Raw genomic sequence first — 72,089 nt, 5'->3', positions numbered from 1 at the left:
GCCCATGTTCAGGCGTCTGCTATGAGCTTAGCCATGGAGGGCTTGTGTGAACCAGGAGAATATACTATTGGCCACGAGCTATTAAGTCGTGCCTTTATTTGCAGTGTAGACAGCACATTTTCTCCACCCTGTGTGTGATGCACTACCCCATTCAGTTCCACAGCAAAAAGGCAGTGGATTGCCAGCCCATTCTTAGCCGAGTAAAGCTCTAGTGGCATGACCATCAGTATAGGCATATTGTACTGTGTCAGAGAACAGTGCATCTTAACAGAAGCAGGGTGCCAATCATTTTTTAGCCCATGTGTGTTTGCCACTCCTAGAGATAGTGATGCATGTCAGAGAACCACTTGGACTATGTTTTGCTTATGCCTTTAATTCACAGACAGTGATGTAAAGAGGGGATTGTGTTTACAAGTTCTTGCCATTGACTATGGCTCTGAGTTTGTGTGTTGCTGATCAGCTGCCAGTAATTCAGGGTCAGTGGGCTCTGTGCAACAGTGAAAGCACCAAGGTATAGCAGGGTAGACCATGTACCAAGTTGGACTCCCCACAGTGTCTGCCAGCGACGGTACTATCAAAGCTGAGCGTGCCCACTCAGTGATCAGAGATCCCAGTTGCAACTGCCCAGCAATATCTGAGCCCTAATCTGCCTCTCGCAGTGGTGAGCGATTTTTGTTTGCTCATGCTTGGCAGCTCTGTGCAGCGCCACGGTTAGAGAAAGCTGGCAGTAGCGACCTGTGATTGTGGGGCAAGGCCTCCTGCACCAACTTCAAGTGGGCTGGAGATACCACCCAGTCTTCAAAATCTCAGATGCTTTGTACACGAGGTTTGAGGAAGCAAGAATTAAAGGCAAGAGCGGTGCCATGAGGGGAAGGGGAAGGAATGTTGCGGTGTGAGAGGCCAGGGGACTGCTCCAGTGCATTCTAAAGTCCTGCGTAGCAGGAGGAAATCATCTGGACTTGGAAGCATACCTAGATTTCATGCTTGCAAGGATTTCAAAGCACCTCTGCTCCAGTATAGAAAGGACCCAAGTGACAACCAGGGGTTCAAGGTTATCTGTAGCTGACAATCCCTGTGAAACCCTTCTGTGGCCACACATGTCTACATGTGGTTGGATAACCTGTTTGAGGGTAGTGTTAAAAAAGAAATTGGGTCACTGGGGTACCCCAGATGGAGCAGGTGCAGTCTCCTCACTTACTCCAGTTGGAATCCTGGTGACCAAGAGCTTCCACAAACAAGGCCCCCAGGTATGCGTGTTCTAGGAGTAAGTCTCCACGATGCATGGCCACACAGGACCCTGGCTGTCTCTCCCCAGGCCCCTGCGTGCCCAGAAGACTGGTTGTCACACCCACCCACAATTTGCTTCCAAATGCCAACTTAGCGCACCAACAGACTCCTAATTGAATCCCAAAATGGATTAGTGCTATGCAGAGATGTCTCTGGAACACAACCATTTACAATCTAGGAACTTACATGTATAATAGCGTCCATGTGAGCTCTGATCATATCCAAAATAAGTAATGGAAAATAAATTATTTAGCATCTGCCCCTAGCAGATAGGCTTGAATGGTGGTGGGAAAATTTGAGCAAAACATAATGCCCAAAGGGACTGGAGTGATAGCACAGCGGGTAGGGCGTTTGCCTTGCACACGGGCGACCCGGGTTCGATTCCCAGCATCCCATATGGTCCCCTAAGCATCGCCAGGGGTAATTCCTGAGTACAAAGCCAGGAGTGAGCCCTGAGCATTGCTAGGTGTGACCCAAAAAGCAAAAACAAACAAAAAACATAATGCCCCAAATTAGAGGGAATATTGGGAAAATTGTCCTCCACAGAGGCAGGGTGAGGACTGGGATTTGGAAAGAGGGGGAGACTCAGAACATCGATGGTGGAAAATGTACACTGGTGGAGGGATGGTGTTTCATCATTGAATGGCTGAATCGCAAACATCGAAGCTTTGTAATTCTATCTCAACGAAATAAAAAAAAAAGTAATGTGGCGTTCAATCAGCTTAATCAATGATTGAACAAATGGCACTACTCCTACATTATTAAAAAAAAATGAGGGTCTCAGTCACATAGAAGAATGTTCAGAGCTGAATGGGAAAACAGCAGGAAAAGGAAAAACAGAAAATTTGCATCTCTGATGGACTGTGTTCACACTTAGCACATAAACGGTAAACAAGTAGCTATAGTGGATGATAAAGAGACACTGTATAAACACAGGGAGGGACTTTCCCACACAGTCCCCTGGCCAAGGCCTCTGCTTGCTAGCAGGTAGGAGTTGAGTCAGTTAGGGTAGGATAAACCTGACTCACCAAGGCCCCAGCGTGGGGCAGGCAGAGGTCCCCTCCGAGATTTTTCTTCAGAATCTACTCCTAATTAGTTCTGGAGCGAAGTCTCTCAGCAGGGTTTTACGGGGTCCCTGAGAGAATGCCCTGTCTGACTCTCATCCTGGCTGATATCTTTTAGTCTCTTTCTTTAGACTCCCATTTAGACTCCCTGAGACTTGAATTGGAAGGTCAAGGTTCTGGGAGTTCTGAGACTGTATACAGGTAGTATTAAACAAAAAATATAAGAGAGAGGAAAAACACACACACACACATAGTTGAGTTGATTATGGGGGTTTGGCTATCAAAACGTGACTGAAACTTTACCAGTGAAACTGCTTTCGAAGTTCCAAAATATCAGTTCTTTCCCCCCCCCCCCCGGTTCTTTTTTCAAAATGTTTTGACTCTATGTTTATATCCAACATTGTTTAAAATCACCATCAGTTGAGTTTAATATATTTGTTTCCACAAGTTGTTGGGAATATCATAAAATTCACTCCTACAAACTCAAATAGAATACCTGTATTCTCTTTCTGAGTTAGTAATGGATTTTATGACCCATTTAATTTAATATTAGCATATGTGCTGAATATTATATAGATTTAGAAATGTTACGCAGTTATTTTTTATCATGAAAGTATGAAATAGTTAGGTAATTCCACATTGTACTGGTCTGACAAAGAAGAATGAGATTAGACAGGAAATAAAAGATAAATATTGTAAATTATTTTATAAATGTCTTAGTGCAATGACAAAAGTATAACTGGTAGACATTATAAAATGTCAGTTTTTATCTATAGTAAATGTAATTTGCAGCAGGAAAGAGTGATTAGAATCAGATCACTGGGAGGCTAATGAAAGAGCCATAGATAGATGTGGAATATTCATTTTATAAGAGGTGAGAGAAATGATAAGTGCAGAAGGTGTTTTTGCATGCACTAAAACACATTCCAGATATGCTCAATTATGCCCTGGGATACAGAACAATCTAATAATTTTTTATTAAATAATTCAAAATCTATGGCCTGTGTTTGACTCACACCTCGAAAGGTATTGAATTAAGTCATTCATTGCTTGGGAGTTAAAATATCTTTCCTAAATTGGGTTGCAAGAAACATTAACAGAAGAAGGTTTTAACAAAACAGAACACAATAGAAAAATGGCACTAGGCAGGGACAATAAACTAGATACTAAATTGCAAAACTAAATTGGAACAACAAAATAAATAGATCTGATATGCTATTCAAAATAAGTCTACATATTCGATTTGAAAATGATGTTCTCTAATAACTATTAGAGGAGTTATTTGAAAAGTTTCTCGCCTATATTTTGATACTCCAGTTAATGAGATTGTAGAACTTAAAACATTGCCTAAGGAAGACAGGACAAAAGAGAAAATTATGCTTCTTTAGCATCTTTTGGTAAATGAGTACTGTTGTTTAATCAAATAAAATTGGATCAAAAGAGAAATAGAGAGAGACAAAATTATCTCAGAAAACTCAGGGCATTTAAAGGAGACTTTAAAGTCTCCTTCCTAAGAATATAGGAAAAAGAGCATTCAAACAATGGAAACTGAGATAATAAAATCATGGATCTACTTATGTTATTTAGAATGCCATTAAAACATTTCATTAGTATTTGGAGGAAATATATAATATGTTAGCATCATAATTTTTAATTATGACATTTTCATAATTGTATCACTTGTATCACTTGTCATGCTGTTGTTCATCGACTTGCTCGAGCAGGCGCCAATAACGTCTCCATTTGTCCCTGTCATATGCTAGTGTAGCCCAATGGTGTCTGCTCGCTCCAGGAACATGAAGAGTTTCATATTTTTCAATTTCAGAGTTTCAATTAATATTCATAATTAATTTATAATATTAAAGAGCATGCCTTCTTTAGATAAATATATATTTTTCTGAATTCATGTTGAATTCATGTTGAATTCAGAAAAAGATGTTGTTAACCATGATTATTTTGTTTAGTTTTGAATAGAAAAGTAAAATATTTTATCTTCTATTTATAGAATAGATTAAATAAGTGAATCAAGAAATTAAGAAAAATTAGTTGGATGACAATAATTAATAAAGTTAATAGAGGCAAATAAATAGCAGTAATGACAGAAAAGGACCTGTGAATCTGAATGACAAATAATAAAGTAAAACAATTAGCAAATACTTCAATTTCCCCAAATGTAAACTGAGGTCAGTGGATGCATTTATCTAAGAAAGAGAGTGAAAATTAGTAATTTTCAGTTTGGGGCCATTCCTGGATGTGCATGAGGGTTCTGAGGACCTGATTCTAGTTTAATTTCAAAGATAACAAGAGGATTATTTATATGCAAGACAGGGTACTTATTTCTCATGATATGTTTCTGTCCTTAAGAATGAAAATTAAAAGATATAGCATCATTAATTTTGAAGTATTTGCAAATATCCAGGAAAAAATACAATGGAAAACAGGAATGTTAAAATTCTAGTCAAATGTATAAAGGCACTCTGAAGATTCTTATGAATCCTTTCAATTTGTTTGCCTGATCTGATCAATGCAGTGAAGACGAAGTAGAATATTTTTTGCATTTAATGTAAAATCATTTACATTAGATAATCTTACTGTTTTATTTGAATCTTACTATGGACTTGGTTGTTTTATACCAGTGGTTTTTAAAAAAAATTTATTGATTCACCTTGAGATATAGTTACAAGCTTTCATGTCTGAGTTACAATCACACAATAATCAGACATCCATCCCTCCACCAGTGCACATTCTCCACCACCAATATACCCAGTATCCTCCACCTTTCCCACCCTCCCCCTGCCTCCATGGCAGACATTATTCCCCATTTGCTCGCTCTACTTTTGGGCATTATAGTTTGCAATGCAGATACTGAGAGGTTACCATATTTGGTCCTTTACCTACTTTTGGCACACATCTCCCATCCTGAACGATTCCTCCAATCATCATTTTCTTAGTGACCCCTTTTCTATTCCAACTGTCCTCTCCCTGCCCGCTCATGAGGCAGGCTTCCAACTATGGAGCAATATTTCTGACCCTTCTATCTACCGTCCTTCGATGTCGGTCTTGTGTTGTTATTTTATATTTCACAAATGAGTGCTGTCCTTCTATATCTGTCCCTCTCATTCTGACTCATTTCACATAGCATGATACTTTCCATGTCTATCCACTTATAAGCAAATTTCATGACTTCATCTCTTCTAACAGCTGCATAATGTTCCATTGTGCAGATATACCAAAGTTTCTTTAACCAATCATCTGTTATTGGTCACTTGGGTTGGTTCCAGATTTTGCTATTGTGAACATTGCTGCAATGAACATGAAGGTACAGGTGTCATTTCTACTGTGCTTTTTTGCAGCCTCAGAATATATTCCCAGAAGTAGTATTGAGGGGTCATATGGAAGCTCATTTTCTAGTTTTTGAAGGACTGTCCATATTGTTTTTTACCAGTGTTCTTAATGATATAAACCTGGAATATGAATCTTTGGACAATTGGCTAAATATCAGTTATTTTTGTTTGCCCAGAGTTTCTTCTGGCTGTGAGACTGTTGTTACTGGAATTTAATGAAAATAAGTCTGGTGGTGCTCAATTTCTAGCAATGATAAGACTATCATTGATGAGAGGTGGTTGTTTGACCCAAAATGTCAATTAGACCAGGGTTGAAAAGCCCCTGAAATATGTGCTCAATAAATTAAAATTTACTATTATTTATGCATTAAACTTTATAATTCAATTATATAGCAATGCATAAATATAACAAGCAGTGTTTAATAACAAAATAATCTGATTTATTGAAAAATAATCCATGTAGTTTTCCTCTTTAGGAAGTCTCAGCATATCTCTATGGTCAATGCAGAAGAGGGAATAAAGAGTCAAGGTGCTAACTTAGAGCATCTAGACAAAGCACCTATCAGGACGAGATGATCAATGAGAACAAATTATTTCAGGCATAAATCACACTCACAGAGTTAAGTTGCCCACTGCATTCAAGAATAGGCATATACTAAATTGAACAAAGAAGAACTTTATATTTTGCTCTTCTGGGTAATGCTTGTTTATCATTTGCCTGCATCCTGTAGCACTGTAGCACTGTCATCCCATTGTTCATCGATTTGCTCAAGCGGGTGCCAGTACTGTCTCAATTGTGAGACTTGTTGTTACTGTTTTTGGCATATCAAATACACCACAGGGAGCTTGCCAGGCTCTGCAGTGCGAGCAGGATAGTCGAAGTACCTTGCCAGGCTCTCTGAGAAGGACAAAGAAATCAAACCCAAGTTGGCAAGGCAAATGTGCAAGGCAAATGCCCTTTCCGCTGTACTATCACTCCAGTCCATCGTCACTGTAGAAAGGAATGAATTTACTATGCAACCTCTGGAAGTTGTATTATTTAAGTCAGGCAGCATGAAGAGCAGGCATGATTTTTTTCGTTTCTCATTTTCCATAAAAAGTCAAGTAGAGTGAGTTCACCCCAGATACACAGTCTGCATCCTAGTACTCTAAATTGTTTTTTTCCGATAATTTTCTCAGGGAATTGTATCACAAAGCCACATAGCCTTTCTTCTTTCCCAACAATGTACTAAGTAATTACAGTTTTATATAGAATATAAATAAAAGTAAGCTGCAGCGATAGTATACTGGTAGGGGGCTTTCCATGTATGTGGCTGACTTGGATTTGATCAGGTACCCCATATGATCCCATATGATCCCCTGAGCCCACCGACAGTGACCTCTGAGCTCAGGGCTACGAGTAATCCCTGAGCATATCTGGCTGTGCCCCCCCCCCCGCAAAAACAAAACAAAGCAGAACAAACAAACAAACAAAAAGAATAAAAATTAAAATGTCTGCAATTACAGTTAAAAAGAGAATGAAATCTTAATAAGGTTAATAAATTGGATCATCATCTCTTTTTCTGGCCATAGTACTGTAAAACAACTATGCAAATTGTTAAAATGAGGAAAACTAGATGTAGCCATTGCACACACTCTGCATTTGTTTTTACAAATGCATAACAGTCTAGAAAAACTTCAAATAGATTTTTAAAGACCAGTTTCATTAGCATATAAATGAAAAAAAAGTTTTTATTGTTCTGCACCCAACAGTCCAGGAGTGCACTCAAAACCACTCTCCAATATTTGTTCCTTTATTTGAGGGCTCAGCAGCCACCAGGGATACTCTGGTAATTCTCAGGGTCATTAAGTACCAAATCACATACTCAGGGCCTCATACATGCAGGGACTGTCTTTATTTTAAGCATATCCTCTACCCAAGAACCAATCTTCAAGTATAGACATTTGTGCAAATGTTCTTAACGGCCTTGGTAGTGGTGAAACAATATTACCTGGTACAAGTTTTATGTTATTAAGGGATAAATAAAAGCAATACAGTCTAGAAAAACTCTGTAATTTTTTCATGAGCTACTTAAACTTTTTTTTCTTTTTTGTGAGAGACCTTGGCTGCACGAATTTAGGTTTATATAGTCGAGGCACATTTTTGCTTGTTACCTTCTGTAAAAATGTCAGTTTAGCACCAAGATATGGATTTGGAGATTCATAGAAACATCATCACCAAGGTAACTAGATCAGAAAGTCCTTCGTGGTGGGGCCAGAAAGATAGTATAGTGGGTAGGACATTTGCCTTGTACATGGTCAACCTGGATTTAATCTCTGGCATGCCATAGGGTCCCAGAGCACTGACAGCAGGAATTCCTGAGTGTAGTGCCATGAGTGCAGAGCCAGGAATAATCCCCTTGCACCACCAGGTGTGGCCCCAAAATGGAACAAACAGATAAAAAGAAATTACTTATTGGAGGCCAAGTGATAGTACAACAGGTAAGGTGTTTGCCTTGTATGCGACCAACCCAGGTTCAAATCGCCAGCATCCTGTATGGTCTCCCAAGTCCTTCGAGGAGTGATCAGAGCACAGAGCCAAGAGCACCATGCTGTGGCTTCCTGAAAGAGGGGGGTGGGTAAAAGAAAATAAATTTCCTTTCTTTCTTAACTGACCATGATTCAGAGAGTCATAAATAAATCTCAATAAAGATCAAGAAGTTGCAGAGTTGCTTCTGGACCTGGCACCAGGCTGAGTCGTCAAGTGCACCCCAGACAGGAACAGGTGAGCCTGCCACCCACCCACACAAAACCCAAGCAGTTAATAAACACCACACTCTACAATCCTCACCACGCTCACAGCTGGATGCCACAACTCAAGATCAGTGTCATCCAGTAATTGATCTTCTGAAAAACTCAGGTATGTGGTGTTGAAACTGAAACCTCCAGTCTCTCACAGAGTTGGGATCAGATACCTCCCCCCACCTCCCTGTTCTTCCGGAAGTCTGTCAGTCATGCCCATGAACTGCTTCTGGAGCCAAATAAGGGCATTGATCTGCTATGATCCAGAGATTCACAGACAAATCTCAAAAGAGATCAGCAACTTGCAGACATGCTTCGAGACCCTGTGCCAGGGTGAGTCGTCAAGGGCAGTCAAAGTCGCCATCCACTTAAAAATTTATCTCCTGCTAAACATCCCATTCAAAAATTTTGAATTCCTGAAGTGCACGACCATTTAGCATCTCAAATTCTACATCAGTGATAAAGTAGTACTAGCACCCCACATTGGATGGGATGTAAAGTAGAAGGCAAACCATCTTGACTAAGAAAATATAAACATCCAAGCTTTAACTTGTAACACCATGTTAGTAGTATCTTCTACATGGGCTTACTGGCTCCAGGGTGAGATGCAAAAATATTCACACACTTTCTTATTTTTTCATCACCTTTAGTGGATTATTTATAAGTAATATAAAACAAATTATTCAGGGACTGCTATAGAGGCAGCCTTGAGGTGGTGGTTAGGAAAATTCTGAATAATGTTGGTCGAAAGGTACAATGGTGGCGGGATTTGTGTTGGGATATTGAACGTAATAAATCATGAACAACTTTATAAAAATTAAAAAAACAAACAAAAAGAAATATCTGCCTTGTTATTGTAAGGTCCTATCAACACTGATATATAACTTTATTTATGGGTTCTCCTCTCATTGCTCTCCTCTTGTCTATTTTCTTTCACTGCACATTGCTTTCCCAATTTTACTGCTCTCTATAATCTTCAAATAAAATAAACATTTTAGCAGTCATTTAAATCTTCAAAATTCATTATGACATCCACATACTCATTCTTTTATAGATTTGCATTGCAAAATATATAAATATTTATGAATCTTTGTTATAGATGCTTAGAGATCATTTTCCAATTTTTTTGAGCTTGTATCCTGTGATCTTTTGCTACAATAAACTATATAGCTAACATTTGTAGAATATATACTGTTTGCCAACTCCAAAATGTTCAGTTATTTCATGTGGATTCCTTTATAATCTTCATAATTCTACTTGCTTAAAAACTAATGTATTTAATGCCCTGTCTATATTAAGCTAATGTGTATCTCAATTTCCTCTATGTTTATCGAGAATTCCTTCCCTGTGTTTGTCTCATAAATATTCATTGTTATTTCTAGGTTGTGTTCATTTCTCATCTATTCTATTAATATTTTCTGCCAATTGTGGTGTTAAAGTTACTTATTCTTCTCTGTTAATATTAGACAATTTTATGATACATGTTCATAGGCATTATTTAATTAAAAATCATTTCTATAGAACTTTTAAGCATTATGAAAATTAAATGTATCCAACATTATCCTCTTTAGTACAAAATCCTTTTAAATGTAAGTTTTATTTTGAAACAATTTAATCTTAAAGTTTTATTGAGATAATATTGGTTGCATGATTGTATCAATCCCACTCTCCTTTGAAATATCTGTTGCCATACTAGAGTGATCACTAAAGTACTAGTATCCTCCCCCAAAGTTCACTCAAGATCTTCCCTCATGATCAACTCTTCCTTCACTGTGTTGGTAAATTCAGTTATTTGGTCTGAGTCCAAGGGTTTTTGTCTTTTCTCTCAATTTTCTATAATACCTAACATTTTTTACTTAACAAGACTGTCTTCAGTTCCATTCATGTCATTGTAAAATGCCCTTTTTAAAATATATAAATAATATTGCACTATTTATACACATATTACATATATAATGTCTTCTTTTTTGGCCATACGGTATTTAGTTGTCTTTATTTTTTGCTTATTATAAAGGATTCTTCAATAAACATACCTAAATGTGTATCATTTTGAATTACAGTTTTTGTGGCCTTTGAGAAGTCCACATTAAGTACCTTGGTAAATTTTCGTGCTATTTTTCATAAGGGTTATACCAATTTACATTCACACCAATGGTGCATGAAGCCCCTTTTATTTCATACTTCTTCCAACATTTGCATTAGCTTTTGATACAAGGAATTAGGCAATGATAAGCATTTTTGTATGTGTGACTCTATGATGATTTGTAGGTCTTTTATGATTAACCGTAGCACACTGTAGCACTGCACTGTCATCCCGTTGTTCATCCATTTGCTCGAGGGGGCACCAGTAACATCTCCATTGTGAGACTTGTTATTACTGTTTTTGGCATATCAGATACGCCATGGGTAGCTTGCCAGGCTCTGCCATGCAGGCAGGATACTTTCAATAACTTGCTGGGTTCTCCGAGAGAGACAGAGGAATCGAACCCGGGTCAGTTGCATGCAAGGCAAATGCACTACCCGCTGTGCTATCACTCCAGTCCATGATTAACCTAACCGTATATATAATTTTTCTCATTTTTTAAAAAATGAGACATTCTCATTTTTATTGTTTTTCAAGTTCTTTTTTAAAGATATCCCTTTTCACGTCAATATTTTGCAGATTTTTTCCCTACTCATTAGGATTTAGTTTTATTTTAATGATAGTATCTTTTGACATGCAGAAGGTTTTTTAGTGTGATGCAATTTCATTTGCTTTAATAAATAAGAAAAGGCATACACTAAGAAAAATGATAGAGGTGTTTTCATTTAAAAATATAATGATAATAATTTTCATATACATATTGTATTTCATCAGCAAAATTCTTGATTTCAACATGAATTATAGGTGGGCTTGAATTCTGGTTCTTTTCTTTTAATATATGAGCTGGTGTGTTTCAAATAATATCACTCTCTCCTGTAACATGATAACCTTGACATATATATTTTTTTCAATTAATCCAAAAGGTTCGATTGTTGCTTAAGATTATAAATAGTGGAAAAGAAAGCGACCAGAACTGAGTTATGCTGTGTTCTGTACTCTCTGGTTCAGTGTCAGATCTGGTAGCTGTGCGCCCTGTTTTCCTTAGGTCCCAGCTAGGAATTCTCATTTTTGTTGTAACCCAACCTTGAAACTAAGGAAGAAAGCACTGTGAAAGTTACTGCTTGTAATCAAATATCCAGTAATGATCTATGCAAGTGTGCTCGCATTTATAAATCTATAAATCTAAGCCACTATTTGCTTCTGTTACCTCATTGTATTACTAACTAAATCTTTGCTTTTTCTTACACATCTCCTCCCATTCTATAAAGCCACTTCCACCTGCAAACTTTATCTCTTCTATTTATTAACAAATCCTCTTTAATTTACATGCTTTCATTTGTAAAACACTGTTCTCCATCAGAGAAAATTAATTAGAAAAGAAATACCTCATTGCACTGGTAAAACAAATTTAGCTTCCTAAAGAAAAAGTTGAAGTGTCTGAAAATTATCTACTTATAATAAAAGCTAGCTATAAAAGCAGATATTTAATAAATCAATTTAATAAACTTGTTTTTCATTTTTGTTTGAATTATCTTCATGCTCAATTTAAATGAAATTCAAGAATTTCTAATAGCAAGCTAGCAAGAGAAGCTTTTATTTAAAAGCTAATAAGTTAAGCTTCATTTCATTGATAAGCATCTGATAAATACTGATGGATAAAATTAATCTAATTTCAGAAAATATTAAAACATGATTTTATTTAGCGTTTTTCCATTTTAGTAGCTAGTAGTAATAGATTAATTACAAATAATAAAAGGAACATACATTTTCTATGTGCTTCTGTACTGATATTTAAAATTAAAATATAGGCTAATATAACATTAAATTTATGGATATTCATTATTGTTAACCATTTTCCCAAATAAAATTACTCGTAAAGATGTGGTCAATTTTTCTTCTGATAATTTTGATTTGATTTCATTTTTCTATAAAGAAGAAACAACAATAGATTTCTTAGGCTACATTCTTCAGGTTATTAAATTGGACATAGGCGGCTCCCAATTGTTCATTTAAATATCCACTTGAAGAATTTTTTTAGAAAAGTGATGTGTAATTGTTAGTTCCTCCCCTAAACAATCAGAAACATACTGGAGTAGAGAAAAGATGTAGTTTCTGTTTTAACACTAGATGGCATTCCTGTGTAATCAGAGGAGCTTCAAGGCGAACAAAAAGTTACTGATCTGTTCTTCTGAAACCTGTATATATTCAGAAGTGAGTGGATTGCAGTGAGAGAAATTCAAGTATAGACTCCCATTGGAAAAAAATATGAGAAACAACCAATAATGCATCATAGTATTTTTAACTGTGGACTATAATAGTGAACTTTACTGTCCACAAAATTAGAGTCACTAAAAACTATGTTCTCATTTTTTATGTCCGTAATTGACCATCAAACAAGTATTCCTGTTTTAACAACTCAAGAATATCAATGATTTTTAAAATATAATTATTTTAGTGGGAAGTTAGTTTTAAGGACAAATTAAATATTATCTTACATTAGTTATATTGTAGAAAATTTTAACTTTGCATAGGTCAAATTTGTAAAATGAGCACTTCTAAAACATAGATCAGCACTTCCTAATTGCCGATGATAATACAACAACCCAAAATTTGATATGACATACACTTTGATGTATAAAATAATCAAATTCTTTTAAAAAAATTTTATTAGTCAATCACTGTGATGTACAATTACAAACTTATGAACTATTGTGTTTGCATTTTCACTCATACAGTGATCGTTTACCCATCCCTCCACCAGTGCTCATTCTCCACCACCAATGATCCCAGTAAAAATCAAATTCTTATTAATAAAGCGCTAATTGAACTTTATAGAATATAAAATAGTGTCCCTGGGGCTAGAGCAATAGCACTGTGGGTAGGGTGTTTGCCTTGCACGCAGCCGACCTGGATTCGATTCCCAGCATCCCATATGGTCCTCTCAGCACAACCGGGGGTGATTTCTGAGTGCAAAGCCAGGAGTAACCCCTGAGCATTGCTAGGTGTGACCCAAAAAGAAAAAAAAATAGTGTCATTATACTAAGATTGATGCAAATGATTCATCCCTGAAATATGAAATATATAGTTTGATTATATTATGTATAATTTTTTAAAAAAATGTAAAATATATGTTGTGTGACTATTAACTTTTTAATGCTTTGAAATATTTTTATTGTATATATTTATTTAAAGTTAATACTGGTAATGTGTCAAATACTTTGCATATGGGACATCTGGGTTTGAGTCTACACCTCTGTAAGATGCCTGGAGAATGGCTAGAAGCCCCTCAGAGTGGTTTTCTGAAGAGACTCCAAGCACCACTGTGAGTACCCCAGAACAAAAATAAAACCAATAGATGAAAAAAGGCAATGCAAAAATTTTAGAAACTAAGATTTTATATTTTTCATATTATGGGTCACTCCAGTTTATATTATTGAGATAGCCCCTGTAAGAAAAATTTGTGAGCATTGGTGTTTATATTTTATCTATTTTAATAAGATGCTGCTAAAACACTTTGGGGAAATTGAAAATGGAATGTATATTAAGTGATACCAGTTTTCTTCTCATAATACTTGAAGTCAGTGGGTGCCCCCATGGGTGGCTTTACTGAGGCCCAAAAGTGAGCGACGATCACTTTCTCCCAATCACCTCTGCCACTCCGGAACCATCTTGGAAGGCTAGGTTTGAGAAAGTCTGCAGATGAGCCTCTGCACCACATGGGCACAGTCCTGCCGGCCCCACAGGTGGCCATCAAGCCATACCTGACGTCTGCTCGATCCTCTCGACGTGGATCTCTATCCTGACTACCGTTACTCCGGGATCCACAGACTCAGGCGGGAGTCAGGAACTGCACTTTGCAGGAAAGGAAAGACAATCTGAGGCCTTACCCAGGACTTCCAGGTCTTTGTCCTATTGCACAGAAAAGGATTTCAGCAGGAGAGGAGCAGTGAATCATGAAAGATCTTATTTAGAGGCTTTTGAGGAAGGGAAGGAGGTAGAGAAAAGGAAGAGAGAATAACGCACTCAAGAGAGAATGTGGGCTTCTCCAAAGGCAGAGAGAGCCCCAGTACAGATCTCAAGAAGGAAGATGCAGATGACACGTGCTCAGGCAACACATGTGCTCAGCCATGTGGGCACAAGCAGCACATAAGCCAAATCAGCATATTTATATGCTTTTTTTTTGTGTTCAAGGTGGATTTTATAGAGTTTTTCCCAAGTTGTTTCCTTGTGAGGCTTCTAGCCAGGTAAGAGTCCAGTGCTAGAGTAGCTACCAACGTGGGTAGAGTTGGGAGTGATTGATGGACTTCTTTGAAATTTCTTTCCATGGCCTTTGCTCCTAACATTCATTGATTTACAGAAGGCCTTTAATTCTGTTGAGACTGAAGCGGTCATTGAAGCCCTAGCCCAACAGGGTGTTTAAACTCATCAGGATCCTCTGTGAGCTGTATTAAAGATTCACCACCAGGATCTCACCATTCTACAAAGAAGTGATCATAGACATAAAGAGAGGGGTTCGGCAGGGTGACACCATTTCACCGAAACTGTTCAGTGCATTGGTGTAAAACCAATGGTGTGAAACACCATTCACAGAAACTCTCGAGAACATCATGTGATGACTGGAATGGGAAGGAATGGGAGTGAAGATAAATGGTTGTAACTACACCACCTCCGCTTAGCTGACGACATCATTCTCATAACACCAAATATCTCCAAGTGGCACGAATGCTGGTTGACTTTGACCATGAGTGTGGAAAGGTCAGACTGCAGCTGAATCTCATGAAGACAATGTTCATGAGAAACAGGTTAGTTTCTGATGTTCCATTTATCCTCAACGGAACAAACATCTCCAAATGCAGCAGTTATGTGTACCTAGGTTGATAACTCAACATGACGAATGGCCTGGCACCTGAACTGTGCAGGAGGAAGAGAGTGGCGTGGAACACCTTCAAGAGCATCGAAGAAGTGCTTAAGAGGACGAAGAACCTCCGGCTCCAGGCATATCTTTTCGACTCCACCATTCTTCCGGCACTAACATACACCTCAGAGACCTGGGCCCTACACAAACAGAATGAGAACACTATTTGGGTATCCCAAAGAGGAATCGAAAGAGCTATGCTTAGAGTATCACGTTTCATTCAAGTGAGAGAAGGATACTGGAGTTCCAACCTCTGTTGATGATCAAGCCCAGGGACCCAGGGACGCTGTCTCATTTGCCAAGGTTTCGAAAATTAGATGGGCCAGACACGTAATGCGAGTTAGAGACAACAGCTGGACTAGAGCTGTTACCAACTGGGTTCCACTGGATGTCAAAAGCCTGCATGGCCACCCACCTACGAGATGGTCAGACTTCTTAGTCAAAACCCTACACAAATGGTTTGAGGCTCTTTGTGTTCCTGGAGCAAGCAGATGCCATTGGGCTACAGTAGCACTCGACAGGGACAAATGGAGATGTTATTGGTGCCTGCTCGAACAAATTGAAGAACAACGGGATGACAAGTGACAAGTGACAAGTGGCCTTTGCTCCTTCTGAAGCTTCTCTCAGAGGGGATCCAGCCTTCTCTGAGTCTCTTGATGCCTGGTGAAGACTCATCAAGCCTGAGTTCCTGTGTCTATAAGGTGGGCATTTTGCAGTCTCAGGACTACTAGTTTTATTACTTGCCAGGAATTTTGTTGCCATGAGCCTCTCCCTGCCTATCTGCCTAAATCAATGGTGATAATTCAATATAAAAATATTTCAAGTTGACATAATTTTTCTAGATTTTAAAGATAAAGTGCTATGACATCTGGGAGAAATATTAGATATTTTACATCATCAATAGTTGTGTGCATGCATAAAGAAGCAAATGCTTTCAAATTTATCAGTGAATGTAGCCATTGATATATGTTTATTCCTTATTCTTGTTGTTTTTATTTTGCAATTATTTCAATAGTAAAATGAAAATTTCTAGGATTTTTTTTAATGGAACAACTATAAGTAGGACATATGCATTAGAAAAATTTATACCGAGTACATGGAAAGATAGCATTTCTTTATTAGTAGCAACTTCTCAAAGAAATCGTATGTCCTCACGTACGTTTAATGTGATTTTGCAGTGCCACAGCTTCAATGTTTATTAAAAAAGAGAATATTTTCTCTAAAAGAGGGTGTTAAACAGAGGGATGCTTAAGAATTTACCTGAGTTATTTAAAATCCCAGACTATCAATCATGTAAAGACTTAGAAAAATCAAAAGTCATTTAGTATGGGTTGGATGACAGAAAACTAATTGAATGATTTGAAGCTATATTCTCTGCCATGTCAAGTGTCAGCTAGAATTCATTGCAAACCCAGCTGGACCAGGTGTAAATTCCAACACAGTATATGCCCTGCTGTCTGGTTACACGGAGCAAGATGTTATTTCCCTAATTGGATGGTAAAAGGTATTCAATAGAAAGAAATGGGAGTTAGGAAATTGAAAAGGAAGAGGAGAGATTGAGCATCTACTTAACACAACTGGTAATTCAAATCTCACCGGTATGACAAAACCACTCAAAACGCAGGAGTCACACAGGGCAGGAAAAAACGGTCACGTAAAAGAGAAGCAGAAACAGGAATACTTTGTCCTTAGATTGGGGCAGGGTGGAGGATGGAAGAAGCAGCAGTTCTTACTTATGTGATCAGGTAGAGAAAAAGGACAAGCCAAAAGGGGAAACTATGAATGTAGGATAGCAGCTCATGGGACAGATCATAGCAATCGAGCAACAGGAATCCCACCCCCATGAATAGCAACTCACCAACATGGACATGGCGTTAGGAACTGGACTTCGAAAGTGACCAGGACTTGTGGAGCAGCTGTAAAAGCAATAAGCTACAATACTAAAACTTCTGAGGGTTCGGTGATAGTTTTACACAGTTTCCCCAAGAATGCACCCACTTCAAAGCTAGCGAAAATTCACTATGACGCGTATTTGACCATTGGCCTTCTAACAGCAATCCTTAAGTGTATTCTAAAGAAAGAGTTGATTGAAAATTGAATTCACTTCCAATTGGAAATCTGTTCCTCTACAAAAATAAATATTTACTTTAAAGCCTCAAGCTTCACTATCTGTTCTTCAATAACTCCCTCCACCCAACCCCCTCCAAATCATTTTGAGTACTAGCACGCTAAAATAGGCTGAAGTTGCAAAAAGACTTCACCTAACTGCAATAAGTTGAGGCGAAAATACATGTATTTTCTATCATACTAAATATTTTATTTAGAAATTAGAGGGACTTCTTCCTCATTAAATCATTTATTTCTGAAAGCACTGTATACACTCGTATTTAAGAACTGAAAATAAAGATATGGCATATTTAGTGACATAAATGTGTGTGTGGGATTTGTGTACTTTTTTTCAGAACCTTCATATTGATTCAAACACACTCTAGAAAGATAATGATAGATTTTTAGGGATAAAAAAGACTTTTAGATTATATATGATAGACAAAAAAATCTAACATTTTTTAAGTGCTATGAACATTCTAAAATAAGTATTCCACATTAATGAAGTTAATTGATTTTTAGGTGAATCAAGGTGGCAGTATAAATTCCACAAACTATCTCTGTCTGAATGAAGGTTTGTAAGTAAAATAAAATCTCTCCCTTTCTTACAGTTTTGCCTTCAGTATATAATGTTCTCTAAGGCTAAGTGTAAGCAAATTGTATTAATTTTCAGCAAGTTACTGTTCAGTGAAATAAAATTACCATTTGATTGTTACAAGGAAAATTCCAAACAGAACATATAAATCAGTGTTATTGTCAGTTGAAAAAAGATATATTGCCTAGATTACAGCTAGTGACTAGGGAAATAAATGGCCATTTTAGAAGTTTTAGAAGCACTTGCAAGAGTAAATGAAGATAGCTTTTGAAAATCGCTGATGGGAATTCATCATAATGGAGGCCTGAGTTATATAAACAACATTTATTTCTCTGATTTGATCATTCAAACAAGGAATAAAGTTTGGGTGAAAATAAACTTACTTATATGAGAAAATGCTGAAACAGCAAAAACAGTATAGGAGTTTTGTAGATGATAATGACAACCGAAAAAAATTTAATATTCATCACGTTACATTGAAAAGTTTCAGCTCTTTCTAGATGGTTGATAGTATATAAACTTTTTAAATTGTTGTTTCTTTTGTGTAATTGTTGTGTAATCCCATCAACGGCCAACATCCAGAGAGTCTCTTGCCTGCACACCTGGCTGTCTTCCCCGGGGCCCCTCGGAGGGGATGGGCTCCAGCTTCCCTCCCCACCCCGAGCAGAGCTCCCGGAGACCGAAGAACACCAGAACCTACCTACAGCCATGCTGGAGGCCCCTCTCTACACGTTCGGACAGGCCTCATGCATGAAGGTACGGGCAGAGGAACCCAGGTGTGTGTAGTCCCATCAACGGCCAACATTCAGAGAGAGACTTAAAAGCAAGGTCTCAGAAGAGAGTGATGCAAAGTCTCTTGCCCGCATGCCTGGCTGTCTTCCCCAGGGCCCCTCTGAGGGAATGGACTCCAGCTTCCCTCCTCACCCCGAGCAGAGCCCCCAGTAGTCAAAGACCACTGGAACCTAGCTACAGCCAGGCTCGAGGCATTGCAAGGTTGTTCATGTTTGGGTTGTCCCAACATCCATCCCTCCACCCATATAACTTACAGCACCAAGGTCCCCAGTGTCCCTCCCAGTTCCAATCTCCCATTCCCCAGCCTGCCTGTATGGCAGGCACCTCTCCTCTCTCTCTCTCTCTCTCTCTCTCTCTCTCTCTCTCTCCCTCTCTCTCTCTCTCTCTCTCTCTCTCTCTCTCTTTCTCTCTCCCCTCTCTCTCTGTCTCTTCCTCTCATTTTAAGCTTGAGTTTCAGAAACATGAGTTGTTATGGAGATCAACTTCTTTTGCCACTAAATGAGCTGTGTTCCAATGCAACTCAGCAAATCATTTGCTATTCCATTTTAGAATGAGAAATGTGAGTAGGTTTGCTGTACCTAAGAAATAATTGGTGTTTCATAAAATAGGATGCAGAAAATACATCCGATACAAATATTTAAAGATTTTCTGAGTATATAGAAAAATAGCAAGCTTTTCTTTTCTAAGACAAATTTTAAAACATTTTAATTTCTGCAATATTTAGAATTTATGTAAACATTAAAGCAGTGTACACATTTGCATGCTTCCAGAAACTCTATATTAGTATCTAAAAAACAGTTAATGGGGCCTGTGATATAGTACAGTGGGTAGGGTACTTGCCTTGCAAATCTGAGTTTGATCCCTAGCCCCTCAAACGGACCCCCAAGCCTTGCTAGGAGCAATCCTTGAGAGTAGAGGCAGGAGTAAGCCCTGAGCAATGCAAACCAAAAAATATATATATATACCTATAAAACAAGTAAAAATATATATATATGCATATCTATATTGTACTAATGATGATGTTGATATCACCAACCTAAATATTCTTAAGATTATAATGAGGTACTTTAGCTTTCCTTAGCTTTTATTTGAATTTATGGATTTACTAATTTAAGACAAAATGAATAATACTCAGGATTTTATTTATTGCCTATGTTGATTTTTAAAAAAATGTATTTTTTATAATTTTGCCATTACAAATATCGATAGCATAGCAGATAGGGCTTTTGCCTTGTACACGGCCGACCCGGGTTTGATTCCTCTGTCCCTCTTGGAGAGCCCGGCAAGTTACTGAGAGTATATTACCCATACAGCAGACCCTGGCAAGCTACCCGTGGCATATTTCATATGCCAGAAACAGCAACAACAAGTCTCACAATGGAGACGTTACTGGTGCCCGTTCGAGCAAATCTATGAACAATGGGATGACAGTGCAACAGTGCAGTGCTACAAATACTGTTATTTGATTGTAATTATTAAGAAGGGGAAACATGGTATTGATTTTTAATCTTCAGTTAAGTTACTAGTAAATTTAATTTTGCTAAAATAGTCTAATTCATCTATATTAATTGAACATTGCTAAATTGTATAAAGGATAGAATATTGAGAAATACCAGGTGATCTTCTAATATAATTAACTACTTTTTAAGAGACATAATCCATTAAAAATAAGACTGTGTTACATTTATATAGTATCTTTGTCTAAATTGGTGAACCAATAAATTTTCTTGGAGTACTATTATAACTGAAATTGAGTTAAAGCATGTGAGCATATGGAACTGAATTCCTTGCATTCCTTTTTAATTGTATTACCTCTGGTTACCAAAATATAAATTTACATAGATTAAAATATTCTCAGAAAAATTCTATTTTATTTTAGGTATATAAGTAAATTATAAGGGAGAAGATAATAGGATATATGATTTGAGACACAAATGGTTGTTAGATCTTATACATTATGTTAACTAGGTTGACACTAGTAAAATGTGTTTTTCATACACATCAAAGACTACTTATTCCCACTACTCTTCCTATTTTTTCAGTGCCCTGTGGTAGGGGTCACTGTCACCCACTTTGGGAAAGTCTGTTTTTGATTTGCGACACCCAGAAGCAATAATAAATGAGCAAGTTATAGCAACAATATCTCTGACAGAAAAATTGTGCAAAGTTTGAAGTTGAAAATGAAGTATTCAACAAGGAGCTATGCTAAGAGCATGAGTCTTATTTTATGATTTACTGCTTGTTTAAATGCCACATTTTTCACTTCGCTAATTTGAAGATTTGGGCAATAATATTTCTGTAACTATTGTTTGAAGTAGAAATGTTTCTAATATAGAATAACACCAACATATGGTTATAAAATGAATAACAGATTAGTATTTTTTTAAGATTTTCATTGCAACTTTTGAAAAAAGATGAAGTTTCAATAAAATCAAATTGAAATACTCTTATTTGATATTGCATCTTTATATATATTGATATTTTATACTTATTGTGTACAAAATAAACTCAAATTCAGTTCAGTTATAATGTAGGTAATGACTTGGTGCCAGAACTCCTCAGGAGGAAGAGAGCAGCGTGGAATGCATTCAAGAACGTCGAAGAGGTGGTTAAGAGAACAAAGAACCTCTGACTCCGGGCACATCTTTCGATTCCACCGTTCTTCCTGCAACTAACATATGCCTCAGAGACCTGGGCCCTACGCAAGCAGGATGAGAATGCTATTAGGGTATCCCAAAAAGGAATCGAAAGAGCTATGCTGGGAATATCATGTCTCACTCAAGTGAGAGAAAGAATCCGGAGTTCTGACCTCCGTCAACCGTCAAAAATCAGAGATGCTGTCTCATTTGCCAAGACATCAAAAATCAAATGGGCGGGTCATGTAATGCGATTCAGAGACGACCCCTGGACTAGAGCTGTTACCGACTGGATTCCAGAGGATGTCAGAAGACCTCGTGGCCTCCCACCAACTACATGGTCAGATTTCTTTATCAAATCTCTGGATGAATGACTTGAGGCTCTTTCTGTTCCTGGAGTGAGCAGATATCATTGTGCTGCACTAGCTCGCGACAGGCACAAATGGAGACGTTACTGGTGCCCGCTCGAGCAAATAGAAGATCAATGGGGCTACAAGTGATACAAGTGATAATGTAGGTAGCTATTCATATAAAATTAATAAATATTGAGATATTTAAAGCTTTCAAATTGTCTATAAATCTAGACTTAAAAAATACATACCATTTAAAATACATTGCCAGATTTAATTCAAAAATGTTAAATTTCTATTCAACAAGACAATTTATTGGTAGACTGTGTTCTAAGCAAGACTTGATAAATATTTATACAATTGTTTATCTACTATTTATCTAAAAGTAAAATTAAGTTGAAAAAATGTTTTACATGACAAATAAGGATTTAAAACAAAACAGTTTAAAGGGGAAAATCTGTAAGTGCAAAATGTGATGTGATAAACAAGTCACATATATATCAGGGTATATCATTGTTAGTTTAAAAAGTTTTGTCAGTATAGATACACACTTTTCGAGGAACAGAAGTCTACTTTGAGTAGCATTAGACACTAGACAGAGAAATGTAAGTTTGAAGGATTAAATTCTAAAACATTGGTCAGAAGATCTATAAAAATAATTTTTAAAAAGTCTATCTTGACATTGAAAAATCATATTTTTTGCTTGTGTTTGGGCCACACCCTGTGGTGCTCAGGTCTAACTCCTGGCTCATGATCAGAATCACTTTGGGCGGGGCTCAGGGAAACATTTCTTTCTCTGGAATTCAATCTGAGTGAACTGTGCGGAAGGCCAGCTCCTGACCTGCTGTATTACCTCTTCAGCAAATAGAAATTCAATTCTAAATGGATTGGGAAGTCATGGACTCCAGGGTTGCAGTTAAGCTAATAATTTGTAAATAAGAAAATATTGTATTAAGAAATTGTATGTTAAAAAAAATGGGAAGAGGGGTAAAATTACTGAATGAATTATGGTAGCATTTGATTTTTAATTAACTGTAAGAAAATGGTTATGAGTCTAGTAATACGTGTCCTTTTGTTTGAATTCTGAAAGAATGGATGGCAATGCAATGATTCTTCCATTCTAACAACTAGAAAATTAGGCAAGATCTAAGACTCATGCTAGACCACAAGCAAACAGCACTTGGCTGGAGGCATCTTCTGTACTTAGAGAAGGAAGCTAACGCGAAAGCACTCCACACAGAGCTGAGGAGTCAAACACCAATTTGGGGAATTGAGACCCAGGGAATAATTGGGCTGAAGAGCTAAGAGCCACTGTGTGTTATTAACATATTTATGCAAGGAGGTCATTAGGCTGGGGTAGCCATAGTGCCTTTGGTAGTCCATGTAAATGAAACCAAACCAGAAACATTTCTTAAATCTGTGGAAATGAGACTCAAGACAGCAGCCAAGTAGCTAAATTTCTCCAAATTAGACTAGTGTTTGTAATAGCTCTTTGAGTTGTTACTTTGCCTTTCTGTCTGATTTACAAGTATTTCTACTTCAGTCCTTGCCTGTAGAGTCAATTAACCACTTTTGATGTATTTAGTACTTCCAGGTTACATTGCTATTTGTATAAAGAGAAGTAAACTAATTTAACATTTTACAACTTTTAACATTTAACATATAGGTTGGAGGTTCAGATTGGCTGGAGATGTAGTACAGATGAATAAGGCATTTTTCTTGCAAGTAGTTGACACATTTTGACTCCCAGTAGCCCATAGAATCCTTTGAGCACTACCAGGAGAAATTCCTGAGCACTGAGTCAGGAGTAAACCCTGAGTGCTTAGCATAGCTCTGTAAGGTGATGTCTAAAAAACAAACAGAGAAAGAAAGATAAAAGAAAAAAGGAAGGAGGGAATGAAGGGGAAGGAAGGAAGGAAAAAAGGAAGGAAGGAAGGAAGGAAGGAAGGAAGGAAGGAAGGAAGGAAGGAAGGAAGGAAGGAAGGAAAGAAGGAAGGAAGGAAGGAAGGAAGGAAGGGAGGGAGGGAGGGAGGGAGGGAGGGAGGGAGGAAGGAAGGAAGGAAGGAAGGAAGGAAGGAAGGAAGGAAGGAGGGAAGGAAGGAAGGAAGGAAGGAAGGAAGGAAGGAAGGAAGGAAGGAAGGAAGGAAGGAGGAAATGACTTTAGAAATCTCTGAGTCTCTGTGAAAGATTGCTGTTATCCTTGGACTTAATTATCTTTCCTGTTTTAGTTAAAGTGATACCAGAAAGTTGAGCAGAGAACTTCTATTATGATACATAACTTCCGGGCAGAGCCTAGCAAGCTACTGGTGGCATATTCAATATGCTAAAAACAATAACAATAGGTCTCATTTTCTTGATCCTGAAAAGGCCTCTAATCATTGGGAAAGATGAGTAAGGAGTCTGCTAATATCTCAGGCCTGGGAGAAATAGAGACATTACTGGTGCCAGCTCAAGTAAATCGACGAACAACTGGATGACACTGGCAGTGATACAGTGGACTTCTAGGTGGTTCTTTGTACAATAACATTGGGTTTGTCCTTTCAGCCTTGCGGCAGGGAATTTACTTTACCTTAAAGCAATGTCCTTTCTGTATGGACACAGGAAGACAGTTAATATTATGCTCTTGTAACTTGGGAGCTGATTGACTCTAATATTTACTCCTGGGCATCCATTTTCTCGACTCAGTTGACCTTTGTTTCTAACATCCCAAAAGCAGGGTCCCGATGAGGGACCGAATGGACCCAGGGCAAGCTGTGAGCTATCCTGGCATCAAAATGGGCCAGGCCAAAGCTCCATAATACTCAACTATAAGTTGAGAGCATGGTCATAGACAGATGCTGCCATGATCCAAAAGGAACGACAAGACTAGGACCCTGCTGGGCTTAGGAAGACTAACCTGGCCTGAGGACTGTGGTCTGGAATATGTAGTGAATGTCCTCAGGAAGAACCAAACTTTAAGTCTGATATATATCTTACTGTGCTCATACAGAATGACATTGCTAGAAATATTAAAGTAAATTTACTATAACATTTTAAGTGCATTACTAGCTGAGGAAAGAAGAAAGTGACACACCCTGGATGGGATCCCGCCCTCAAAGTGGATCTCCTAGTAAACCAGAGTAATCTCTTTAGATGAGATTTTTATCCTTGAGTCAATCTCCTGGAGGAGTGGCCTTACCTCTCTTTGTTGATTTGTAAATGTTCAACCCACCTTTGTGTCACCACCCTATGTGATTGCTATATAAACCAAGACTGTAAGAGTGGAATGGGTCAGAGTCAGACGTAAGAGTCAGAGTCAGAAGTAAGAGAAATGAGAGTGAGAAGGGCTCCAGAGAGAGAAGCAGAAGGGCTCCGGAGAGAGATCAGAAGAAGAGAGATTGGAAGAGACCAGAGGAGTAAAGACAGAGACAGACAGAGGTCGGAAGAGACCAAAGGACAGACAACAGAGTCAAAGATAGAGAGACAGACAGAAGAGAGCACAGTGGCACACAGAAGCAGAGCACCAAGGAGGAGCCATCCCAATCCAGTCCATACACAGCAGCTTCAGAGCACTGAACACTAGTGGTGAGAGAGAGAGAGAGAGTGAGAGAGCACCACCTCGAGAGCCCGAGAACACACATCACCCACGTACACATGCGTTTCTATTTTTTACAGTTTTAGCTAAACAGTGAAAGTAGCAGACACAGTATGGAGGTATGGAGAGAAGTCCAATATCCAAACAACCAGGCTACATTGACTTTGTTGAGTCCTTGGGGATTTTAGTTTATATTTCAGAAAGATCATTCCTGGGTCAGCAGAGAAAGTAGCCCTAAAGTAAAGACTATTCTAGTAGCAAAGAAATTCATTTGACCACAGTAAATGCTTACTCAAAGAAAACCAATCTTGTTTAAAAGAAGTCAACCAGATTGATGAATGAATGCAACATACACAAGTATTGGCACACAGTGTACAGCATGGCCTATAGCGAGGAGGAAAATTGTCAGTAGAAATGATGAATTTAGCAGAAAATGTTGCTAAATTATTTATTTATTCATTTATTTTGTTTTAATTTTTTGAACCACACATGGCTAATCTCAGTATGCATTGCTTAGGGTAAAACTCAAGCTTTAGCCATTGAGTCATCTCCAGGGCCCTCTTTGACAATTTTGAACAATTATAAATGACTTCAAAATCAAAAACATAAATGTGAGCTCAATAGAAACATGAAACAGTGGTTAATAGTGAAACATTTAAATCCAAAAGTGTTGGATAATATTGGTTTGTCCTTCCTCCCTTGCCACAAGGAGTTTAGGTTTAAGTGCTCTGGAGATACTACCATTCCTTTGTTCATCTGTAAACTCTTCTATGCACCCTCCTTCCCAACCAGTTAATCACCTTTTCCCTAATCAGATTCTGCTATCTTGTAAAATCAGATCCTTCTAAGGACTCTGAACTTGTAATGTAAGTTAGTGTCTTTTGCATAGTTTACCTTAAAGCAATGTCCTTTCTGTATGGACACAGGAAGATAGTTAATATTATGCTTTGTAACTTGGGAATTGATTGACTCCAATAATGTTCACTCCTGGGCATCTGCTTTCTCAACTCAGTTGCCCTTAGTTCCAGTACTCCAAAAGCAGCTTCCCGATGAGGGACGGAATGGAACCAGGGCAAGCTGTGAGCTACCCTGGCACCGAAATGGGCCAGGCCAAAGCGCCACAATACTCAACTGTAAGTTCAGGGCATGATCATGGACAATGCTGTCATTATCCAAAGGTAATGAGGAAACTATGACCCTGCTGGGGTTAGGAAGATTAACCTGGCCTGAGGACTGTGGTCTGGAATGTATAGTAAGATGTCCTCAGGAAGAACCAAACTTTAAGTTTATATCTCTTACTTTGCTCATACAGAATGACATTGCTAGAAATATTAGAAGTAAATTTACTATAACTATTTAAGTAGATTACGAGCTCACACCCTGACACATCCTTATTTGGACCCCCACCCTTGAGTGGATATCCTTGGATGAGATTTCCTAAAATGAGATTTTGTAAATCTCCTCGAGAAATGGTCTTACCCTTCTTTGTTGATTTCTTAATATTCAACCCACCTTTGTGTCACCACCCTATGTAATTTGCTATATAAACTAAGACTATGGGGCACTGCAGGGGAACAGAGGAAGACAGAAGAGACAGAGAAGGAGACACACGAGAAGACACGAGAGAAGAACGGAGAAGACACAGAAGCACGGGGGAGACACCGAAGTAGAGCACAAGGCGAAAGAAGTGAGAGTGACGGCGAGAGAAAGAGAGAAGCAGAATGGGACCAGAGATTGGAATAAACTGCAACTGATACCGACCAGCCTGGCACTCATTCCTTCCTTCCTTCGCCTGCCTTGTCATCGCCATCAACCTCTCCTGGGTGGGGGAAGCGGCTGGAGACCACAGAATGCGGACGGCGGGAGAGATAGAGCACCGCTGCCCTGTGCCCGGTGTGGTGCCCCTTCCCTTTGTTGTGTGTTCTCACAAAAAGTATTATATAGGATGAGTTTACTCTGAAGAAAATAATTCTAGTATTCCTAAAAATAAAGAAAAACTTCTGAATCAGAGATAAAAATTAGAAAAATAATGAAAAGAGACATGCTGAAGGGTGGAATTGCAAGCAGCATGACAGTGAAGAAGTAAAAGCTACACAGAAGGACATAATAAATGATGATGTATATTATGTGAACTATAATTTTAAAAAAGTACATACATTTTTCTCTTTTTTAATTTTGGTATTTGCTCATATCTATTGGTGCTCAGGACTTACTCCTGCTTCTGTGTTCAGAAATAGTGGACTTGGGATACCCTAATGGTTGCAAGTGAATATGTGCAAGACAAGTGTTCTATCTGCTGTACTATCACTCTGGCCTCCAAATAATTATTTTCAACATGAATTAGGAGTTGGGGAGAGAAATAGAGCAAAACAATAAACCAAAGTTGGTGTTTTGAATTATCATAAAGTATGCGAAAAACAGCAACAAGTCTCACAATGGAGACGTTACTGGTGCCCGCTTGAGCAAATCGATGAGCAGTGGATGATAGTGATACAGTGATACAGTGATCAATCTCTAGAGTGAACTAAGAAATTGAAGAAAGATTTTCAATATCACAGATGAAAAATAAATTGTCAGTTATGGTGTAGATGACAATGATAAGTGGTATATTTGTACAAATTCTTAACAATAGTAAACAAAATATAATAGAGTATATCCATCAACCGGAAACAATGAAAATTTCACATAAAAATCAAAATTAGTCACATTTACCTTGGAATAAAAATCCTAAACTCATCAAATATGTTGAAATTATAATTAAATGCTTTCTGCAGCAAACTTTAGGCTCAAAATAATTTAGTGGCAAGTTCTATAAAACATGCAAGTAATAAATAATACTATTTCTGTCTAAAGTCATACAGGAAAAAAAAGGGAAGATATCATTGTCAAGATAAATTATAGCCAATGAAAATATTAATAAATGGATATTGGAAAGCAATAAAAGATTTCAATTAAAAGGGAAAATTAGGTTGACTGAAAAATTAGCACAGCAGTTGGGCATGCTCCTTGCATGTTGCTGACCTGCGTTCCATCAATGGGAACCACAGCATCACTGAGCCCTGCCAAGTGTTATCACCGAGAATAGAGCTAGTAGCATTGGATATTGCTAGGTATGTCAACAAAGCAAACAAAAACCAAGAAAGCAAAAGTAAGATACGACTATGTTACAGAAATGACATGTGCCCTAAATACTAAGGATGGTATTATAAAAATTATTGATAAGAAATGAATTGCAATATTTACCAAATTATTACTCAAAGTTCAGGATATCATTATAGATTCAAACTAAACTGGATACCAAAAAGTCAATAAATGTAGGAAGAATGTCAAGGATTTAGGTATAGGAAATGGAGCTTAGAAAAAAAGAAAGGTGAGAGGATAAAAATGAGAGCATTTTAATTGTAGTGGAAGTGTTGATAGCATGATACACGAGGCCTTTCACGAGGCCGACCCGTGTTCAATTCCTCCCCCCTCTCGGAGAGCCTGGCAAGCCACCGAGAGTATGGAGCCCGAGCGGCAGAGCCTGACAAGCTACCCGTGTGTATTGGATATGCCAAAAACAGTAACAATAAGTCTCTCAATAAGAGACATTACTGGTGCCCGCTTGAACAAATCGAATATTTTAAATATATTTTGAAGTTGAAAGCAAAAAGGAAAGGAAAAATCTAGCAGAAACTTTGAAATTGGTGACTAGAAATTCTGAAAGTGGGCGTGAGTGATAGTATAGGGTGTTTGCCTTGCACATGGCTGACAAGGGTTCAATCCCTGGCATCCTAGATGGTTCCCCTAGCAATGCCAGGAGTAATTCCTGAGTGCAGAGTCAGGAGTAACCCCTGATCATTGCTAGGTGTGACCCAAAATGCAAAAAAAAAAATTCTGAAAGTGGAGTGACTATTGATTGCTCTACAACAGACAGAAAATAATATTCTATAATATTAAAATTAGAAGAGAATTGAGATTCTGATGCCGGATAGGCTTTCCAAAAACAAATAATTTTAAAATGAAAAACATTTGAAGCTAAACATTGGCACCTCTAATGACATGAAAGAAAGAAGGTTTGAATGTTTATATAAAACAACAGTATGGAAGTGGTTTGGCCATACTAAAGCGAATATGAATGCAGCTAATGCATGCATAGCAGTAAATACTGAGCTTTTTACCAAGCAATTTCATGGACACCTTCCCCATCATAGTCATATTGGTCATCTAAGAGTGAATTGCTCTTAGAAAAATGTCTTTGTAGAATCTTACAAAACAAACAAAAAGTGTTTTGAGTAAAAGCATAGTTCATAGTTAACATCCTTGAATAATGGAGTTCTAAGAAACAGTAAACTAAATCTTGCAGTTGATTTAGGGTTATGTGATACCAAAAACAGTATGCATAAGCACCATGGTGAAGAACAATGGGGTCAGCCAATTAAAGGTGATAACCTACTAAGCAGTGATATTCAATAGACATATTTAGAGTTAAACAACTTTATATTCAAGAGGAATAAAATATATAAAGGCTATATAAACACTGTGTACTATGTTTGAACATACCTGATTGTGGTCTGAGAAGTAGTGAATTTACAGTATTAAAAGATGGTTTAAAGGGTAGGTAAAATATTTACTTTAAGAATATATATGTGCCAATTTAATTTTTTAAGTTAACTATAATAATTGTTATTCAGTAAAGTAAAATTTAATCTTTAAACATGTTTTTATTTTGTCATTTATTAATGATTTATGTTTTAATGTCTAATCTGTTTTCAGAGGTTTAATGAGAACAAATAAGTATGACTATAAAATGGTAGATTAATTCTGATAATAAAGTGTGTTTAACTATATGCAGTATTTACTTTATACTGTGACGTAGTTGATTATACTGTTCATTTATTTATAGACATTGCTTTGGATACCAATAACTTACATGTGTAAGTTAATATAAACAGAAGATAAAATGAACTAATAAAAATGTGAGATTATTTTGGTTATCATTTTTAGAAAGACCAATAAACATAAATATAGTTTTTGTAATTATTACAGATTCAATATAATAATTTAAAATATATGGGGGCCACCATTTCTGTCTTAATCAACTATACACTTGAACATAACTTATTTCCCACTAAAAAAATTAAAAAATATGAATGAAAATTTAAATTTCTTCTACAATTAGTATCCAGAGTGTCAAGAGTTAATGTCATGAGTTCAAATATTTCTTTATCAGTTACTAGAAATACACATTTAGATAAGCTGGATTTCCTTATTATTCATTTTTAGTATAACTTTTATTACCTACTTTCTCCTACCTTATAAAATTAATTTTCTTTATTTATTTTTGTTTTTAGTTTTTTTTAAGGGTTGGAGTGAGAGCACAGTGGATAGGGTGTTTGCCTTGCACACTGCCCACCCAGGTTCTATTCCTTGCCCCTCTTGGAGAGCCTGGAAAGCTACCAAGAGTATCTCGCCCGTATGGCAGAGCCTGGCAAGCTCCCCGTGGTGTATTCGATATGCCCAAAACAGTAACAACAAGTCTCACAATGGAGACGTGACCGGTGCCCGCTCAAGCAAATCGATGAACAACTGGACAACAGTGCTGTAAATACACTATATATACATATATATGTATATATACTTTTTCTTTTTTTTTGGTTTGGGCAGGTGGTTGGATTTTTACATCACATCCACCCAACTGTGCTCTGAGCTACTTCCAGCTCTGCTCAGAGGTCACTTTAAAGGGTGACCTGCATTGTTAAAAAGGGTTGTTGAAAGACCCCTTGGTGCCAAGGCTGGATCACATGCAAGGCAACCACCTTAATCCTTGTACTGTCTCCCTGACTCCCTACGTAGATTTTTCTATTGTGGTAATCCCGGGACAGTGATTGGTAACAAATTATGTACCAGGTACTCTGCTAAATCCTTAAATTAATGCCTCTCACCTCACTGAATCTTAGAACCCCACAAGGAGAAGATTATTAGGGCCCTATTTTATCTTTATTTTATTTTATTTTATTTTGTTTTTTGGTTCATACCTGGCACTGTGCTTGGGGGTTCCCCCTGGAAGTGCTCAGGAAACCATGCAGTGCCCGGGATCACACCCAGGCCTCCAGCATGGAAGCCTGTGCAGAGCCCACTGGCCCATCTCTCCAGCATGCAGTGCTCCATTTAACTTGGAAGTGGAGTGAGACTTGGAGTGATTAATTGTCTTGCCCAAAGCCACGCTGCTAGTTTGCAGTGGTGGCGGTAGCTGAAGCTGAGTGTGATTCCCGACCAGATGCTGCTGAGGACCAATGGTGTTTAATTGTCATTTGAGTCCTACTTTGCTTCTTGTGTAGAAACAGTGTGTTGGTGAGAGCTGGGAAGGACTCCCTTTCACTGATGTTCTACTTGGGTTTAGGAAGAGGCTGAAAGCAATTGTTGATTTATTTTATTTTATTTTTTATTTTTTTATTTTCCCCATATTTCCTCCTCTTCCTCCTCCTCGTCTTCCTCCTCCTCCCGCCCCTTTCCCACCACCATATTTTGAATGTTTCCCCAAATTCCAAACCTTGCCCCCCAAAGCATAACTGATAAATATTTCATTTTGTATCGCTTGTTATAGGAAGAGCCTGGCAAGCTCCCCGTGGTGTATTCAATATGCCAAATACAGTAGCAATAACAGGTCTTATTCCCCTGACCCTGCAAGAGCCTCCAATAATCGTTTGGAAAGATGAGTAAGGAGAGGCTGCTAACATCTCAGGGTTGGGACGAATGGAGACATGACGGGTGCCTGCTCCAGCAAATCGATGACAGTGACAGTGACAATTAGAACTAAAATACTTTTTTTTTACCATTTTTATAAGTATTCTGTTTGTGGATTCTTCTCTGTTTCTTTGGCTTTCATTTACCTCTCCTTTCCCCTCCCCCATACATTAATGCTTTCCTAGTAAGACATGGTCAGGTCCCCTTTTTCATACCCCACCCCCTTAAGAGACAATTTGTATCTTCCAAGTATATCAATTTTGAGATAAGTACTTGTCTTGCAATTGGCTTATGTGGAATTCAATTCTTGGCATCAAATATGGCTCCTCAAGTACCACCCTGTATGATCCTTGAGCTGGAGCCAGGAGTAAGACTTCCAGTCTTCAGCCACCACCAAAAACAAAAAGAAGATTAACTTTATTATGTACATCATATTTTTCCCTTTATTTCAAATTATTGTTTTTGATATCTTATTACATCCAGGAAGGGTTTATTTGCCCTTAATAAAAGACTATTTAGTGTTTGTGTAGTTGGTCTAGAGACCATGGGCATTCTATACTCTTATCTGCGTGTAAAAGTTTATTTCACTCCTATAACTCTGAATGATAGTTGAATGGTATAGATATAATTTGTATAATCGTTTCTTTCAATGCATTGCCTATATCAAGCTATTAACATTGCTTTCTAGAGTTTCATTTCATAGATCTTATGTGAGCCTTCACTTGTTTCACTTGTCACTTGTCATCCCGTTGGTCATCGATTTGCTCGAGTGGGTGCCAGTAACATCTATTCATCCCTGTTGTGTGGTAGTGTAGCCCATTGGTGTGTGCTCGCTCGAGGAATATGAAGAGCTCTCAAACCATTTTTTCAGGGTCTTGACAAAGTCTGACCATCTTGTAGGTGGGCCGCCAGGCATTCTTTTGTTGTCCCATGGAATCCAGTCAGTAACAGCTCTAGTCCAGCAGTCATCTCCAAATCAAATCATGTGTCTGGCCCATCTGATTTCCGATGCCTTGGCAAACAAGACAGCATCCCTGATTTGTCAACAGAGGTCAAAACTTCGGACTCCTTCTCTCACTTGAGAGAAATGTGATATTCCAAGCGTGGCTCTTTTGATTCTCGTTTCGGTTACCCGAGTAGTATTCTCATCCTGTTTTCATAGGGCTCAGGTCTCTGAGGCGTATGTTAGTGCAGGAAGAACAGTGGAGTCGAAAAGATGTGCCCGGAGCCAGAGGTTCTTTGTCCTCTTAACCACTTCTTTGACGCTCTTGAAGGCGTGTCACATCACTCTCTTCCTCCTGCACAGTTCAGGTGCCAGGCCATTCTTCATGTTGAGTTCTCGACCTAGGCACTCCTAACTGCTGCATTTGGAGATGTTTGCTTCATTGAGAGCAAATGGAACGTCAGGAACTAGTCCTAGTTCTAGAAACAGTTCTAGTTCCAAATGGACTATGTGAGCCTTATGGGGGTTATTTTTATGTAGGTTTTAACTTCACACTTTTTTTTCAGTAGTCTGTGGCTTTATGCTGTTTTAGATAGTGTTATTCTAGTTTGATTTAATTACCTTGGAACTTCTTGAGCTTCTTGTTTCTGGGTATATGATCCCATTATCATACTGGGAATGTTCTGAGCTGTAATTTCATCCATCAGTAATTCTTATCATTCTCCTGGAAAAAAAAAAGTAGATTAACTAACAAAACATAGCAGAAGGTCTCAACAGCATAATTGTGGAAACTAAGGAACATATAAGTGTGTTATAAGTGTGTTTGAGGTAAGAAAGAAGAGCCGTCATAAAAGTACAGATGTGAGAATAATTCAGAAAGTGGAAAAAGAGTAAAATATTGAAGAGACAACTTTAAGATGATTCATATTTGAATAATAAGTATTTTGTATCAGAAGAAAGAAAAAAAAAGGAATAACTTACTGTCGCTGTTCCATGGGGGTCACCTTCACTGCCTTCTGCAGTGACCCAAGAGTCCCCTGGTGCATTCTGGGCCTATCAATTGCTCCCCTGGGAAGCTGACAGTGGTAGACAAATCAAGCAACAGGGGAAACCAGGCTGGTTGCTAATCAATGGCCATTTAAGCAAGGCTCCCAGAATTAGTTATAGAGAAATCATGAAGGGTTGGTGGTAGTAATTACCCATAGATGTGGTTGAACATTATCATAGACAATGAACATATATAAAGCCCTTCCATCAGGGAAAGTTCTAGGAGATTTACTCAAGGACAGAACCAGATATAGGGGATCAGCCCTCTAGATTCCTGCTGGATCCAGCACTCTAGATCCCAAGGGTGGAATTCCATCTAATGGCATATTGCTTTCCCCTTTCCTTAGCTAGTAATTCATTTGAACAGTCACCTTAAATTTACTTCTTAATAATATTTCTAGCCATTTTTTATGGACACAGTAAGAGATATATTAAGTTTAAAGGGTGGCTCTTTGTGGGAACCTCTTGCTATATATCCCAAACTACAGTCTTAAGGCCAGGTTAGTCTTTCCTAACCCCAGGAGGGTTTTTATTCAGTCACTTCTTTTTTGGGTCAGGTCAGTTTTTTCCATGACCACGCTTTTAACTTATCAAACTTCTTATGATGGCTAGCCTGTCCCTCTTTTATGTCAGGGTAGATTATGGCTAGCCCTGGTTTCAACCTTGTCCCTCACTAGAACCTCCCTTTTGGGGTGTTAGGAACTAAGGGCAACTGAGGCTTTAGACAAGTAAATATGACAAATGCCCAGGAGTAAATATTATTTGGTCAATTAACTCGCATATTACAAGAGCATCACATAAATTGCCTTCATATGTCTTTATAAAAGGGAAATTGCATTTAAAAAAGCTAGGCAATAGACATTAAGGAAATATTTCCACTTATATATTGCACTTACAAAACCCTCAGAATATTTGACCGAGGTACAAATTTGGGGCTATAAGTGACTAATATATATGACAAGAAGAGCACAAAGGAGAGGTTAAAGATAAACACAGAGGATTCGGAGTGTCAGTGTCGATGAAATTTCGTGTGCCTTGGGAGCACTGTGATGGGTATAGCTCAATAAATCTAAGCTCCCCACAGGAGGAGAAAGGACAACTCGAAGTTACTTCTTAAATGTTTAGAACTACAATCCAACAATTTACTTATATTTTTAAAATGGAAATGATGTAAACAGATTGCAGTCTACCATCAGGGAATAGGGATGAGAAGATTTGGAGTTACTGTCCAAATTAATGTCTTCCCTTTTAAGATGAATAAGCTTGGAGACCAGATGCACAGAATTTACAATTATGCAAATCCTCTTTGTGTTTGTAATAGAAGATGTTTTCTTTCTCTTACTGCTCTGAACACTCTTAACTTTCTTGATCTAAATGGAGAAGGACACAGGGGTGCAGTTGAATTTTTCCTCTATGTCTGTGCACTTTACACCTCTAATCATTTATAAACTTCAGACATTTATCTCTGTATTTATACGTTTCACCAGCTTTCATGATCTCTCACTAAGGCTATTATACTGCCAAACTTCAACTTTGACATGCATGTGTTAGTGCTCTGTGAATTTAATTTTTCATTGTCAACACTTTTATATTAAACTTCTGCTTATTTCACTGTTTATGTATTTTTCCAAGGGGTTTCTACTGGTTTTTAGTTTTGCATTAATCTTATGTTGATGGGGATCTCCCAAAATAAGTCTGTCTTTTGTTATTGGACACTTCCACCACTTGTGACAGAGATGGTAAATATTGTTCATGCTTTTGTGGACATTCCCCAATAAATGTATTCAATGCAGATATCTACTATGCTTTAATTTCTATTAGACACCAAGACATAGCACCCAGTATGTATTTTTTAACACTAATTGCAATTATGATCAATTTCCCATGTTTTTATGTAATGCTGATTATTTGATCACTTTTGATTATATAAAATGAAATTCAATGAGTTATTATTGATTGATCATATTTAAGTAATTCATTTTAATTATTTAAATATGTAGTCAAGAATTTCAGGATGAACTACAATGATAGAATACTGTAGCAAATTATTCACTCTCTCCTTCTGTATATCTCTATTTCTCATTCTCTGTATCACTTTAACAACCTTTTTTTTTTGGTGGAGTGCTAACTTAGAAAAGTAGGTTAAAGAACATATGAAATAATTTGTCAGTTCATGGCCTCAGGGCTAATTGTCAAGATACACAAGATTTCAAAGGAGGCAGACATCATTTTTACTCTGTTTACCAATATCCTCCATAAACTGTGATTTGTATTTTAAAACTAATCTGTGTGTTAAGTGACCGGTGTACTGTGTAGTTTGAAAATCATTGAATGCTTAAAGAATTGTAAGCAGTTTTCCTAGGGTTATCGCTCAACTTCAAGAGTATTGCAAATACACCTGTTGCTTTTTGTGTGACTATACTACTAAAACTCACATTGTTAGTTACTAAACCAGGTATAATTGGACAAAAAAATTAGAAAAGAGTCAATCATGCTGTTCTTCCTTAGTTGGGATGTAATTTATATTAGAATGATATTTATCAGGAATAAAAGTTGTACGTTAATTAGAAGTAATTTTTTATATTGCAAAAGGTAGTAAGAGTGTTTTAGGGATGAAAAGATTGACAAGTTATATGTTACTTTATGATAAAAGATCATCTCAATATATTCTAATGAACATCTACTAAGGAAGAAAGTTCTTTTAAATGTCTGAATATGATCTGCTACTCCAAAATTCTGAGAGCTTATACAGAAAGACTGGTACAACAGGAGCTGAGATGTAGGGCGCCAGGTCACTTAAATTTCTGTCCCTAGAACAGGTAGCCAATCAGAAAGTAGAATGCCATGGCTGGGGGTGGGATTTGGCTACAGATAGAAGAGGCCCTGCATGCCATCCCCCCTTTTCGGAACGGGCATTCCCTGGACCCACCTCTCTCTCTCCTCGGGACCCCACATGAGGTAGGGCTGCGTGGGCTGGATTGGGCAGAATACACTAGGGCAGAGACTAACACTGGCCGGTTAGACCGGCAGAACCCAGACCGGGCTGGGACGTCCGGGAGGGGGTAAAGTGCTGCTCTGGGGACTCACCCACATGCACGTGGCTGTGGCTGGAGGACAGGAAACCCGAGACTGGACCACAGGAACTGTTGGGGGACTGCTGGGAGGTTTGGTGACAGGGTGGCCCTTAGGGATCTTGCTCACGCACACGGGACTGTGGCCGGAGAATAGAATGGAGCACAGGGTAGAGAGCAGCGCAGGGACAGGACCTGGTCATCGGTCATAGAGCCGAGTAGACTGCGTGGGACAGGACCACTGACATCGTTCATGGAAGGTGAGTAGACAGCATGGTCCAGTACAGGGACGTCATTCACAGGACCATGTAGCACCAGGGACAAGACCTGGTCATTGTTCTCGGGGAGTATGCAAATCTTTTATGCAATAATAAAAAACCCACCAGCACTGGAAAATCCGCTTGTGTGCTAACAAAAACCTGAATAAATTTTGTTAAGAGTATAGATGAAGGAATTAAGGAGATGAATCAAAGGGCTTGACGTCATATTTTCCATCAATTTTTGAGACCTCGTGATCTTCCAAGCAACACTGGGTCTAACCTTGATGAGCCCTAGCACCACTGGGCACTAGTGCATCACCCTCGGCAGCACTGAACTCTCTGCCTTGCACTGTATGGCATAGAGTGCTTCCCTGAGTACTGCTTAGGTGTTTCTCTGTCCCTAAAAAAAAAAAAGCATAGCATGAATAAAGAATTGAATTATTTTGATTCATATTTGCCCCTGTGCATATTCTTACCTAAAATAACACAATTGCTAACTATATATTCTTTCTTCATAATTTGATTGACTGCCTATTTTTAATGCTATTTTGCAATAGTAATATTGCTTGCATACAAGAAACGTGAGTTAAATACATTAAGATAATTTTATTCTCAAATATAGTCCAAAGCTTCCAATTATGTTCCTACTAAAAAAAAGAGTTGTTTAGGGCTATTTCTTCTAACCCTAGAGTAAGAATTGAGTTTCATTTTTTTCCAGAAAATAATATATTTTAGAGTTTGAGGCCATGAACGGGCTGGAGTATTATCCCACTTCATATGTAATTCCTGTTGTCTCCAATTTTAGAGTGTAGACAAAATTATTTAAGCTATTTTTTAAACAATATATCATTACCTAGTTCCTTATAAGTTAAATTTAATTAATAATAATACTTTAGTGTTTTGATTTAATTTAATTTAATTGATAATAACACTTTAACACTGTTACTACTGGAGCAATAGCACAGTGGGTACGGTATTTGCCTTGCACACACCGATGTGGATTCCATTCCTCCATCCCTCTCAGAGAACCTGGCAAGGTACCAAGAGTATCCCACCTGCACGGCAGAGCCTGGCAAGCCACCCATGGTGTATTCGATATGCCTAAAACAGTAACAACAAGTCTCACCATGGAGATGTTACTGGTGCCCACTCGAGCAAATCCATGGAGCAATGGGATGACAGTGCTACTGTGTTACTGTGATACTTTAACACATCAAGGAGTGTTTTAGTTTTATAGAAGTTAACACTAAAATATCTTAAAAGGGATTCTGATAAAGTAAGCATAAACTGCTTGGAAGCTATATCTTGTTTGTTGTATTAAAAAAATGAATACAAAACCCAAGCCTCTCTCTCTCTTGCCACCTGTGCTCAGTGATCTCATGCCGCTTCCCCTACCTGGGACGGCAGATGGCAATGGGCGGATGAAGGAGGAAAGGAGGCCAGGCTGGTTAATATCAGTTGCAGTTTATTCAATCTCATCTCCATTCTCTCCTGATTCTCCTTCTCCCATTCTCCTTCATTCCTCCTCTGGATCCTGTTCCTCCACCACTCTCTCCCGTTCTCCTGTATCCCCCTCTGATTCTCCCCCTGGCCTTAGTTATCTCTCCAATCATGAGAGCTTTGGGGTAGCAACTACACATAGGTGTCATTTTACAATCAATAGATGGAAGGTCCCTTCCTCAGGGCAAGTTTCTTCCAGGACAAACTCTCATTCAGCAAGAAGACCCGCCTCAGGGCGAAATACCATCTATGGGTGCATCTCTCCTTTCCTTAGTCCAACAACCACATCAACATTCATCTTAAATCTTCTTATTCATAATATTAGTCATCTTTTTAAGGACACAGTACAAGATACATTAAGCATATAGGATGGATCTCCTGGGGTCATCTCACTATAGATGCCAGACTACAGTGCTCAGGGCAGATTGGTCTTTCCTAACCCTAGCAGGGTCCTAATCCAGTTGTTACTTTCTGGATTATGACAGAATTTGTCCTTGACCATGTTCTTAACTCATAGTAAGTATTATGGAGAGATAGCACAGCGGGTAGGGCATTCGCTTTTCACGCGGCCAATCCAAGTTCGATTCTTCCACCCCTCTCGGAGAGCCCGGCAAGGTACTGAGAGTATGGAGCCCGCACGGCAGAGCCTGGCAAGTTACCCATGCATACTGGGTATGCCATAAACAATAACAATAAGTCTCTCAATGAGAGACGTTACTGGTGCCCGCTCGAAAAAATCGATGAGCAACGGGATGACAGTGACAGTGATTATGGTGCTTGGCCTGGCCCATTTCACTGCCAGGGTAGCTCACAGTTTGCCCTGGGTCCATCCAGTCCATCATCGAGACTCTGCTTTTGGGGTGTAGGAAATAAGGACAACTGAGGCGTCAGTTGAGAAAACAGATGCCTGCGAGTGAGTATTATTCAAAGTCAAATAATTCCCAAGTTATGAAATCATAGCATCAACTGTCTTCCCGTGAAAAGGACATCGCCCTGAGTTAACTATGCAAAGGATATAAGGAGAAGAGAAAAACAATATTTCACTTGACAGTCACAGGTACTATTTAAGGGAAAATGGTGATTAACTACTTGCAGAAGGGAATACAGAGAGAGGTGACAGATGAACCTCTTGAGGAATGGGAGTGCCTCAGGAGCACTGTAATGGTTGTAACCCAATAAACCTAAGCGCCATGTAGCAAGGGAGACAGGATATATCAATGTTATCCTAAAATGTTTAAAGCTATATTCCCATAAACAAGGGAATGAGGGTACCTCAGGAGCATTGTGATAGGTCTTACTCAGTAAACCAAAACTCTCTGTGGCAAGCGAGAAGGGACATATCAATGTTATCTTACAGTTTATGTCATTTTGTTTTCGGAGTATTTCTCTGACTTACTCCTTTCTTCTAGAATTTTCAATAGATATACTGTGTTATTGGAAAATGTCAAATCTGTAGCCTGCTATTCAAAGATCCTGTTCTGTCATTTCTTGCCTGATGTCTCAATGCGTCAGAACAAAGACTCTCTGTTTGATTCCCCTAGCATCTGCTCCAACGGAGTTCATCAAACAAAGGATGAACTTTTTGTACCTTTTTAGAGACTCATTATAGTCTCTTTAATCCAGTTCTGATTTCTTTTTTCAGATCTCAGCTAAAATTCTCTGCCTCCATTTAGCAGGAAGCCATGAGAATGACTGTTAGTTAAATTACAGTGAATAATAGTGTTCAAGCTATTTCCAGAATCATTCCATCAGAACATCTTACACAAAACTCCATGTTTCTTCTTTTCCTTCATTCAGAAGATAGAAGGAGCTTAAATCTTTTCTTGACTAGGAACATCATATAAAGTCACCATACTGATTTATAATGCATAAGTGCATGAGTAAAGAAAAGTGGTGTGTGTTTGTGTGTGTGCATATGTGTTTGTGTTTGTGTGTGTGTGCATATAGCAATGAGATAATTGCAGTATTGGGATGTTCATAAGCTGATATCAAGCTAATATCTGCGTTCAATATCTGTTGTTAAAAAAGGACTCTTGCTTGTTTGACCATGAACTAGAATTTACTGGATGATATAAAAACATTTAAAAAATCATTATATATATATAAGACCATGTGAAGGATTAATACCAATTTATTTCTTGTAGACTATGTTACTCTCATTCAAAAACCACCTAGCTAAAAGAAGATTATGATGGGATTTTGATGGGTAAATAACTTTGACAAAAAATAAGGCAGGTTTTATCAAACAAAATTTTTATATTAAATGATATAATGAAATTGATTTAGCCTTACTTGACATTAATATTTAACTTAGTTTCATACAAAAGAGTCACAAAAGGTAGTAAATATTTATATTTCCCTGCATTATGCTTTCATTATAAATTTCTTCTAACTAGTAAATATAATCAGTGGATTTAAAAGCATATATATCATATAAAACTGCAATGTACCTTTGTCAACTAATAATCTCAATTTCAAAATAGTCAACATTTTAAGCTTGCTTAATAGTGACACAGCTCAGGTAAAGTGAAAAGAGAAAATTATTAAAAAAATATAAACTCTGCTAACTAGTTCCTCTTTTTCACTAAGGGCAGTAGGAGAAAATATGATGAGGGATTTCAGCATGAAGGATTTCGAATTACTTCCTGTCAACAGGACCCTAAAATATATGCTTTTTTTATTGGACAATAAACTTAGGCAATAAAGCAGTAAAAAATCCAATAACATCTCATTACAAAAATATTTTATGTACCATAAGTAAGTCAATATACAATTCCAAGCAAAAACAAAACTTCCACATTTTAGTGTACTTTAGGTTAAATATTTTACCATTTCCTCTGGCAGTAAAGTATGCATTAATAGTTGCTAATCATCATAGAATATGGCCTTTGACACAACTTTTAAACTATTTTATCTTCTTATTTGGGCACCCAGTGCTTAATGGAAGATAATTTATCTTGTAAGTGTTCCATAAACATTTCACTGAAGGTGATACCAAATCTATATTAGATAAAAAGCTTAAAATATATTTGTATTTATTACATGATCCTTTACTCTTCCAATTATAAAATTGAAAAGTGCTTTCTGTAATTACCTGCATAGCTGATGTGTATGCTGATATTACTCACAGTGCATGTAACTGAAAGAAAATGACCCTATTTGTTTTTGATGACTCCTGAGAGGTATTCTAACCTAATAGAGTTGAAGCAGGGGAATAATAAATAGGCCGGGGTGCCATTTTTTCCTAAACTGTCTTAGTAAGTAAAAAGATAGAAGTGATTAATCTGCCAAATGATCTTGAGTAGTGCCAACTCAGTGAGAAGCATTAAGATGCAATTAAAAGACTCAATGTTCTCTCATAATATCCTAGAGCAAGATTGTTGATTAAGTGACTAAATGCAAATACCAAAAAACATAGAATTAGAAATAATCAAATACTGTACCATGGTAAATTTCAACATTTTTATATTAAATAATTGCCTGAAATTTCATGCAGTTTTAAAATTATTTTACATGATTCAGATTCAAGGATTTGGCAGAGTTGATATTGTTATGAATTTGTTTTGTTCTTAGGAAAGACAATAAAATGTTTGAATTTTTTGACAAGATATTTGCAAAAACTTGTTAGACCTCAATTTTTAAGATTAAACAACCATGAGATTTGTGATAAGTATAGTGATTAATAGTTTAGAATATCATCATCATCAGCATCATCATCATCATCATCATCATCTTCCTGTTGATCATCAAATTTCTTGAGCGGTCTCAGTAACATCTCCATTCGTCCTCGCTCTGAGATTTTAGAAGCCTCTCTTTACTCGTCCTTCCCAACGATGCCACATTGGAGGCACTTTCAGGATCAGGGGAATGAGACCCATCATTGTTACTGGTTTTGGCATATGAATACACCATGGGGAGTTTGCGAGGCTCTCCCATGTAGGCCGAAACTCTCGGTAGCTTGCCAGGTTCTCCCAGAGGGAGAAGTAGACTATAAGATGCCAGCTTCTGGGAGCTTGGTTTTAAGTCTCTGGATGTTGGCTGTTGGTGGGATTACAGGGTACTGGGGGCAGTCCCTGGGTGTGACGACCTAGGTACTGGAAAATGGGAAATCTGGACAGAGAATCTCTTGCCCGCTCGCCTGGCTGTCTTCCCCAGGGCCTCCTCGGAGGGGATGGGCTTCAGCTTCCCTCTCTGTCCCGAACAGAGCTTCTGTGGCTGAAGACCCCCAGAACCTAGCTACAGCCATGCTCAAGATCCCTATCCACATGTTCGGACGAGCCTCATGCATGAAGGTTCCGGGAGAGGAACCCAGGTGTATGAGACCCGGGACTGAGACCTCAAAGCCTGCTCCTCCAATCCTGCTTGGATCGGGATTGGGCCTCTTCCGCCTAGATTTACCATTTTCTAGTTTAGAATATACAGTCTAATAAAAGGTAGTTAAAGAGTTCAGTCTCTACATAGACCCACTGGTATGCTTTAAGTTATTTCCTAAAGGTAAAGTATTGCAGTGGCGATGACAGATATTGCTCCTGAATCCTTAAAGCCTGCAATGTGATTCTCGTATAAAAGTGTATTGATGAAGGGAACCCCAACAGAAATTGACTTTGAAAAGTATTAACTAATTACAGAATATGTTTGTTTTTTGCACATATTTAAAAAAAAACCTTCACATTAAAAATATATATATTAAAGGTTCATAGCAGGACCTCAACAAGCATAATCAGATCACATAATAAGATTATATAAGTATATAAAGAATTGGCTGGGATGATAGCTCAGCAGGTAGAGTGTTTGCCTTGCATGCGGCCGACCCAGGTTCAATTCCTCTGTCCCTCTTGAGGAGCCGGGCAAGCTACCGAGAGTATCTCGCCCACATAACAGAGCTTGACAAGCTACCCGTAGCGTATCCGATATGCCAAAAACTGTAATAACAAGTCTCACAATGGAGACGTTACTGGTACCCACTCTAGCAAATGGATGAACAACGAGACAACAGTGCTACAGTGCTACATAAAGAATATGTAAGTATATTTTCTTGTTATAATATTTTTATGATCACTAAAATAAAAAGATTAAACCAGACCACACAAAGCATGAAATACAAAGCAAAAAAAATAGCACTTACCATAAGAATGTAGTAAAATATATTTCACTGATTTGCCTTAGCAATTGAAAGCTACGTGCTTTTGAAATCAAGAGTTCTGATTTATTTTTTGATACAGTTATTATATTCCAAGTGTACAATAAATAAAATATAATTAAATAAATGTTAACAAATATGAAAGTATTTGCTGCTTTCACATTAGAATTTCTAAAGAAATTTATATTGTGCATGTTTACTTTTAATTAACAAATTATAACATATTAATTCCAACATCTATCAGAGGAATTTGAATAAAAGTCATTTAGTTATTAAAATTAGTAAAATTTTAAAGTGCTTTATGTAGATTCAAATTTTAAAATGTTTAATCTAGATTTCTAAAATATTTTACCCATAACCAAATTCATGACAATTTACAAATTTGAACATACACATTAATATGAATGCATAATACTCAGGAAATATAAGATTTATAGAGCAATAGAACAAACAAATCTAATGTTTACTTCTGCTTTTAAAGTACCTATATTTATCTTGTATACATTTCTACTACTACTCAGAGACCTGGAAAAATTTCTATATAATTTTTCATAGAATCATTTCTTAAATAGAAACTCATGGATAAAGAATAGATGGCAGCAAATTAATCAGCTTAAATTTGCACTATCCTTAACACTTACAGTCTTGGTCAATATACTGTTTTAGTTGATAAGTGAAAAATCAGTAACATAATGAAGGAAATATGTGCACATGTATTTGTGCAAGTAATTGTGTGTGTCTTCATGTGCATATGTGAATAAGTTGAATTAAGTTGAGGGGTCAATGCACGATAAGCAGAAATCCAGTGAATATTTTCTTTATCAGTAACAGAATTTATATTGCACTGTGAGTGGTTAAACAATGAATAAACATAGGAATGTGCAAGGTGAAGATGAGTGTACAAAAGTAAATTTTCAATCAATCAGCAGTGCGTGCTGGTAATCTTTCAAGACTATATCCTGCCTTTGACTCCTGACTATCAAGAAAGGGAATAAGAGCATTACTTTGCACCTTAAGCTTTGCTGGAAAAGTTTGAGACTGGTACGAGATCCCTTTGCCCGAAGTTTGTTCAGATTAAAATGGATTTTAAATCAAAGCCAGGAACTTTCTCACTTAACTGCCCATTCTCCCATTTTTTATCAAGAAATGCAACCACATTTCATTGTTCTTAATTTATTGCGAACTTAAATCTAAGAATTCTCCCTCGGTTGTATTTCTGACTTACTAGAAGAAATTGGAAAAGTCATTTTCTCTTCTGTGCACTTCAACCATGCTATTTGTTAGGAGGAAGAATATTCATCTGTCTCCTCCAGGTACTTGACTTAATTTATAAGTACAAAAATTCTCATTTTGTATCATATTTCATATAAAAATATCAAGCATTTATTTCATCTTCATGTTCTTCCTGTCAATTGCTTCCTCTCTTTTATTTCCTAGTAACATTTTTAGGATCATGCCATTGTGATTCTGAAGAAATAGCTTTTAGGACTGTATATCAGTAGAGTACTTTCTTTTGTTTTGCTTTAGCAGTCAGCAAATGTGTACTGAATGTATATACTTCGGGATGTAGAATTCATAGATCATCTTAGAGTTCTGTTAACCTTAAGTGCAAAAAGAGGGGAAACGTTTGCATGAAGATTTAATATATTATTAACTAATTGGATTTGAACACTGTTGTGTGACATTCCTGCAGATCTTATAATTTTCCCTGATACATATTAAAAAAGAAGAAACAGAATATATTGCCACCTGAAATTAATAAATTATACACAATTTCTATTTAATTTTAATATTGAAAAAATTCAAAACTATGATAGTTTTTGACCAGTATCTACAAGCAACCTATATCATGACAGAAAATGACACTTTTGTGCACTTGTGATAGAGAAATTGCGCATTTAACAAATAACCTCACATAAAGCAACAGCCTATTTTCATCCCTATATTGCACTGCAGCACTGTTGTCCAGGTGTTCATTGATTTGCTCAAGCGGGCACCATAATGTCTCCATTGTGAGACTTGTTACTGTTTTTGGCATATCGAAATGCCATGGGTAACTTGCCAGGTTCTGCTGTGTGTGGGGGATACTCTCGGTAGCTTGCCGGGCTCTCCAAGAAAGATGGAGGAATAGAACCAAGGTCAGCCATGTGCAAGGCAAACTCCCTACTCTCTGTGTTATCTATATAAAAGTATAAATATAGAAATTTCCTTCCTACCATAAATGTATTTCTGCATATTACTGTTCCCCAGAGTAAAGCACTGATGATTTTTGCTACTATTTTAGCATAATAATAATTTAATAACAGGGTAATAAGATAGTATTAATTAATAATAGACTGAATGTAAGTCATAGTTCTTTTTTTTGTTAACTACTTTATTTGCTTTGAGTTGGTTATATCTATTGGTGCTCAGGGAGTACCCAACTCTGCAAGGAAATCCTTTCTGGTAATGTTCAAGCGATCATGTGTGGTTTTGGGGATTTATTTGTCTGGTGTTGGTAGGCCTAAACCTTACTCCCTGTACTGTCTTTCTAGCCTATAAGTAATTTTCTTAATTTTCTATAACTTTCCTTTAAGACTTTCCATGAAATACCTACAACACTATATCAGGGAGTTGCAGATATAAAAGAGCACAGTTTTCTACTTATATTTACATTATTTTCAAATTGGCTATTATAAGCATAGGTAATGGCAGCGTAGTCATTTCAGTTTTTAAATATTTAATCTTAATGATTGTTTGAGTACTCATTGATCTGTTTCCAGGTGAAGAAAATAATGCAGACCATACGTAACAGGAAAAATTGAATCATATATTTCTTTTCAATTTCAGCTGTGCGAAAGTGGACTGAATATGGTTATGGAGAGAACACAAAGGGCTGATGGTCTCGTATCATACACTGGCACTGCATGACCAACCCCCACCCCCTTGCACCTTCATAACCTCAAAAAATTGAACCCTAAAAAATAACCAAATAATGCCAGTATTTTTTTTTTAAATGGCAAAGGGATTCGTGTATAATCATGTCTCCTTCTCTGGATATCATACCCAAGAGCTTGTAAAGTCTTGGTGGACATCAGCTGGACACCTATGTAGTACTGGGCATAGAGTTCAGGCCATATACTTCTCAGGCTTGTGCTACTCGTTGCATTATTTGTTTGTCTGTCTCCCTCTGACCATAGAGGAATTAAAATTTCCAACACTATCAGATTAAATGTAGACTAAATTATAAACTGTGAAAAGAAAATATTTTTACAATTGAGTACATCAAATGATTAATAATACAATGGCCAAATGCAAGCATATTGGAAAAAGATTAGAAATTAAACTAATATTGAATGGGAGGATAGAATTCAGTGCTTGAATATTCTGAACGTATTGTATCATTTATCCATAGCTATCTTGATCATCATGATCACATTTTAGTATTTTTTCTTGTAAATTCAAATATGGTCATTTGAATCATATTAATATAACCAATGCTTACATAAGAAGTCTTTGTTTTTTCTTTGTTTTTAACTACACCCTGCAATGCTCAGGGAAGTTCACTGTCACTATCACTGTCATCCCGTTGCTCATCGATTTGTTCGAGCGGGCACCAGTAACATCTCTCATTGAGAGACTTATTGTTACTGTTTCTGGCATATCCAATACGCCACCGGTAGCTTGCCAGGCTCTGCCATGCGGGAGAGATACTCTTGGTAGCTTGCCGGGTTCTCTGAGAGGGGTGGAGGAATCGAGCCGCCTGAAAGGCGAACGCCCTACCGCCGTGCCATCACTCCAGCCCCAGGGAAGTTCACTGGTGGGAATATGAGAACTGTATCAGGCTGAGGATTAAACCCGGGTTATCTGCACTTAAGGCAAGTGTCTTACTCACAAGAATATTTCTCTGGCCACACACAAAACATATCTTAAATAAAATATTTCATTTTCTTCTCTAAAACAGACTGATTTGAGTTTCCTTATTATCTAAGGTCCTTCTTATTCCTATGCTTGGTAGATTGTAGTGCTACAAAACAATTATACTTCCAAGTCTCATCATAGACTTTAACTAATGCAAGGAATAACCCCTTATGGTGCATGACACCCAAATTATAGGCTAGACAATGTTCCTTTTAGTTTTTCTGTTATAAATTTTAGGGGGCTGCTCCCCCTCTCTGGTGGTGCTCAGGGATATCTTAAAGCAGGGATCTCAAGAGTTAACTCCTGATTGTGTTTGGGACACCAGCTGCTTCGGGGGATTAAATAAGGGTCACTGCATGGCAAGCTAGTTCCTTAGTCCTGTGAGTCATCTTTCCAGCCCAGTAACGTTGTTTAGGAACATCTGCAATCTCAAAACCAACAGTCTTTGCCCCTAGAACAGATTATTAACACTCGCTTTATGTCTCAATGCCATGTCACTGCAAGCACTCAGAGTCGTATTATTTTTATTGCAAATACAGTTCCTTCATCCTTGTGTTATCTGCACACATTTTTGCTTGAAAGTTAACTTTTTGCTTGAAAGTTCCTTTTAAGTAATTTTCTTCATTTTTCATATTAAAAATTTGGATTTTCTCAAATTCTAGATTGAAACAATGATCTCTCCCAAGTCCATTATTATTCTATTATTTTTATTTATCTACACATTGTGTTTGTTCCTCACTCATAGAAATTTCCTAATTTAATCTCTTTTCTGAATTTGTCATAAGTTTCTTCCTCTAGATATGTTCTACTATGGTTCCAACTACCCCATACCTGGCATACTAAACATATCTTTATATTCGCATTTCTTTGGATAGTGAAGAAAATTTTGTATCTATGACTCCTACAGTGCATATTTTGACCTATAATTTGAATTATGTATCATGGGGATAAGTTAATTCATTGCTATATCTTCAGATAAGTCATTTATATCCAGATTATTATAACAAACATCAACAAAACCAAACAAATATGCATAAGTGAAATTTATGTTTTATTGATAAACGTATCATTTATGTTAATACATAAAAGTAGATGCCAAAATATCTGCATATATGTATATCTACTGTTATTTTTTTACTCATTTTGAATATATATACTCAGTATATTGATTTGATAATAATTATGTGTGAAGATAGAGAACAACAAAGTCATATTGTAGATTCTTAAAATTTTGAATTAGGTGGACATATATTGGATGCAGATAATATAATGATTAATTAAATAGGTTATCATGTGATATATACTTAAGGGAAGTTAGGGACTGAGCATTGCAATTTGCTTTATTGTAGAAAAGTATTCACCATTGAAAGGGCAATATGCAAACATATGTCTTCTCAAAATGGGAGAGAATAAGATGGAATGACATAATGTGAAAGAATGTTTCTAAGTTTCCAAACAGACTACTGAGGGCACTTCACTGGAATAGTTGAGTTCAGTGTAATGGGTGTATAATAATTTAAAGGAAAAAAATTAAAAGGAACCAGAAAATAACTGAAGTTCAGAGTATAGAGAGTGACATGGACTCTTACATAATTTTGACTTTTTTTTTCTGGGAGAGATGGAAAATATAGCACTGAGGAGTTAGCTGCAACAGTAGGTGTTTAAACATGTAAAATATATTTTTAAAATACTTTGTACAGGTAATTAGAAACTTCAAATATGTGACTCCAGTGATTAAAGCTTACACTTTCAAGTCAAGACATACTGAGCAGGATTATAAGATGCTTTAATTTACTCTTAGCGTTTTAATCTGTTGTGTGAAATTGATAAAGCAAGCCCTATCTGTGTTGAGTTTGTGTGGGGATCAATTGCACACAGAGGAAACTCCCCCCTCGGCCATATGTATAGGTGCAAACACAGGTGCAGTGCAGCTCAAGTAAGTATTTGGGGGGTAAGACACATTTGTTTGCACAACTGAATTGAATTTTATGGCCTGCGCGCTAGACCAAATTTCCTATGTGTGTTTCCCAGCTGACTACGGAGGAAGTAAGCGGTAAAATTTTTTTGTACCAAACACAATTTTTTGACTCAGTGGGTCAGATAACACCCAGTTCATTAAAGAGTGCTGAGGGAATACCTGCTCCCTTGCTGCCTACCATCAGCTCACGCTCTACCACGGCACAGTCATTTTTCTTTCAGTACTAAAAGACCAGATTATGATTTTTCAATTGGTCTTTCTAGAATTCCCATAAAGCATTTGTAACTGTCAGAAACTGTTGAGAGAAATTGGAGCTGAGTAGTTCTACGACACAACTGTTAGCGTGACCATCAGTGCAGATGCTTCCATCAGGCAGTATTTAAGCAGATTATCCCCACTAAAAGTGATAGATTTGGTTCTTGTCAATAAAAGTGTCAAAGTAATCACTGTATCACTGTCACTGTCATTCCGTTGTTCATCAATGAATTTGAGTGGGCCCCAGTAACATCTCCATTTGTCCCAGCCCTGAGAATTTAGCAGCCTCTCCTTACTCATTTTCCCCAACGATTGGAGGCTCTTTTCAGGGTCAGGGGAATGAAACCTGTTATTGTTACTAAATTTGGCATGTTGAATATATCATAGGGAGTTTTCCAGTGTTATATGTTTAAATATACGTGTAAACATGTTACATATGTGTAACATATGCTATAACACATGTGTAACATATGGCCAACACATGTAACATACAACATATGTTATAACATGTGTATGTATATCATATGTTACATATGTGCAACATATGTTATATGTGTAAACATGTGTTACACATATGTTTGCTCTTCCGTGCAGGCATGTCACTCTTGGTATCTTGCCAGGCTCTCTGTGAGGCATATATATATTATAAATATGTAATATATATATTTCCTTTTATGATGAATGCGGCCCACCAGTCCAGGGATATATTCACTCATGTGTGAGGTTCGGTCCAAGCATGTGGAAAGCAGTCTGGAGCGTGGCGGCAGTGGGGTAGTGGAGGTCAGCTGCCAGGGCTGGGTCCGTTGAGGTGGGGAGGACTCTCACCCACCCTCCGTCTGGTGCACCCCTGGTGCGAAGTCTGGTGGCATGGTTATGGGGGCCTCATTTTATCCTCCCTTCTGGGAGAGAACTCACGGCTGCTTCAAAGTAATACTAATAACAATACTGTCTCCACAATTGTTGGGATTCTTAGCAAGATGTCGTGTTTAAATTCTCTATGGAATCTTTCTCCACTTTCTTCTAATCACTCTTTGGTTTCTTCTATAACTTCTGTCAGCAACTCTTGACTGAAGATGTTTTGTCCCAACCTTAGATATGTAGAGTAGATATTTAGATCAACCATCTATAGTCATGAATCACAAATAATTTTTTAAACACTTTCAGGGGAACAGTGATAGTACAGCAGGTCGGCATTTGTCTTGCACTCAGCCCACCCAGGTTCCATCCCAGATAATCCATCTGGTCCCCAAGAACACCCAGGAGTAATTCCTGAGTGCAGAGCCTGGAGTTTTCCCTGAACATTGCCGGGTGTGACTGAAAAAGCAGAAAATAAAAATAAAACACTTTTAGTTTTATATTTTGGGCAATATCAATGGTGTTCAGGGCTTAGTCCAGGCGTTGTACTTTGGAATCACTCACAGTAGTGTTTGGGGGTCTCATGCAGTACTGGGGTATCGAACTGGATTTGGTCTTGTGCACCGGAAGCAGCTAAATCATTGTACAATCTCATCTAACCGCTAAACATTTGTAATAACAAATATGTTAACCCATTTCGTATTGTTATGCCCAAATTTCAGATCCCCAATTGCAGAGAGACCCAGTTCCACACATGATAATGCAAAGGCAAAGGAACTTTATTACTAGCCCGAGGCAGCGCTAGCTGGAGCTAGGGTCCAAGGCTCATCCAACACAGTGGAATCTTGACAAGGACCTTGACTCCAAGTCACAAGAAGTTTATATAGGGCTCAGTCCCAATCAACAGATTATTATTATGTTTCTCAACAACAGTAAACGATTTATTACAAACAAAAGGGAAAAAGTAGAAACCATGTTGGAGAAGTTAACAAGTTCTACAAAAAGGAGACGCTCATCTGAGACGATAATGGTGATATTTGCTGGAATCAATGCCACCATTGTCTTATTAGGCACAATGAGATAGGGAAGTTCTATGGTTAGAGTTATTAAAATTAGCCCCAGTGAGCACATTTTAGATTCCTAAGTGTTTTTGTCTATTTAAATTTAGTATTAAGGTCTCCAAAACATGGAATTGACTTGGATTAAGTCAATTCTGTGATTCTTTATAGTCTATTTATAAATACTTGGATTACAATTGAATATATCCTGACACTGGGATTACAGGAGTTTAGTAATTTAAAGACAATCAAGGAGGGTTCCGGTATTTTACCACGAGTAAAAGACTTTCTTGGAAGTTTGCCTTCTCCTACAGTTTTTTTCACTATAGTAAGAAGCTGTCCCTATTCTATCCCCAAAGTCATTTTTTATCATAATGCTCAATATTTTATTCAGCAGTTTGCAGTTCCATGGCTCAGACTCTTGCCTTCATTAAGAACTTAATTCTAGTCAATTGTAAGATGTAATGTAACTACATGATTTGTGACTGCATTTTTTTTAACCTATCCATATACAATTTACCTCTGATGATAAAACTTAATAACTTGAGATAATATGAAGACATAAATGTACACATTTCATCGTGTTGCTTTGTTCTGTAAACATTTCAAAAGCCCAATATTCTGTCAGGCAAGATTCCAACGGAGAAGCACAAATAGCACTACTATCTAAGAGTGTGTTCAAGTAAGAAAAATTGGTACAAGGAATCTCATGTTCAAAAGCTATTGGAAAGACATTTTATAGAAGTTATTTCTCTCTTTTAGCTATTAGATACTTAAGTATTGCTGAGAAACAATGATTAATGATGCTGGTTACTTCAACAGCATGTGAAGGTGATTATTGGAAAGATGCCTAAAAGCAACTGGTTAAAACTCACATTTCGAGTTATTGAAAAGGAAATATACAGTTACCTGTAGTCATTAGCAAACGAGTTTTTCCTTTCCCTTTTCTTGGAATCTTTTATGAGTACTGCCTGTTAGCAACATTTAACCTGATTTTTTATTTACTTATTACTTTTACTCTGGTAGTGATGGTTTACAAGAATATGTTTTCAAGAGATTCTTGAATACTAGAGTCTAAGAATTGTGACTTGCTTTAGAGCATCAGTATAATGTATGGTCCCAAGGGTTATTGATTGTGTACATATTGTCTTACTTTCATTAGGCAGCTACAACAGAATCCCATAGACTGGGTCACTTGCAAACATAAATCTTTTTAATATGGTTCTGGATGCCCAGAAAGTCCATTATCAGTCATTACCACATTCAGTATTTAGTGAGAGATTGATTCCAACATATTCAACATGTAATGCATGAAGGACAAGAAAAATTTCCAAGTTCTCTATTATCAAGGTATTTATTTCATTAACAGAGCTATCTCAGTACTTAAAATCTTCCAAAAATTTCAACCTTATCATTACAGTGGAGAGTATGCTAACAGAAGAACTTTTGAGATTGCATAAGTATTTATCTTCTAGCTGATGAATGAAAAATTTAAATAAATAAATTTTAAAGTGATTTATGTCTTGGTAATACTGAAAGAGTATATTTTAAAGTTATAGAAATTATTTAGGACGATTTTCACTTTTCTGTAAGGAAATAATGACAGTTTCCCTCATAATGGGAATGGTTGAATTGGTAAGCAGTGAAATGCGAGGGAACAAATAGAGTAAAAGAATTTTTTTTACTTTATTATCATAGAATCAAGATATCAATCAGTATAGGATGTACACACACATTCCTCCTCTTGAAACATTTTTAGATTAACTAGTGGTTTCAATTTGGGGTATATACCTAAATACTTCATTCTGGAGTTTTAATGATATAATTTGGAATTCATTGGTATATAGATGTATCTTAAATAATGAATCACTGTATCACTGTCATCCCATTGCTCATCGAATTGCTCGAGCAGGCACCAGTAACATCTCCTTTGTGAGACTTGTTGTTACTGGTTTTGGCATATGAAATACACCATAGGTAGCTTGCCAGGCTCTGCCGTGCGAGCGGGATAATCTCGGTAGCTTGCCAGACTCTCCTAGAGGGAGGGAGAAATCAAACCCGGGTCAGCCGCATGCAAGGAAAATGCCCTGCATGCTAAATAGCAAAAAGTTTGGGTCATTAATGAGAACACATGGACAATGATTAAGAGTATGGATGTTGGAAAATCATTTGATATTGGAAAAAGGAGAATCCAATAGTTAAACAGCTATTCATGGAATATGTGTCTAGGGGTGTTAGGCCTGGCAATGGCTGCCCAGGCTCATTCTCAGAGACTCTCTGGTCCTGCAGGTTTTGCTAAGGCTGAACCTGATATATGATATCTGCTGTCATATAGCAAATCAAGATATCTGCTTTATTTTCATTGATGTGGTATGAGAATTGGCCACTACTACCCAACTTTCAGGGACTGCAGTTCTTAGACTCAGGTGAGACTATTCTGTTTGCCTGAAAAATAAGCCTGTCTCAATTTCCACCTAGTTTGGGTTTTCTGTCTTTTAGTCACAGAATATAATTTCTAGAAAAGATATAATACTTTTTATTTTGCATTTTGTTTCTTTTAAGGAGGAGGAGGAAAGGAGAGGAGAGAAAAAGATAAAAGAGGAGGGGAGGAGAGGAGAAGGGAGGGCAACGTAGAGAAGGGGAGCAGAGTGAAGAGGTGGATATTAGAAGAGTGTACAGGGGAGAGGAAAGTAGGGGAGGGGAGGGGAAAGAAAAGAATGGGAGGGAAAGAGAGGGGAAAGGAAAAGAGAGGAGGGTAAAAGAGAAGGTCCTCCTTTAAAGTAAAGGGAATGTTTATATTTTACAAATTGGTATGGACAATGACATCCTGTTAAAGGAAGGAATTGTACATCGAAAGTTAGAATGTGGTTGACTAGAATAAATGTTTTTTAAGTTTCTTTATCTTGTACTAAGAGCCATTCATTTTCAGGGAGATGTCAAAGAAAGGGGGCTCTATCCTTAAATAGTCTTTGTCCCCTTTTATCATAGCATCATTTCTTTTTAAAAAAAATATTTATTTTATTAAATCACCATGTGGAAAGTTACAAAGTTCTCAGGCTTATGTTTCAGTTTTACAATGCTCGAACACCTATCCTTTCACCAGTGCCCATATTCCACCACCAAAACCCCCAGTACACCTCCCACTCCCCCACCCCCCCAACCCTCGCCTGTGTAGCTGATAAATTTCACTTCATTTTCTCTTTACCTTGATTGCATTCTATATTTCAACACAAAATTCACTATTGTTGTTGTAGTTTCCCCTTAAAAGACAGCCCTGCTGACAAGGAAGCATTTGATAATTAGTTTTCCATTGCTGAGAATAAAGAGACATGAAGTCGCACAGCCGTAATAGTGTGGTTTAGGATTTCTGTATTTTAGTATTTTAGTAATTAAGTCCAGGAAGATTTATGATAGAAAATGCATCATTTCCCTTCCTGGGGCAGCATGAGGCTATGGCTTAGTTCACAGTCTAGAGACATTGCTGGAAGCAGTTGCTGATACCAAAAGTAGTCTAGCTGGCCTCCAGATCGTGGTCAATCATCAGCAGAGTGGCTGCACAAATGTGTCACCACCTGGGTCACATCTCCGTGGAGCGCCTCACATCTGGAAATGCTTCTAAGTAATAAGCACAGCATCATTTCTAGTCATCAGTGATCTCAGATTGTTGTCTATATGTCATCCAGAGGTGGCATCAGGGAACTCCTTCCAGGATATATTCTATCTGTTTAAAAAATTAATTAAAAGACATTTTGTCTGAAACATATCTTGTGTTTTTATGATTCCTTGACATTAAGTTCATAGTCAAGTTCCTATTTGACTTGTTCACATCAAAAGTAAAAATACAATTCTTAAAGTAAGAATGAAACCTTAATTCCAAGCGAGAAAAAATTATGCAAAAATATAAGTTTAGGGCCTGAGAGACAGGTCAGCAGGTAGGGCATTTTCCTTATACATGGTCAAAACATGTTCAATCCCCGGCATCCCACATGGTCCCTGGACACCACCAGAAGTAATTCCTGAGTGAAGAGCCAGAAATTACCTAAGCAACACTGGGTGTGACCACCCAAAAAGTCTCACAATGGAGACATTACTGGTGCCAGCTTGAGCAAATCGATGAACAATAGGACGACAGTGCTGCAGTGCTACATCAGTATTTGGGACCAAGTGCTCTATGTTTAAGTCTTCTGAATACTAATATAATAAAATTTTATTTTCAAATTATTTCTTATTAAAATATGGTGAATAAATGCTAAGCACTGTAACACTTAAAGCACTATAACACTTATAATAATTGTATTCACTCTGAAGTCATTGACATTAAGGCAAAATCCATTGTTAACTATGTGTCATGAAATCTATTCTGGAGTGACCGTTAATATTTTAAACATAGTGTCAAAATGTCTCTTTACATCATCAAAATATAATAAGCAAACTTGGATGTAAATAATTGAAACTTTAAGTCATTAACAATTCCTTTGTAATGAAATATAATATTTCACAATATAAAAGGTTTGGAGGTGGCTGCTCCTATGTTCATTTCTGAAATGTATACATTTGCAAATAAATAAGAAAATTTAAACAGTGATCTGGCTATTGATTATTATCAAGAGAGCATTTTGCATTTCATAAATCCTAGTGAATCCTATTTTGCAACTTGTCATCTTTTGTAAATCACCGTTTTGTTCTGTTACAAAGGGGTATGCTACAAATACAAAAGAGCTATACATATTTTAACCTATCTAAATGTTGCCGAAATTGTGCTTTTATATTTGAACTAGATAAAATGACCATTCATCAGAGATGAAACAGGTTTAGCTATGAGACATTAAAAAATACTTTTTAAACAAAACTACTATTGGTCTGGACATGTAAAATGAAAATAGATGAGAACTAAATATATTTATCTTGTTTTTGCCAAGATTATATATTTTGGGCCTGCAATTTATTTAGTGTTTCTGGCTAGATATTTTCTTTTATATACAGATTTTGGTAAACTCAATTTAACTGAAATAATTTACTATCTTTCTCTCTTTTCCAAGAGAGAAAAAAGATGTTTCTCTAGGGCAAATCCTCTTGTGGAAAATGATGATATTTTTAGCATCTAAATTGAAGTAAGAAAAACAACTCATCTAATTATGGAGCAAGAAGGCAGGTAGGATACCCTTACCAGTAAAATTAAGGTAAAATTCTTAGATTCATTACCAGCTCGAGTGGATCAATGATCCATTAAAGCACTATCAAGGGATGTTTTTTCGTTCCTCCCTCCATGATATTGGCAAGTTAGGACCTTAGGGTGGAACACTTTGGAGCAAACCCTGTAAGAAGACTGCAAGGAACATAAATTTTAACTTCTGTTTCCATCCCATATTTACCCTCCAGAGGAATGCCTGAAAAGCTACTCATTTTTAATGAACAAAAGTTAATACAGGCTAAAAAACATTAGCATTGAATTTGCATTTTTTAATTCATTTAATTTTTTAAGATAAGTCTCACATTTATAAGCTTTTGTGCATTGGAATCAACAGAAGGACCTCGGAGGAGGAAATTAAGCACTATGGTGGCAGCGAGGTGGCGTAACTGTTATCATCAGTAACAAAAAAAGCTGACATTATTGCAGCTATGTTTCCTATATTCTAATAAGTTTTAAACGCCCCATGGTATTTATTAACGACATACATTGTTGAATAACATTGTTTTTTCCTTGCTTCTCCCTCAGGGAACTTAAGGTCTATTGAGCCACTCCCACAACAGTGCAACTGAGGTACACCCAATTCCATCAAACACTAATAATCCTACATTGCTTTTCTCTTTCCTTTATGTCATTTTCATGATTTATTTAGCAATGTTCTTTTTGTATAGACACAGGAAGACAATTGATGTTATGCTATGTAACAAGGGAGCTAATGGACTCTAAAACAATATTTACTCCTGGACATTCATATTTACTTGACTTAAGTCTCAGTTAGTTCCTACCACGCCAAGAGCAGGGTCCCAACAAGGGACTGGATGTACCCAGGACAATTGTGAGATACCCTGTATCAGAATGGGCCAGACCAATCACCATAAAACTGAACTATAAGTTAAGAGCACGGTCATGGACAAACTCTGTCATGACCCAAAAAGAAATAACTGAATAAGGACCCTGTTGGGGCTAGGAAAAACTAACCTGGCTTGAGGACTATGGTCTGGAAGATGTAGTGAGATGTCTCCAGGAAGAGTCAAACTTTTAGCTTTATATATCTCTTTGTGTTCATAGAAAATGACATTGTTAGAAAATTATAAGAAGTAAATTTGCTATGATTTTTTAAATGGATTACTAGTAGAGGAAAGGAGACAGCATGTACCCTGGATGGAATCCTGCCCTTGAGCGGGTCTCCTAGTAACCTGGGGCAATTTTCTCACATGAGATTTTGCCTTGCAGGAGTGGCTCTACATCCCTTTGTTGGTAAGATAATGTTCAAGTCCATCTTTGTATCCCACCCTTCATGATTTCTATATATCTATGCTGTAAGGGGTAAGAGAGCTGAGAAGAGGAGAAAGTTGGGACTAGCTGCAGGACGAGACTCTAGGACTAAATGTTGAGGATGAGAAGGTCGATGTGGCTAGATGTTGAAGACAGGGAGCAGAACTGAGACTTTGGAGACTTTGGGACTAGAAGTTGAACCAGATGGTGAAGATGACTGGAAGTAGAGGACTCTGACGCTACACCGAGATGGGGAAGAGGATATGACGAGGGAGAGGACTTTGAGGTCTACCAAGAGACTAGGGTGATGGAGCCCTGATTGTCAGGGCAAAACTGAAGCCAGGTGGCAGAAATCAGCAAAATCACCTAGGCTTCAGGTTCAGTTCCTGGAACTGAAACAGTCTTGGTTTCCCAGCAATGAAACAATGTGTAACTAGCCAACCTGAACCCACCTGGGAAAGTTCCCAGACCCAGCAAGTGGGCTCAATCAACCAATCACAATGCCCCAGGAATTGTCTTTTGTTAACCTCAAAAGAATAAGTAGCATACGTAACCATAAACTGCTAGTGGAAACTGTTGTTTACCTATTGCCTGACCACTGTTACCCTAGACACTTGCCAAAATACCTTCGCTTGGCAACTAAGTAAGATTTCTTTCTGAAACAATCAGGCATGTACTGCTTATGGAATAAAACCCTATATAAACTGCTTGCTGCCTGAAATCGGGCTCACTATCAAGAGGCCACTCAGTAGGGGAGGTAGTTACCCAGTATATGGAATAAAACTCCTACTGCTGTTGCATTATCATATTCATGGGTTCATCCTGCCACTTGGGAACCCATAGTCCCAGGCTTAGCATGATGACTGGGAAGATGACCAAAGCTATGACTATGAATGTGGTATAAGGAAGAGATCAGACTACATCAGACTTTCTGTCATCTGGCCTGGGGAGGCAGCTCTCGGACACTGAATGCTCGAGTCCCCTGCGTGGGTCCACCGCACATTTTTTTTTTTGAAACTTACAATATATCAAATACTTCTGACAGGAATATGGAAAACTATGTATATTTGAGTACCCAAAGCAATTTTGGGTAAAATTATGTGGTGCTTTTCATCTGGTGCAATAGCACAGCAGGTAGGGCATTTTTGCCTTGCACACGGCTGACCTGGGTTCGATTCCTCCGTCCCTCTTGGAGAGCCCGGAAAGCTACCGAGTGTATCCCACCCGCATGGCAAGGCCTGGCAAGCTGTTGTTGGTGTATTTGATATGACAAAAACAGTAACAAGTCTCACAATGGAGATGTTACTGGTGCCCACTCGAGCAAATCGAGCAACTGGATGACAGTGATATAGTCATACAGTGATATATTATATTGACCACAGAGGTATCTTCACTGACTCAATGCCACTGATAAATAAAAAGGAGACAAAATAAATGGGACCAAATCAAGCAGTTTCTATACTGCAAAATGAATCATGACTAGAATATAAAGACTCCCTTTGGTTGGAAAAAACATATTTATTCATCACAAGCCTGACAAAGGGCTATAGTCACAATTCTATCCCAAAACAAACAACTTTATCATAGAAAATGGAAAGAGTGAAAATATTTCCTAAAAGAATATATAAATATAACAATAAATACTATAAAAATTGTTCATGTCATTTATTAAGGAAATGATATTTCACATCATTCCAACATGTTGAGTGATTGCATGTTTTGCCTGTATGAGACCCAGGATTTTATTCCCAGCACCAACAATAAATGGATGAATGCACACACTTAAAATATTAATAAAATAAAAATGGGAAAATTAAATGAAAAATAAATAAAACCTACAACTGTGATTACTCAAACTTTGAACAGCTAAATTATTCAAGAAGGATGAAAGATTTGTGAAACAGCAACAATGGTAAAATAATTCTAGACTTGTTAACCTCAAAGTCAACAAGATGTTGTGTATGTGGGTTCCATCTCCTCATTCCTATTCTCAGTTGTTGTATTAAAAACACTAGAAACCACACAGAAATAAAAACTATAGCTTCTTTTACCAGGAATCATATGAAATATCCCAAATGGGACTGTTTGGTTCCCATTTCTCAGTATCAGTAACTACAGGATTAAAGTGAACTAAATTTTAATTTTTCTTCAAGGTGATAAAGTATGCAAAAGGAAAGAGGGTATATATAGACCTGCACTCCAAGCTCTTCACCAGTCATTACTTCTCAATTCTGTTGGTGAAAGTGAGGAGAAAATATATGCCACTGCAGAAATATGAAAGCTAAGAACTTAGTTAATGATGTAGCCTAACTTAGTGTACCATCTTAGCCAGAGAAGCTATGGTCTTATCTGAATAGGTGATCCACCCAGAACTCCTGATTCACTCAACTCACCATGTCAGTAAACTGAATGTCCATATGATTCAATGTCATTAATTTTTTGTTTGTCTTTTTGGGGAGTCCAGGCTAGGCCATAGTCTGGGCTTCTTTCTGTCTCTGTACTAAGAGATCACACCTGACAGTGCTCGGGGACCCTTTGTCTAGCCATAGATTAAACCCCAGTCTGCTGCAGGCAGGGCAATCTAACTCTCCAGTCCTAGAAAGTTTTCAAGTAAACAAGAAGGAAAATGCCTTTTCATTAAGAAAAAAAAATAGAAAAAGCACATAGAAATTTATCTTCTTTTCTGTTTTACACATCACACAAATATGTTTTGACACAAACAGAAACACTGCTACAGACTCTTATCTAACCAGAGGGATGACGGCGGACATCAAAGGGTCGCTGGTTTTTGAATACTCTGAAGTCTCGCGGAGCAAACATGAACAGATTCCCCTTTGGGCAAACCGGGATGTTTCATAATTGCTACAGCTCTGCGCACTGAGAGGATCTATCCTTCCCCATTGGTTTGCTTCCTCCCTGTGGGGTATCTTTTCTTTTTTTTGTAGCCATCTTTGGTAACTGACAAAGGTCACTTTAAATATAGTCCTTTAGGTGACAAATATTTCAAGTCTACTCTCTCCCATTAAACTGTTCAGGTATGAGAAAACATTTCACATCCAGCAATTTTGTATCATTTTTAGGTCAAATGTAGATAATGATGTTATTTAGGCTTTTTCAAAGTAATGTGGAATTTTAATTCTAGCTAGTCCATTAGATTTCACTAGGTACTGTCATATAAACAGATTCTTCTTTCTAGAAGAAACACTATAGAATAAGGCTTTACTGAACAATGTTATATACTTAGAGTCACTTTCCCTATTCTAGTTAAATAGCTATTAGAATCTGTCTTCATGTGAGTTATAGATTTATACTGTAAATAAGCCTTTGTATCAGGTATCTCCTTGGATATAACTTAGGCTCTTATGTCATAACTGAATTAGAAGATATTTTGTTCAAAAAGACTCTCTCATATATATGTATATGTGTAAATATATATGTTTTATATATGTATCATTTTCACTATTTTTTCTGATTATAACGTTTGTCTGTCCCTTGCTATACACAGCAAAATGAAAAATGGAAGACTGTTCTAACATCATACCTAAAACTCATACATCTTTCTCTTGATATGAGATATATTTTTAGCTTTAAGGTAGGGTAGGTTTTATATAAAATGCTTTACAACTAAATACTAAAGTCACACTTTTTGAAATCTCCTTTAAGGGTTCAGAGCAGCAGGTAGGGTGTTTGCCTTACATGCAGCCAACGACATCCCATATAGTCCCCTGAACACTATCAGGAGTAATTCTTGATTGCAGAACCAGGAGTAATCACTTAGCACTCATTGCTGGGTGCAAACCAGCAAACAAACACAATCTCCTTCTATAGTTAAATTATTTATACCAATTAGTGTTTCTAATTACTGGTAGGAAATAAGAATATTTATTTTTACTGATTTATACATAGTTCAGCACAAATCTGCAGATGGAGAGTGAACTTATGTGATTATCTCTGGAATCACATCTTGGGAACGCATCTGTGTCCTATGGGAAGCAACTCATCTTACTCCGGACTGCGGTACTGTTCTTATTCATAACTACGGTAATTTTCTGAGCATTCTTTGCTTTAATGTATTTCTAAATCTCCTTCTGTTATAAGGAGTGTTGCCCACCTGTATAGACCCAAAGGTGTATAATTATTAAGTACGAGTCCAGTGGAAATAAGTAAGATATAGGAATCCTAAGTGCAGAAAATACTGATCAGCATGAGTTTTCACTTGCTCCAAATCTGACATGTGTAGGATGACATTTCCTTGGCGAAATAGTCATCTCTTTTTCCCAGGAGGTCACTATATTGATAAAATATGGATACCTGCTCAACATTATACACTGAAACTCTAACCTCCTGGGCTCAGAATTGTCTCAGCATCCCAAGTAGCTGGAAGATAGCTGAATATTATTCTTAAATATTTTTAAAAATTTTAAAAGAACACATTGAACATCCCTGGTGGAAAAAAATATTTAATAACACACAAATTACAAAGGATATATGTACAAAGTCAAAACTGGGCAATTTTACAACCCACATTAAATCAATTTGTAAAATTCTGATTTTTTTATCTATAAAATATTTCATATGTGTGTTCAGTCTTATTTATGATTTCTTTAGTTTTTTATCTTACATTATAATATTTTATCAAAGCTTACACGTCTAGGTATGATAAGGTGATTTCTGGGATCAGAGTTATAATATGGAAGAAAGGGTGCTTCCTTGCATACACTGACCAGGATTTTATCCCTACACCAAATATGTTCACTTGAGGCTCTGCAGGAATAATCACTAAGGAATAGTCCATAAGTAATCCTTGGGTAAAATCAGTGTGGCCCCAAACAAAACAAAAATAATTAACTGAAATTAATTCTCCCTAATGATTTTGTCAGCTTTCCCATTGAGAAATTAAATTTTCCTGTTTCCTAATTACATTTAATTTTGATCACTAGTATAAATGCATTTTCTAGAATTTTTCACGATTTTCTTTCTCATTGCTTTCTTCAATTATATTCTACTTCAAGCTAAGAAAAAAATACTACTTGCAACTGTATCCTCATGGGAATATAATAAAGGATACATCAGATCATATGATTATAAAATATACTGAATAGTGTTATTAAATCATATGTTAGTGAATAAATAATATTTTTGATCAAAGTTGAGTCAGCAAGTTTAGGTTTCTGGTTCTTAAAATTTTCTGACATAAATTACATATTTTCTTATGTTTGTTTAATACTGAAAAACCACAAAATGTTAAAAACTTATTTTAATTATTCACTAATATTAGTTCAATAAAAAGTTTACCTGACTTTGAAACTTCACCTCTGAATTGCTTTACTTGACTTATAGAAAAAGAAAAGAAAAGTTCTAGAAAAGCTATTACACAATTCACTGCCTTACAGCTAACATGACATTTATAAACCAATTCAAATGAAGTATTACTATTGTAAGAATTTCATTTTGGCATATAACCATGTAAAAAATTGTTTTAATCAGAGCCTACATTTTACATACCCAGCAACCACATTAAATTTATCTATTAACAATTCAAAACGTCTGATGTTTGACTCATGTGCCAAAGCAGACAAATAATTGTTATCAGATATATGCTGAATGATCAAAAATACTGTTTCAGATAACAAGAGGTGCAAGGCAGTACATTAACATAAATATCTGCACTAACACATTCATATCAACACTCAATACAGAAGCATTTGTAATTTGTCTGGCAGCCTTGCTCTTCCTTTAGATTGCATGCTATTAAAAGTCTTGTTTTTTTTTTTAGCTGAAAGACTTTGCTTCACTATTACCAACCTTATATTATATGTCATTATTTTATATTCTGATAACATGATTCTTTCATCTTGGATTAAATTTCAACAGCAATTGAAAATAACTAATAGACTGTGGGGCAAATTCCCATTAAAGAAGAAAAAAAGGAAAGACAGTGCTATTTGATGCAGAATTTAATTTAAAGTCTCCATTTAATCAGCAAGAAATATTTACCTAGTAGGACACTTATTCATGTCAAAAGTTATCTTTATCATGTTGGATTAGTAGACATTAAGTTACATTTAATATATTCATCTTCCCAACATAGTTTCTCCTGTAGTCTATAACACAAAATCATATTAAAATTCTCAGAAAACATAATTTTGCATGCTATAGCCCATCAGGCTCAAAATCTACTCAATCAATTGTAAACATTTTTGAATTATTGATTCATATAAAATAATGTGCTCCTGTGAAATTTATGTATAAGACATGTTCTCTCTCAGTTGACAAATTTCTTCTATTATAAACAGTTGAATCTGATTCCATTAAGCACTGAGCATTAGCACTGATTACAAAATATCCTAGAAAAGTAGTTATCAAGAAACTATTTTCCCTATTATAATGCACTCAGATTTTCTTCTCTTAATAGGGCTTGATCAGTAATAGATAAGTAAAATTGTCATTTAAAGGTCCTTTTTAATTTTTTTTTTTTTTTTTTTTGCTTTTTGGGTCACACCCAGCGATGCTCAGGGGTTACTCCTGGCTTTGCACTCAGGAACTGCTCCTGGCGGTGCTTGGGGGACCATATGGGATGCCGGGGATCGAGCCCGGGTCGGCCGCGTGCAAGGCAACTGCCCTACACGCTGTGCTATCACTCCAGCCCCTCCTTTTTAATTTATATATCAAATTGTCAATTGATTGCTTGAAACAATAACTTGCTTAGTGCCTCTGATATTCTATTGCTTACAAGCTTCCTGAAGAAAAAATTATGACTAACGACACAGAGAAGTGAAAAACAAATATCAGGTGAAAGCTATAGCTATAAATTATAACCTTAGTTTACAAAAAGTTATAGAGTCTGATAACCATGGAAGAACAAAGATTACATAAAAGCACAACAACAATCTTTAGCACTGTTCTCGTGAAACCTAACTCCTGCTGTCTATATCCATATATCATATTCCTTGAGTGTGGTGAGAGAAGAGGCCTCCGTCTACCCAATAACATGTGACAAATGAGATAGTGTGTACATGATGTTTATAAATACATATTGTGCATAAGAGTGTCATTCACATTGTTGAAGTTGTTGATGATTCTTAAATCTGAGACTTCAACACTGAGAATTAATTCGCTAAGGACAACATAATACAGCAAGATGTCTAGAGCAGCTTCAGTCGATGCTTAACAATAGCCTATGAGAGCATCTTCAGTCAATAGTGAACAAGAGTTCTCATCACAAAACTGAGATTACCAAGCCGCGGGAGGAGTGGTACCTGTGGGAAAAAGAGGCACAGGAAGTGACAGAGGGAGAGAAATGGATGATCTTAAGCCTTCGGTAATGCTGGTGCTAGGAATGTCCAGGCTGCACTCAGCAGGACTCGGCGTTTGGAGCGGGCATAACCAGCAATGCCTGGAGAACCGTGAAATATAAAGAATCCAAGTGAGTGTCAACATCAGTATTGTCTCCTGGCTCCCCAGAAATAGAGTTTTTCGAGGGTCATTGAAACTTAAAAACTACAACAATGTCAAATCAAGCTCATTTTGATTATAATCCATAAAAGAAATGAAGATTCTTATTTAATATAGACATATGAAGAAGACTGTGTCATAAAGAGGGAGAAAACACGCATTTTACAAATTAAAGAGAGGGATTTGTAAAAGGATCCAATTCCTTTTGCCTTGAATTTGGACTTCTAACCATCATGTTGTGAATATATACATTTTTACTTTTTCTTTATTTTGTTTTGTTGTTTTGCTGCACATTCAGTGAGTCTTGGGGGCTGACTTTTCTCTGTGCTTTTGGTGCAACTGCTTTTGTTGCTCTGTGCTTTTGGTGCTCAGGGAACCAGGCAATGCTGGCAATATAGTGGATCCCTAGCATGCAAAGCATTCGCTCAGCCCTCAGACAGTATCCTCCAGCCCAGAATTGATTTTTAAGCTCTTGGGTCTGTGATATTTTTCCACATCATTCCTAGAACACTGATATAATATGATATAATATATAAATATATTTAAATATATAACTATAGATTTATATAAATATATACACATATATACATACACACATATATATGTATATACACATATATAGCCAATGGACTGGAGTGATAGCACATCAGGTAAGGCGTTTGCCTTGCACATGACCGACCTGGGTTCAATTCCTCCGTCCCTCTCAGAAAGCCTGGCAAGCTACCGAGAGTATCCTGCCCGCACGGCAGACCCTGGCAAGCTACCCGTGGCTTATTTGATTTTCCAAAGACAGAACAAGAAATCTCACAATGGTGCCTGCTCGAGCAAATCGATGAGCAATGCGATGACAGTGCTACAGTGCTATATAGCCAATGAAGAGATAATGTGTTTTCATAGAATTCCATATCACTAGTGAACATTGTTAATTATTTTAAAAAGTAGTTTATTGTGATGTGCTTCTGAGTAGTTTTAAGCAATTTACTTCAGCAAATAAATATTAAAAATATTTTAAAATATGTTTGAGAAATGGAATATAAAAATATAATCTTATAATAATTTATTATGAGAAATCTAAAATTGTTGGGAAAAGAGGAAATGAAGAGCTTTAGTCATAAGGGACATGCATCAGGTATCACTGTCATCCCATGGCACCAATAACATCTCCATTGTGAGACTTATTGTTACTGTATTTTGGCACATCAAATATGCCATGGGTAGCTTGGCAGGCTTTGCCGTGCGGGCGAGATACTTTCAGTAGCTTGCCGGGCTCTCCAGAGGGGCAGATATATATATTTGTATATATATGCATATATATATACATATATGTATTTTTTGGTATACTGGTGAACCAATTTGTGCTAGCTTCAAGCTTTTCTTCTGCAGCTTCCTTTTGGCCTTCATAAAAAAAGAGCTAAATATTTTAGTTTTGAATTTATTGTAAAAAATTTGCTGGAGCGGGCACCAGTAATGTCTCCATTGTGAGACTTGTTGTTACTGTTTTTGGCATATTGAATATGCCACAGGTAGATTGCCAGGTTCTGCCATGTGGGCGGGATACTCTTGGTAGCTTACCGGGCTCTCCAAGAAGGTCAGAGGAATCGACCCTGGGTCAGCCACGTGCAAGCCAAACACCCTACACTCTGTGCTATCTCTCCAGTCCAAATTATCATTAGTATTGTAAAGAATAATAGTGATAATTTATCTTCTCTCTTGGACACTCTCTCCATATTAATAATAATACTGTTTATATCTTTTATTCCTGTGATTAGCCCTTACTTTCTTCATAGGAGCTTTCTTTTACAGTCAGCTTGGCTATCTGATGCAAGACACTAGATTCCATCTTTTTTTTTTCTACCTCATGATGTGAATTTCACACTAAAAATAATAATTTTTAGCTTTTGATTTAAAACTAAAAGATAGATAAATTTTTCTTTTTAAGTTACACTATGCCATGACAATAATTTTGATATTTCTCTGAAAATAATGAGACGGAGACTAGAGATGGCTACATTTTGTCAGAGTTAGAACACACATTTACAGATTAAATTAACTATTTAATATGGGCATAGATTATAAGACGTAACTATTTACAAGTATAACAAGATCATTTATCACAGAACATGATTAAAGATAGAATTGCAAGAAACATGGTGGAAAAACTGTGAACAGAAACCCAAGCTACTAGTTGGAAAACTGGCTCTGTTTGAGTTGCTCAATTCAAATTTTCCATGAACCATTGTTTTGTAAAGTACTGTGTCTACAGACAAAATACATCAATGTAAAGTAAAACGCAGCATGCCTTTCATAGCAGAGAGACAGTACAACAGGCTGGGTGGGCCAGTGGTTAAGGAAAGGGGAAGGAAGGATGAGGACTCAGCTGGTAGCTGACTTGTTACTGTTTATTCAATCTTTAAACTTCCATCTCCCGCACTTCCAGCTCCAGCCTCTCTCTGGATCTACTTGGCTTCCTTCTCTAGTCTCTCCTTCCCCATGTCTCTCTCTCGGAACCCCTTTTTGCTCATGGTGCAATACATTGACAGTTACCAAAGGCACCAAAAGATCTTACAGGAAGAACATTGAGGCAACATTATTCTCTTGTATCTGCAGGCCAGTAATCTAGGCCTCCAGAAAGAAGATATAAAACCAAAACCAAAGCCTTCCTTGGGCTGAAAAGCACTCGGATTTACATACCAAAGACTGGGCTGTGCGCCACATGAAATCTACATTGTCAATTACAAACTAGGCAGCACTTGAAATCTACATCCCAAAGACTAGGCTGGGCCAGAGCCTGTAATCTACAATGTAACAATACAAGCTTTCAGCAGGACCCATCAATGATGAAATCCCATGGTTGTGTTTCTCTTCTCCTTGTCCAACAAACATATGAGTTTTGTATGGGCATAGCAAGAGACGCATTAAACTTTTAGAATTGCTCTCCTGGGGTCATCTCAATCTCAGACTACAGAGCCCAGGCCAGATTAGTCTTTCCTATCCCTAGCAGGGTCCTAGTCTCATCATTACTTTAAGATCATGACAGCACTTGTCCATGATCAGACTCTTCACTTATAGTTAAGAATGAGGCACTTTGGCCAGGCCCATCTCGATGCCAGGGTAGCACATAACTCACCGCTTGCCCTGGGTCCTTCTCGTCCCACGTCGGGACCCTGCTTTGGGGATGCTAGGTAGTAAGGGCAGCTGAGGCTTAGGTCAAGAGAACAGATGCCCTGGAGGAAAATATCATGTAGAGTCAAATGACTCTCCCAGGTTACAAAAGCATAACATTTGTTAAGTCTTCCTGTGTCCATACAAAACGGACTTGCTCTGAATAAACTATGCAAAGGACTCAAGGAGAAGAGAAAAATATTATTCACAAGTCAACAGAACACTAAGAAAGAAGCTACAAAGAAACACAGAGGAATGGGAGCACTGTGACAGGAGTAACCCAATAAACCTAAACTACCTGAAGCTATGTAATCCTACAGAGGACCCCTAGGACAGAGCTAAAATTGAGCTCTGAACACAACAAGGAGTAGCTCCAAAAGATTTAAGAAAATGAGGAGTGCCTGTGCCATAATGTATACTTAAAATCTAATTAAGTTACATATCATATATTTATCCTTTTCATTATATATGTAAGGCATTACCAAATGTGTATATACTACATCAAAAACTATCATATACAATTCAACAGCATCAATGGCCACAGATTAGATAGAACTCTGTATTGATAGCACAATGATACTTTTGCTTAACAAGTCCCGGCATATATTCTAGATACACACATCTACTTCACTTCCCTTAATACAGTTAGTATTTAAGCTTCAAAGAATCACCATTTAGTCTTGACAGTTGATGCAGAGTCCTGATAAGAAAATGGACAGACAATTGGTTTCTGTACTGTGAGAGCACTTTGCTTGTTTTTATAATTCACAGTTGTATTCTTTGTACACCTCCAATCTCTGGCACCCCAGGGATCAAACGCAGACAACCCACCCTACCCACACCAGATAAATATCTCATTGGCCAACCTCCACTACCTCCACTATCCAGCTACTGCCATGCTCCAGGCCACTTTTTGGACACACCATAAGACACTTAATATCCATTTTCCATCATACCTGCACCATATTTGATGGGGGTTCACATATGGTGTGAACCATGGGAACACCTGTAAGGGTGATTGGAGGCCGCCCTAAAAGCCTCTGTCACTCTCGGAGAGCCAAGCAAGCTACCAAGAGTACCCCTCCTGCACAGCAGAGCCTGGCAAGCTACCCATGGCATATTTGATATGCCAAAAACAGTAACTACAATGGGCCTCATTCCCCTGACACCAAAAGAGCCACCAATATGGCAACATTAAAAAGGATGAGCAAGGAGAGGCTGACAAATCTCAGGGACGAACAAAGAATGACTTAAATGATTGTCTGTATATTCAATCCTCGTAGGCTGGCATTAGAAGCATCTATTGAAGACCTGATGATGCAAGCGCAGAAAATCAAGTACAACAACATTGGTCTGACTGAGATGATAAAGCATCGATCACATCACATGATTTACGATACTGGAGAAGAACTGTTCCTCGGAATATGCGAAAACAGAGGTGATGGTGGTGTTGGTATCCTTATCCACAAGAACTTTGCCATGAACATTAATTCATCCGAATGCCTAACAACCCGAATCGGATGATTACGCTTGAATAGATGTGGCTCACTGCTGGCAGTTTCTATCTTTGTCGCCTACACACCAATGGAAAAGCAGCAGGACCATTCTGCTGTACAAGACGGGAGACATCAACAACTATCTCCCAATTTGCCTGTTGTCCATCAGAAAGAAAGAAGACAGAAAGAAAGAGGAAGAAAGGAAGAAAAAAAAGAAAGAAAGAAAGAAAGAGAGAGAGAAAGAAAGAAAGAAAGAAAGAAAGAAAGAAAGAAAGAAAGAAAGAAAGAAAGAAAGAAAGAAAGAAAGAAAGAGAGAGAGAGAGAGAGAGAGAGAGGGAGGGAGGGAGGGAGGGAGGGAGGGAGGGAGGGAGGAAGGAAGGAAGGAAGGAAGGAAGGAAGGAAGGAAGGAAGGAAGGAAGGAAGGAAGGAAGGAAGGAAGGAAGGAAGGGGGAAAGAAAGAAAGAAAGAAAGAAAGAAAGAAAGAAAGAAAGAAAGAAAGAAAGAAAGAAAGAAAGAAAGAAAGAAAGAAAGAAAGAAAGAAAGAGAGAGAGAGAGAGAGAGAGAGGGAGGGAGGGAGGGAGGAGGGAGGGAGGGAGGGAGGGAGGGAGGGAGGAAGGAAGGAAGGAAGGAAGGAAGGAAGGAAGGGAAGGAAGGAAGGAGGAGGAAGGAAGGAAGGAAGGAAGGAAGGAAGGAAGGGGAAGAGAAAGAAAGAAAGAAAGAAAAGAAAGAAAGGAAAGAAGAAAGAAAGAAAGAAAGAAAGAAAGAAAGGAAGGAAGGAAGGAAGGAAGGAAGGAAGGAAGGAAGGAAGGAAGGAAGGAAGGAGACAGAGAAGAAAGAAGACAGAAAAAGAAGGAAGAAAGAAAGAGGAAGAAGAAAGAAAGAAAGAAAGAAAGAAAGAAAGAAAGAAAGAAAGAAAGAAAGAAAGAAAGAAAGAAAGAAAGAAAGAAAGAAAGAAAGAAAGAAAGAAAGAAAGATGATTCAGATTTGCATTCCAGGCATAAGTGTCACCTAAATGAACTAGATGACTTCTATTCTTCTCTGAAAGAGATTCTTATCTTCTATAATCCTAAAGCACAGGCTGTTCAAACCAAATCAAGAATCTCATCCTTTCAGCAACTGCATAACAATGCAAATTCAATTCCCAGCCTTTCAGAGTATGGACTGTTCAAGTGAGGACACTGATTGGCAATACAGAGCTTACTGAATTTTGCAATAGAGAGGTATGAAAAGGCCTGAATGAACCTGAACACACC

This window comes from Sorex araneus, chromosome 1, assembly GCF_027595985.1.
Source record: "Sorex araneus isolate mSorAra2 chromosome 1, mSorAra2.pri, whole genome shotgun sequence".
In the NCBI taxonomy this organism is placed as follows: domain Eukaryota; kingdom Metazoa; phylum Chordata; class Mammalia; order Eulipotyphla; family Soricidae; genus Sorex; species Sorex araneus.
Note: the sequence above shows the minus strand (reverse complement) of the source record.